This window comes from Myotis lucifugus, unplaced genomic scaffold (assembly GCF_000147115.1).
Source record: "Myotis lucifugus unplaced genomic scaffold, Myoluc2.0 scaffold_1100, whole genome shotgun sequence".
NCBI lineage: Eukaryota > Metazoa > Chordata > Mammalia > Chiroptera > Vespertilionidae > Myotis > Myotis lucifugus.
Window position 1 is genome coordinate 17900 of NW_005872148.1, and position 66076 is coordinate 83975.

The 66076-nt window shown below is 41.4% G+C and overlaps 1 protein-coding gene and 1 pseudogene across 1 annotated transcript; one reads left to right on the forward strand and one right to left on the reverse strand.

Annotated features, from left to right (window-relative positions):
* Positions 1 to 7204: 7204 nt before the first annotated feature.
* On the reverse strand, positions 7205 to 54812 carry LOC106695327 (putative ankyrin repeat domain-containing protein 30B-like). The gene is made up of 10 exons (XM_023748054.1): positions 54601 to 54812; positions 33189 to 33219; positions 22014 to 22128; positions 21679 to 21852; positions 20090 to 20187; positions 17772 to 17839; positions 15865 to 15921; positions 11564 to 11620; positions 9464 to 9598; positions 7205 to 7230 (listed from the first exon to the last, which is right to left on the reverse strand). The coding sequence occupies exons 4-10, from the start codon at positions 21784 to 21786 to the stop codon at positions 7205 to 7207; spliced, it is 549 nt and encodes a 182-aa protein (XP_023603822.1). The 5' UTR covers positions 21787 to 21852; positions 22014 to 22128; positions 33189 to 33219; positions 54601 to 54812.
* A 2533-nt stretch (positions 54813 to 57345) lies between these two features.
* Positions 57346 to 59201, forward strand: LOC102434596 (annotated as a pseudogene).
* Positions 59202 to 66076: the final 6875 nt, after the last annotated feature.

Genomic DNA, 66076 nt, shown 5'->3' on the forward strand with positions numbered 1-66076 from the left:
CTGCCTGATTGTCGTTAACCACTTGGCTGCCTGTCTCATTACCCCTAACCACTCTATCTTCCTGCCTGTTCAGCCCTAATCGCTAGCCTGTCTGCCTCATCACCCCTAACCACTCTGCATGCCTGCCTTATCGCCCCTAACTGCTCACCTGCCTGCATCATCACCCCTAACCACCTCTTCCTTGGCCCCCGCTGCTGCAGCTGCATCTGGAAGGACGTCCAGAATGACATTCAGAAGGTTGTTCGGCTGTCCAGTGTAATTAGCATATCACGCTTTTATTATTATAGGTACTCCAGGTGTTCTGTCATTGTGCAGTGCAGAGGAACTTCATCTTTTAATTTAGAGTCCATGCTTTTACAATAATTAGCACTGCAATTATCTGCACATAATGGCTTGTGAAACAAGTCTTGATTTGGCTTTGTTTCCTTATAAGTATTTGTAACAGCAGACATATCATGGCTTTTTAATTGAATCATTGCCACAGACAAGCCATAAACGAAGATTGCTTTTCAGATCATTAGACTGAGGTGTAGGTACAATGCCCAATTTCCATGAACAGGCCAACAGCAATGAAAACTCTACCAAGGCAGGCTCACCTAACACAATAACACACACAAGTGACATTCCGGGAGCACCTAGCTCAGGTGACAGAAAGAACATGCCAATGAGCCTCACAAGACACCTAATACATAAGGCCATTATACCAAGAATGCAAGGCAAAGCAGATCTACCCAATACACAGAAACAAGTACAGTGAGGCAGCTAAAATGGGGATAAAAAGAAATATAACCCAAATCAAAACAAAAAAACAAACAAAAATACAAACAGAGAATTCCTCAGAAAAAAAACACAAAAACTAAATAAAACGGAGGAAAGATGTTACCAGCTACAGAGTTCAAGAACATGGTTACAACGATGATCAAGGAATGTAGTGAGAACTTCAACAAAGAGATAGCAAGTATATAAAAGGACAAAGAAACCATATAAAATAACCACTCATAAAGTATATAATATCTGAAATGAAAAATACACTAGAAGGAATCAGTAGCAGATTAGATGAAGCAGAGAACAGAATCTTTTTTAAAATAAATACATTTGATTGATTTCAGAGAGAAAGGGATAGGAAGAGATAAAAACATCAATGACGAGCCCTAGCCAGTTTGGCTCAGTGGATAGAGCATTGACTGAGGGTCCTGGGTTTGATTCCAGTTTATCCTCAGTAGGGGATGTGCAGGAGGCATCCAACCAATGATTTTCTCTCATCATTGATGTTTCTGTCTCTCACTTCCTCTACCTTCCACTCTAAAATCAATAGAAATACTAAAAAAACAACCATCAATGATGAGAGAGAATCATTGATCATCTGCCTCCTGCACGCCCCACATGCCTAATTTCCAATCCGTGGTATTTGTGGTCATATTTTTTTCATCTGCATAGCAAAGTCTTGGTCTTCTTTCACTTCAGACATAACTACTGGGGTCCTTACTTTTTTATTTTCTGTGTCATTATAAAAACTCTCCTCATTTTGTTTAAAACATGTTCAGAGTCTGCAACCCTGGCATATATCCTGACATGGATCGAACCGTGACCTCCTGGTTCAAAGTTTGACACTCAACCACTGAGCCATGCCAGCTGGGTGAAAATAGAATCTTTGATGTAGAAGACAAGATAGCAGGTAATATCCCATTAGTGCAGGAAACAAATATTTTTAAATGAGGCTAGTTTCAAAGACTTCTCTGACAACACAAAGTATAGCAACATCCAAATTATAGGAGTACCAGAAGGAGGAGATAGGGAGGAGATAGGAGATAGGTTGACCCAGGAAACAAGAGGTCACTGGTTTGATTCCTTTTCAGGGCACATGCCCAGGTTGTGGGCCCAATCCCTGCAGGGAACATAAAGGAGTCAGAGGATTGATGTTTCTCTCTCATCAATGTTTATATCTCTCTGTCCCTCTCCCTTCCTCTCTCTCTAAAATCATTTTCTCCAACCACAATGGTATCAAACTAGAAATCAATTAACGCTGAAAACACACAAACACATGGAGGGTAAATAACCTGTTACTGTTACTAAAAAACAATGAGATCAAGGAGGAAATCAAAAGATACCTAGAGACAAATGAAATGAGAATATGACAACCCAAAATCTATGGGACATATGAAAGCAACCCTATATTCACAACAATATAGGCCTACATCAAGAAACAGGAAAAATCTCAAATTAACAATGTAACCTTTCACCAGGAGACATGTTTTAAATGAGTCTACTGGATTGTTTTAAAAGGGGTAACATTATCTTCATTTGACTGATTGATTGATTATGACAATATTCTTTTTTTAATGATTAAAGTTCACCAAACATAAAGTAAACCAGTAAAAAATTCAGTAGCATTTGCCACATGCACCATGCTATGCAATGATCACCTCTATTTAGTTCCAAAACCTTTCAATCTCTCCAGAAGGAACCTCATTCCCATGAAATAGAGACTCCCCATCCCCCCTACCCAAGTCTCTGACAACCACCTGTTTGATTGATTTGTGTCTCTATGGACCCACCTTTTTGTGGACATTGTATATAAAAAGAACCATGCAATAAAATAAATATATTTTCTGCTCTGGCTGTGGGGCTTGGTGGTTGGAGTGTTGTCCCATGCACGGAAGGGTTACGGGTTCAATTCCCAGTCAAGGCATATACACAGATTGTCAGTTCATTCCCATGATTGGCCATGCAGGAGAAAGCCAATCAACGTTTCTCCTCTCATCAATGTTTCTCTTTCTCTATCTCTCCCAGTCCTTTCCTCTCTCTCTAAAAATCAATTCAAAACATATTTCCTCACTGAAGGATTTAACAATAATGACTAATTTTACATTGCAAACATAAAACAATGATAGGGAAGCCACTAGAAACTTTAAGAGTAAGTGATACACATAATTCAATTCAGAACAGGAAAATTAATTTCACAAGAGATCACTTTACCTTCAAGTCTTCATGGTCTGATGTAGGGCATGAATCAATAATGCGAGATTTGTAGTAAAATATACAACACAAATGAGTGAGTCCATTTCTTTGAAAAAACAACAAAACAATTTAAGTGAAAAATCAGCTATCTATATATCAAATAAAGATTCTTAATATAATTAACACTGGGCCTTAGTTTTTTGTTGTTTTTTTTTTTTTAAACACTTTCCATTATCTATTTCTGCTGCTACCTCTCCCAACCTGTGAGCTATTTAATGAAGACACACTCTGCCTGAGATTAATTTGTTTTCACCAATTAATGGCGGACATAACTTTTATTCCCTAAACTGGAACACATCTGATGACCTAAGTCAAGGTAGGAAGATACACTGTCCCTTCCTCATCATCTTCCTCATCATCTGTCTCCGGTCCAAAGACTAAAGGATGTCAGTCTTGCTCCTTTAGCATGGAAACCAACTATTAAGGAGAACCCATCCCTTCCTTATATCTTAAAACTATACAGGAAGTTCCTGAAATGGTTGAAAGTTATATGTCCAAATGTCAAAAAACAAATGCTTGTGTTGCTAGCCTTCCCACTCCCAGATCACCCTTCTGCAGGCTCCAGAACATTGACATCTTCAGCTTATGAGGGCACAGACTCCTGAAACAAGGGTGGGAGCCCAGCGTGTGGCTGAGACCACATGCTCCTCAGGGGGACCATTGCCCTGAGACATGCCTCTGCATTCTCAGCCACCACAAGTGGATGTGGGGCCAGCCCTTTTGGAAACTCTGTCCTTCCTGCCAGTGTAGCTGAGGCGTCTTCTTAGATCTTGGGTATAAGACTAATGTTCAGCTAGTCTTCAGGTTGGTAGTTATATAATTTAGTTGTCGTTCCAATTTGGCCCAGGGAGGAGGTGAGTGTGACTTTCACCTCTTTTGCCTCCATCTTGGAGCACCCCTAACAAATTCTGCACTTTAGGGGCTCACCGTTAGGATATGGTGAGGTGAAATATTTTAAGTGAGGAAGGAAGCATCTGTAATGTTAAAATTCAGCTAGTAATTTAATTTTGATAGATTTAGCATCTAATAAATTGTATAATTCCAATAGTGGCAAAATTAGGTGTGAGGGTTCATATTTTTATTTTTATTTAGACCAACGCAAGTTATTATTATTCCTTACTTCTCAGTTTCAATCCTGTGATTGGAAGTAACTAATCATAAATTAAGAATCCTAACAGTTAAATTTTAATTATATTCTAACTTATCTTTGTCCATACTTGATTACTCAAGGATAAATTATTTCAAAAACATATACCCCAACAGCAAAGACATCTGAAAATCAAAGCAAGCATATTCATCTTCCACCTTTGCATCTAGAAAAAATGTCTCAAGAGTCACAAATAAATAGGGCATGTGACAAAGAGGACACATCTGCATATTCAGGACACCGTTCTGTGCAAAAGGATGAGGAAATGTGCGTCAAACAAGGCACATTAGAGCAGAGGAAGAACTTACTACTTTCGGAAGATGAGTCAAAGCAGAGGTCACATGAATTTTCTGTAAAATTCAAAATGACTGAGTGCCCTGAGGAAGAGCCACTACGTGATAACTCTAAAGAAGGAGCAAGCTTAAGACAAATGCCTTCTAATTTGACAGGTAAAATGCTTGATTGTGAAGGAACCCAGGTTCGATTCCGGTCAAGGGCATGTACCTTGGTTGTGGGCACATCCCTACTGGGGGGCGTGCAGGAGGCCGCTGATCGATCTCTCTCATCAATGTTTCTAACTCTCTATCCCTCTCCCTTCTTCTCTGTAAAAAATCAATAAAATGATAACTCTAAAGAAGGAGCAAGCTTAAGACAAATGCCTTCTAATTTGACAGGCAAAATGCTTGATTGTGAAGGAAAGATGCATTTGGAATGTCTGTCTCTGCAGCATTACAAACATTTCCTGAAGGAGAAGAAACCTCTCTCAAAATTGTTCCTCCATCTCAAGCAGACCCTCGGTCCCTAGTAGACTCTCCCTGGTCATCTTCTGAAAATGATCACAATGCCCTGAGAACCAGAGCCTGGAAGAGGAGCTCACAGGACATCTGGCTGTGAAAATCAGCAGGGCTTCTACCCTCCCGGAAGAGGTGGGAGTCTGCTAGGAACCCAGGAGCCCTCTTAAAGGTCCGGAACACAAGGTCCCACCACTCACCCTGGGGCCTATGAAGAAAGGGTGGCTCAGAGTGCACTGGGAGTCATGTGAAGAGAGACTGCTTTGTGTGGCTCTGGGAGAGAGCTGAGGGGATGGCCTCTGGGTGCCCTCCCTGTGCTGAGTCCCTCTCCCAGATGCCGTCACCCCTGGGTCAAGCCCTCCCTACCTTATGGCCTCAGCCTGGGGAACATACATCCTGAATCCTTGTCCCCGACCCTGTAAAGCTATACAGTACAAAGGAGCCAGCTGCCTGGGCCCATGGTGTAGACTTTCATGGAGGTCTCTTAAGGAGGTCGGGATGGACTCGGGGTGTCAGAGATTGAGTCATGTGACTTTGGGTTGGGGCTTTTATTCCCTTGCTGGTCTAACTGAGGCCACCATTCCAGTGCTGAGCCCTCTCTTCACACAGCCAAATCTTGATACCTGGGGGCCTGATGAATTCTGCTGGCCTTACCCTAATGACTCCCTGAGGCCCATTAAACACAAAGGTCCACAGGTACCCGGTGGGTGATAACTGGCATTTGTGTACCCTGGGACTTTTGCTGACTGGGCTTAATACCGAAAAATGAAGCCAAGTTTGAATCGGCAACAACATGGTGAACACCACTGGCACCTACCTGATGACTCACTTACCTCATGCAACTCACATACCAACAGGAGCTCTTTCAGTGACTGGCCCCAACAGAAAGCTGGTAGGTGGAGGTGGATCTCGGAGTGACTTGGGCTTTTTGCTTAGCTGCCCCATGGGCTTGGTGCTGGTAGAAGGAGGCATTGCTCTGCAGCTTGGCCCCTTCCAGGTGCACCCAGGCCCAGCAGAGGCAGTCACAAGCTGGATCGCTTTGTAGATCCACACAGGTAGCCCAGGGGAAATCACAGGCAGAGGCTGACATTGACTTGCAAGAGAGTCCCTCCCAAGAGGCCCCAGAACCAACACACTCAGTGGGGGGCTTCAGAGCATGACCCAATTAGCTCCACAAGCAGAAACCCAAACAGAAATCTGGGCAGGCACCACACCGAGCTGGCATGAATTACTTCACATGGGGTCAGTCTTTGAACAGCAGCTTGTATACTGTGTGTAGCCCCATGAGGATCAACCCCAATTAGCTGATGTGCTTCCCATGTACACAGAGAGTTGGGCAGGGGAAGGACTAGATGTCACATCAGTAATGGAGTTGGGTAACACGCCTATGTAATGAGTGGATCACTCCGACTCCATTTAGTTTGTTTGCCAGGGAAACAGAGAGCTCCTATTTTTTTTCCATTTGAGCCCACCCTAGGACTCAAGGGTACCTAAGTCCCACTCTGTGAGTCAGAGTTCAGGTTGATGAGACCACAGTCCTATTTGTGATTAAAAGAATCTTTCCAGTGGCTCCAATGTTTTAAATATCTTTGTAAAGAAAACTTGAATGGTTCTATTTCCTTCTATTAAACAAATAGAAGAGTAGCAATCTTCAGGACTTCCTTGAGCCTCATGTTTTAATCTGCCTTTCTAGAGAACTCCCAACATCCTATGGCCTTCCTTATTAAAACTTACCTTTAATTTGTCACAAACCCCAATATTCTCATCTTCAATTCCAACCTAGTGTTGTTCCTCTTGAAACTTGGGATTCTCCTGCTAATTCCATTTTTACCCCCTGTGTTCACTACCACTCCCCATATTTCTATTATGAAACTTTCCTACAGATTTGATAAAGAAGGTAGTGTATTACACTTAGCAACCTGAATTTATGTCACCACCTTATATATCCCAATGAGTCACTTTAATCTCTTTTCATTTCCAGTATTCTATGCCAACAATTAGTTAGCCATGATATTAAACACAGGTTGAATAGCTAGAGGCAGTTTTGTTTAATTAATTACTAGGCTTCCTTAAACTACTGAAATTCTATGTGCCTTTGATTCTGTCTATAGAAACATGGAGAACACCATAGCTGGCAGCATTGGGGGAAAAAACACAATGAAGAAACACTAAAAAAGCAGAGAATAAAATAAAATAAATCAAAAATTCATGGAAGAGGAAAAAATACCATAGGATCAAGGAAAATACCTCATACAACTAGGCAAAGGTCGTAGCCTAAAGAGAAAACCAGGCTGGGAAGTCAGTAAATAGAGGAATTAATTAGAAATATCCTCTAAATACACGCTGAATTTAATTAATATAACATGAACTATACATAGATATTCTTTACTTACAGGTAAGTACAGTGGGGCCTTGACTTACGGGTGTCCCAACTAACGAGTTTTTTGAGATATGAGCCGTCTCTCAGTCCATTTTTTGCTTTGAGTTGCGAGCTAAAATTCGGGTTACGAGCCAGCTTCAGATACCCCACCACTAGTTGGTGCAGCAAATGTCACAGTGAACGCCACAACATCAGCCCAGCATCACATGTCTCACTCGTTCACAATTGATTTGACATACTAGTAATTTGAGTTACGAGCTCCGTCACGGAACGAATTAAACTCGTAAGTCAAGGCCCCACTGTAATTCATTCCAAGAAAAATAGATATAATTTTACCTAACAACGCTTGACTGATGAGGCCTTGCTTAGGTACAACCTTTGGTTCTGTGGCCATAGCTAACTGAGAAGGGTCCTAAAAGCTTTGGTAGGAAGAGCAAGGTCCTATTTACCACTACAATTGTCAAGGAGAGTAAGATAAATGCTTAGATTAATTAAGCCTCTTAGGAAATCTCTAAATCAGAGTTAACACACAATCAGACTTCACTTTCTGAGTTGGTCTGATTCACATTTATATCTCAATGCCAGCGCTACATACGAACTTATCAGTGTATGCTGAGGGACAACAGAATAGACTGGGAAGTCAAACAGGTTGACAGTCAAATCATGGGTTGGCCACTTGCTAACTATAGAATCATGGGTCAATTCATCCACCTCCCTGAATTATAGTTGCCTCATTAATAAAAAGTAGGCTACAATACACAGCTACATTGACAGCTATTGTGATGATTATATAACACAGGTTATATATAATATAGGGTCTAGCACATAGTAGAACACTCTAGAACTTTTAGTTTCTTTTCTCTGCTTTCCCTTAGGTAACTTATAGTTTTTAAAAACCCATAAAATCCTACCTGCATAAAGGGTCTTCTTCAGAGAGCTCATGCACTATTAAGGAAAAAAGTAAAATACATTTTAAAACAACAATAGAAAAATGCAAGACACTAAAAGTATCAGAGTAATGCTTTGTTATAAAGTATTCCTTTAGGACCACACACAAAGACTATACCAGAGGGACTATTAATTATATTATTAGTAGGCCATTAACAACACTTACTTTCTCCTTTTAAATATATCAAATCCAAGAATAAAAGAGAATGGGCTCTTTTAAAATTTGATACCTACCTATCAACTGCTATCTACAATGAACATAATCCCAACCAAATCCCATAAGGCTGACAGAAAATGGCAACATTAGTAGAAGCAGAATCCTATATAATAAAAACCTAATATGTTAAGTGTCTGGTAGTCCGGTCAACTGTTCAACCAATCAAAGCATAATATGCTAATGATATGCTAATGCAGCTCAACTGCTCGCTATGACCTGCACTGACCACCAGGGGGCAGACACTCTAACCAATAGGTAGCCTGCTGCAGGTGTCTGGCCTATTAGGAATGAGTGAGATGGGCCGGACACACCCTGGAGCCCTCCCGAGGTCCCTCCCAGCCCTGATTATGTACTGGTGGGGTCTCTTGGCCTGGCCTCACCCTCTCATAATCTGGGACCCCTTGGGGGATGTTGGAGAGGCAGTTTCGACCCAATCCTGCAGGCCACTGCACTCAGGAAGGCACCAGATGCAGGGCTCAGGGGTGGCAAGCACTGCTGCTGGCGTACGAGCCTCTCTGGATAGGGACTAACTGGGTGCCAGCCCACGGCCGGCACAGTGGGGCAGTATGAGCGGGGGTGGCAGGTAAGAGCTACAGGCAGAGTTGGACTGTGGGTTTCAGCCCGATCCCCACAGGCCACCCAAAGGGACTCCTCCTGTGCATGAATATGTGCACGGGGCCTCTAGTCATAGAATAACAATGTCAAACTTAAATAGCATTAGTTTTCTGGACTCCTTCCCTTAGGAGCAGTTACATTACTTTGCGTAGCACAGTATGACTTCTCCAGCTCTTCAGTGAATACAGCCAGTTTAGGATGGAACACTCCATCAAAAGGAAGCTTGGTCACTAGACACTACACTTTCGAGCACAGCAAAACATAGGAAGCAGACTCTTTCTGGCCCCATTTCCAATCTATAATAATAAAAGTGTATTATGCTAATTAGACTGGACATCCAGACGTACTTCCAGATGACCTTCCGGATGAAGCCGTGGCGGCAGTGGCCGAGGCAGAGGCTGCTGTTGTGGCGAGCGGGGGCCGAGGCAGCCTCCAAAACCGCGTGCGTCGGATCCATTGCACCAATTTCATGCATCGAGACTCTAGTTGCAAGATAAGTAGGAGAGACTTTGTGAGTTCAATTTGATAAAGTAGAACCCATGAGAATATTTCCTTCCATTGCTACAGTGTATCTGTCCCAGCTCATAGAGCAGGGTGGTCCAGACAGTCAGTGCTCTGCAGTAGAGCGTGAGGTCATTTTTCTCAACCCTCAACATTAGGTGGCAAATGCCTACAGAAATCATTCTCTTTCAGCTTGTACCGCATATGTCATCATAGTCTATGCTGATGAACAACAACAACAAACCACAAAGTTCAAAGAACATCTTGGATAACTACATCCAATTACCTTAGCATTTTAATTTTTTAAACACTCAAAAAGATACCCACTGCATAATTCCTGCTATACAACACTCAGGAAAATACAAAACTATGGAGACAGTAAAAAAAAAAAAGTTCAGTGGTTTCCAAGGGTTAGGGAGAAGGTAGGAATGAATAAGCAGAGCAGGGAGAATTTTTAGGATAATGAAACAATTCTATACGATACTCTTGATGGTGGATATGTGTCATCATACATTTGTCAAAACCCATAGAATGTACAACACCAAGAGTGAATCTTCAGGTAAACTGTGGGCTTTCGTTGATAATGATGTGTCAATGCGCGTCCATCTGTTGTAATAAATGTACCTCTCTGGTGCAGGAAGTCAAAAATGAGCAAGGCTGTGTGTGTAGGGGCTGTGGGGTTGATGGGAACTCTACATTCAGCTCAATGTTGCTGTGCATCTAAAACAGCTCAAAAAATAAGGCTTATTAATTTTTCTTTAAAAAATGTATCCGCTGAATCTGCTATTAATATATATCAACATATTAATGCTATTTTCAAGACACAGTCACCATAGAAATTAACATAAAGATCAGAATATGGGTATTATCCCAAATTGAGTGAAGCATATGGAAAGACATAAATAAAGCCAATAATCTTAATTGTAAACTACGACAAGAAAATAATTGGTAAGTATACCAATCTTACTTGATAATTATAAATGGGGATTTAGTGCAACACAAATAAAAAGTGATTTTTTATTTGTAATTAAAAGACACTTTTTATTCTAATTTTAAATCAGAAATTATTATGCTGATTTTATCTAAAAATTATCTTGAAACGGTAATTGGATAAAAAGAAACGTTTATCATTCCCTAATATTGCACTAGTAACTTATGTACAAATACCTGTTAAATACTCACCGAGAGTCACAAATGTAATCAGCATTGCAGGCAATTATGGATGATGTGACTGAAACTAGTACCATGTTATATTACTTGTTTTTAAAATAAAATTGTAGATGAGCGCCAAAGATTCGTCAGTGCTATGCCTGCTGTGCAGAAACATTTCCTGCAGCAGGCTCAAGTCTGCTCTCCTTAGAAAGTCCTGCTTAAACGCATAGCCTTCAGTTGGTGTCTGAAAATCTGAATCCGAGCAGGGTTTTCACATTTTCCAAACTGATAATAGAGGCTCCCTGTGCCTAAACATTTTGTACAACCAATGGTGTTCATGTTGAACACTGGCTTTCCTTTTGGAAATCTGGAATTTTGGTACATGCTATGGGGAAGATGCCTATGTGGTTAGCATGACATAAAAACCTTGGCACTGAGTCTAACCGGACTGGCAGATGACATAGTTCACATGTGTTGTCAGAATTTGACCCTGGAGTAATGAAGACCTCCTGGTAACTCCGCAGGGAGAGGACTCTTGGAAGCTTGTGCCTGGTTTCCTCCACCCTTTGTCACAGGCAAACCTTTTCTCTTTGCTGGTTTTACTTTGGTCTTTCACTGTAATAAATCTCAGGTATGAGTACAACTATATGCTGAGTCCTATAAATCTCTCTAGTGAATAAGCAAACTTAGGTGTGGGTTTAGGATCTTTAACAAAATTGCATTATGTGAAGTTGTTATTATTTGATTTGAGGTGTTATATATAATTACAGTCAGAAGCTGATTGCACAGAATACCTGTCTTTGATTTTGTTTTGCTCAGTGCTTGTTTTGGAGATTCCTGTAGATCTGCAGCTATTGGAAGAAAGGCATAGAAAGGGATAAATAAAACAATGATGTCAGAAAACAATGTGAAACAAGCAACAACCCTATTTCCTCAGAATAGAAAATACAGAGCCCTAATGATTGGCAACATGTTCTATAACATGGAAGTTCCGCTCAAGAAAAGGAAAACATCACACTGACAATTTTCTTCAACTAAGCAGGGCTTAACTCCTTTTTAGAATAGTTATGAATCAATCAAGTAACTGTGATAACTACAGAAAAACAATAATTATCATATTAGTATAATAGTATCCTTGTGCTTACAGAATTCTTCCCTAACTTGTTCCTAATTTATTATAAAACTAAAATCATGGTTCATCTGTTTAAGGCAGTTATTGGCAGGCCAAGTCAAAGTCAAAGAAATTGTATCTAAAATGTAGGGATATCCATGGATATTCCATCAAACTCAACATGTATGGAAACTTACTGCTCTTTCCAGTTGAACTGTTGCCCTTTCTTGCTCATATGAAAAAGTCCTAGTCTTCATGTCCGACCTAAATGCCAGTGCACTACCTGGAAACCTATCGGTCACCTTAGATTTCTTTCTCCTCGCCACTTTTGCATGCAATCACCAGGAAATCATATGAACTTAGCCTCCTACTATCTCCACTTATTTTGCTACTGTCAACTGCCCTAGTCAAACATGGGCTCTTAAGAAATGGCTTTCATAGGGAGGGAAATACCACCAACTATTATTGTTCCATCTTAAATTAATAAAATTTTTTAAGCAGAAAAAGTGAGAAAGACATAGACCTAGAAAAAAAGCAACATTTAAAATGGAGTAAATATAGCTTCCTGACTCATTTCTGTATGGATGGGTGAAAACTTCATAATGGACTGATGCTAGTCCAAGGAGGCAAAAGCACATTTCTTTATGTACCCACTACATGAGGGGTCAGTCAGCAAAGGAGGGCCCACAGGCCAAATACGAGCTGCCATCTGGTTTTACAAATAAAGTCTCACTGGAACACAGCCATGCCTGTTCACTTACAGATTCTCTAGGACTGCCCTCACACCACAATAGCAGACTTGAGTAGATATGGCAGACCACATGGCCTAAAATCAGGCCCTTTACAGAAAAAGCCTGCTGATCCCTCTGTCCTATCACAACCAGAGGGCCATAATCAAATCTCATCTTGTTCCTCTTCCGCTCAAAACTCCCATGAATCTCTGCAGTAAACACTGCTGGCTCCCTACATCAGTCTTCATTCTTGCTGGACAACCACAACTGTATTTGGACATTTACTGCCCTGATACACAAAGAAGGTGGTGTCTCCCCAACTCCAAAAAGGGAAATGATTATACTAAGCTCATCACATTACCTAGTTTATCAATAACTGGTTTAGGAATAAGCATGTGATGTAACTCAGGCCTATAAAACTTTACTCTAAAGTGGTTCTCAACCTTCGGGTCGAGACCCCTTTGGGGTCGAACAACCCTTTCACAAGGGTTGCCTTAGACCATCGGAAAACACACATATAATTATATATTGTTTTTGTGATTAATCACTATGGTTTAATTATTTTCAATTTGTAACAATGAAAATACATCCTGCATATCAGATATTTACATTATGATTCATAACAGTAGTGAAATTACAGTTATGAAGTAGCAACAAAAATAATTTTATGGTTGGGGGTCACCACAACATGAGGAACTGTATTAAAGGGTCGCCGCATTAGGAAGGTTGAGAACCACTGCTAGAGGAAGTCAACTGAAAGTCTGTCCATTTTCTCCCTATTTACAGGAAACACATAGGCCAGGCCAGTGTGGTTCAGAGGCTTGAGCATTATCCCATGCACCAAGAGGTCCCTGGTTCTATTCCCACTCAGGCCACATGGGTTGCAGGCTTGATACTCAGAACGGGTGGGCAGTAGGCATCAGATCAATGTGATAGTTCTCATTGCTATTTCCATCTCTCTCTCCCTTTCCTATCCTCTCTCACTAAATATCAATAAAACCATATTTTTTTTGATGTGTAAACTAATTTCTCAAAACATTTTTAATCACATAAAGAGTTCAATTACATTTCAATCTTGGTTATTATTCTTTTTTTAAAATTTGTTTAATTGCTTAAAGTATTACAAAGAGTATTACACATGTCTCCTTTTTCCCCCCTTGACTTTCCCCCAGCCTCCCCTACCCCCCCGTGTCTTGTGTCCATTGGTTATGCTTATATGTATGCATACAAGTCCTTCAGTTGATCTCTTACCCCCTCCCCCTCCAACCCTCCCCAGTCTTCCTGCTGTAGTTTGACAGTCTGTTCGTTTTGTTTTTTTAAGTTAAAGAAAGCACATATCTCAACATCACTAACCAGGGATATGCAGATGAAAGCCTTAATGAAGTACCAGCTCACTCCTCTCAAAATGGCTGTCATCAAAATATAAATAACTAATAAGTTTTGGTGAGAATATGGAGAAAAGAGAAAGCCTCGTGCACTGTTCAAGTGATTGTAAATTGGTACAGTCACTGTGGACAGCAGCATGGACACTCCTCAAAAAATTGAAAATAGAACTGCCATTCCACTTCGGGATATGTATCCAACAGAAACATGAACACGAATTTGAAAAGATATTCACACCTATATTCACTGCAGCAAGATTTACAATAGCCAGGATATGGAAGCAGCATAGATGTTCTTCCATAGATAAATGAATAAAGAAGGTGCAGTATACACCTTGGTTCAAAGGTGTATGTATATAAAATTGGTTATGCTTATATATATAAATATATAAGCATATATATATATATATATGCTTATATATATAAAATTATATATATAAGATTATATATGTGTGTATATACATGTATACTCAGACATAAAAAAGAATGAAATCTTGCCATTTAGGACCACATGCATGGACCAAAAGGGTGTTATGCTAAGTGAAATAAGATAAAGAAAGACAAATACTGTTTGATCTCACTTACCTGTGCAATCTAAAACAACAAAACAGAAACACACCCTGTAGCTACAGAGAACAAACTGATGGTTGCCAGAGGATAGTTGAGGAGAGGGATGAAATAAAGAATATGAATAAGAAGTGAAAACTTTCAGTTATAGCCGAAACCGGTTTGGCTCAGTGGATAGAGCGTCGGCCTGCGGACTCAAGGGTCCCAGGTTCGATTCCGGTCAAGGGCATGTACCTGGGTTGAGGGCACATCCCCAGTGTGAGATGTGCAGGAGGCAGCTGGTCGAGGTTTCTCTCTCATCGATGTTTCTAACTCTCTATCTCTCTCCCTTCCTCTCTGTAAAAAATCAATAAAATATATTTAAAAAAAACAAAAAAAAAACTTCCAGTTATAAAATATGTAAGCCACTGGGATCTAGTGCACAGCACAGAGAATGTGTTAATTATTGTAATAACTTTGCTCGGTGACAGATGGTTACTATACTTTTCACTGTGAACCCATCATAAGATATGTGAACGTCAAACCACTATGTCATACACCTGAAAGTAATATATTGTGTGCCAAGTAGACTTTTAAAAAAATTAAAAATGAACAAAGCAGTGCTTTGGCCTTCACATATTGCCATATGAGAAAAGGTTGCTTTGGAGCCATAGCCAATTACTGACCAGGAAAGCAGACATAAACACTGACAACCTCACAGCTGAATAAGGGACAACACCTGGGATCCTTATGTCATCACTGAGCCACCAAAACAATCCTGGTTCCTATTGTTTCGGCCTCTTAATTAGGCCACCTATTATCTGAAGCTAACAGCATTCTGATAAGTCCCCAAGATCTACAAGATAAGATCTAGTCCTTTCTGTAGTACTAACAGCTTTCATAAGCCTGCCTTAGCTAAGCACTCACCCCATTCCCAACCGTTCCCGTAGCGCACATTTTCACATTGAAATGGTACTGCTCGTGAATCCCATAAACTTCAGGTGTACATCTTAGCTCTTGCCCTGCTGTTCCTGCTGCCTAACGTGTAATCGCAATACCTGTTCCCCCTGCCAAACATAACCCTTCTGGCCCTTTACCTGGCAAACTTCTCCTCCATCTGCATGCTCACTTTAAATCCCACCCACATTTTAATTTTTTTAATTTTTATAGTGTGTGTGTGTGAATTTTAGAGGACATTTATTAAAGTTGGGGATCGTGAAACAAGAAAGGGATGGGGAAGTGAGCCTAGGCTCACTAAGTAGTCAGACAAAAGAGGGTCTTGGGGACAGGTTTAGAGGGTTTGCCCGGGATAAATTGCCACTGACCACTGTTGCTCTGGTTGTAAGCCTCCTGGGGTCCCTCAGAGTTTGGGAGATGCATCCCTGTGGGAAAAGAAAGGGAGGAAGGCCTGGGGTGCAAGCACACCTTTATTTTTATTTGATTTTTAACTACTTAAAAACATTGATTAGAGAGAGAAAAGGAGAGAACTTTGACTTACTGTTCCACTTTTTTATGCATTCATTGGTTGGTTCTGGTATGTACCATGACCAGGGATGAAACCCACAACTTTGGCATATTGGTAACAATGCTTTAAGGACTGACCTACAGGGCCAAGGCCTCACCCACATTTTTAAAACTCTAATTCTCATCATGGACTTAAAGTGACTGGCACATACTACACATCAATAAAAAAAAAGATAATTATAAAGTCCTAGTGCATTCTACCACCTGGTAAGCACTGAATAAAGTATAGTAAGTAATAGGAATGACAATGACATTAACAAATTCTTAGAGGGCAGGGACTGTGTTTTTAAAATATTTCAATTCTGCAACATAAGAATGTCATTCAGTACCTAAAAGGCACCTAAGAGTTAAATAGTAGACCAGTAAGTAAATTAATAATTAAATTTTGAAAAAAAATGGAAAATCCTGCTGAAAAAAAACACACAAAAAAAACAGAAATAAACCAGGGACGGCGCTCTCATATTATGAGAAACTTCAGGGTCAAAACACCATTTCATCCTTGTATTTCCTAAAAGTTGCAAAACCGGCCTACACAAGTCCTCTGATGAAGGTCTACCAAGTCCAAGGTGTCCTCATACATTTCCGATTGCACAATGAACTAGGAGCCACATCTGGGTAGCAATATGGGATTTTTGTCATTGTGAAACACTTTTGTACTTTTATTGTAATTTGTAGAGTCCTGAATTGGGTTATTTGAATACTTATTATGATTACTTTCTGATCAATGGTAACAGAGCATCTTGTTCTAAGAAATGACAATGTCCTGACAATTATCCAACAAACAGAAGGAAACATCTTGTTCTACTGAATCATCATATCTCATTCTGTTTTGACCTCTGAGGAATAAAGGTGATAACAGTGAGATCGTGTTGGCATTATATATGAAATACTCCATGATTCTCCACAGGTTTGGCCTTTCTGACTTCTGTGCTGTTGGTAGGTATCTTTGAAAAATAACCTCCTTGGGCCCTGCCAGCACAGCTCAGTGGTTGATCATTGACCTATGAAACTGGAGATCAAAGTTCGATTCACGGTCAGGGCACAGGCCCCCTTTGCAGGCTCGATCCCCAGTGTGGGGTGTGCAGGAGGCAGGTGATCAATGATTCTCTCTCATCATTGATGTTCCTATGCCTCTTCCTTGTCCTTCCTCTCTGAAATCAAGAAAAACAATCTCATTGAGATTGTCACACACTAAGTGCTGTAGTTCCTATTGTTTGCCATTTGTTTGTGGTACCAGGAAAGTATTGTTGAGTTCCCAGTTTTGGTGACTTTTTTAGTGAGACAAATCACTATGAAAAAACAGGTTTTCATTTACTAAATGTAATCTACTGGCTGTAAAAACTAAACAAAAGATTCATTTTTAAAACAAGTCCAATTAGTTACAAAGTGAATATAGAGGAAACATACAACAATGTAACTTAAAGTCATTTTTCTTTTTTACATAAAGATATCATATAGGATTTTAGGGTTAAGGACTAAATAAATGAACCTCTTTTCAAACACTGTTGCCCCAGGTTTTAAAATTACCTATATTAACTGTTTTAATAATACTGAATACTATTCTATTAAGGAAGAGATTAAGAAAAACTATACATGCAACTTACACATTATTTGTGGGGTTTCTTTTATTGCTCTTTCATTAGGAAAACTTACTCTTAATTCACCCATGGTAGGACCACCAAGAGTAATTCACTATCAGAAGTCTTACCAAGATTGCTACCGTCAGAAGATCTTATAGGTCTTTCTTCTTTATATTTCGAAGGTAGTTGTTGTTCGCTATCAATAAAAAAGGTTATAAATAATATTACTCTGTCAATACAAACATAAAAATATTTCCCTAATATTGTAAATTCTTAGAATATTTCAGATAACATCAGAGTCAATATTAAAACTTTAATTCTACTATACACTTCAAACTTGTAAGTTCTACAAACTTCTTATGAAGCATGTAATTTTTTTTTTTAAAGCACGAAACATGATTTGAGGGTAATAGAGTTTGATGAAATAACTAGAGTTAACTTGACATAATGGCAAGTCTCTTGAACTCAGACATCCCTGTTCTATAACCAACAGCTACTTTTTGTCAAGCAAGTCACTTTTCTATGGCTCAAGGTCCTCCTCTACAAAATAAGAGTTTTACTACCTTACTTTTGAAGGTTGTTTGAATAATTAAACGAAATAAGACAGCAAAAAGAGATGCTTGGAGAAACAGCAAGGCAAAGGAAAACTCTCATCATGAGCTTTATTTTTTGAAACTAATTTAGAATCCCAATGGAATCCCAATGTGGGTTTTTCATAGTTTCTAACATTCAAATGTTGCAGTTCTCAGAAAATATTAACTAGAGACCCGGTGTACGAAATTCGTGCACTCGGGGCAGCGGGGTCCCTCAGCCTGGCCTGTGCCCTCTCGCAGTCCAGGAGCCCCGGGGGATGTCCAACTGCTGGCTTAGGCTTGCCCTCAAGCCAGCAGTCGGACATCGTTAGTGCTGCAGTGGAGGTGGTAGAGCAGTGGTTCCCAAACTTATTTGGTCTACCGCCCCCTTTCCAGAAAAAATATTACTCAGCCCCTGGAAATTAATTTTTTTAAAATTTTAATAGCAGTTACTCATTGCCCCCAAATGCACCTGTGGCCATCACCGCCCCCCTGGATTGCTGCAGCGCCCACCGGGGGGCAGTAGTGCCCACTTTGGGAATCACTGTGGTAGAGGCTCCCACCACTGCCACTGTGCTTGCTACTCATGAGGCCATCTCAGGGCTTCTGGCTGAGTGACACTGCCCTGTGGGAGTGCAATGACTACCAGGGGGAAGCTCCTGTGTTAAGTTTCTGCCCACTGGTGGTCAGTGTGTGTCATAGCAATTGGTCATTCTGCCATTTGGTTGACTTGCCTATTAGCATTTTATTACATAGGATGGAACTACTTGACAGTCAATGCGCCCCACTGAGGAGTCCTGGATTGAGGGAGGGCGCAGGCCAGGCAGAGGGACCCCACTGGTGCACAATTGGAGCCGGGGAGGGAAGCAGGAGTTTGGCCAGCCGGGGAGGGACCACAGGAGAGCTCCAGGGCATGTCTGGCCCGTCTCGCTCAGTCCCAATTGGCTGGACCCCAGCAGCAAGCTAACCTACCAGTTGGAGCATCTGCCCTCTGGTGGTCAGTGCACATCATAGCGAACAGTTGAGCAGCCTTAGCATATCATTAACACATTATGCTTTTATTGGTTGAACGGATGACAGACAACCAGACACTTAGCATATTAGGCTTTTATTATATAGGATTTTGGTTATTACCTATTCTTTCTTTGTGGTTTGTAATTCAGGGTTTTTTAGCTACTATATAACTTGCAACTAAATGTATGTATAAATACATTACCTCATGAAGTCAGATAACACAATGTTCCCTTATTTTTGTTGTGAATCATGCCGACTGCAGAAAGCTAATAGAAGTCAGGACGTGGCCTGGACCACTACTATCCCTTCCCTATCTACTCGCACTGTGAACCAGCAGATCTTTATGAGAATGATGCTTAATATCTCTGTCCACACCCAATTGGCTTGGATGACAGAATCCTACCTGTCACTAATGGATACTGATGAGTCATGATGAGGCCTTAGCAATTGTAAGGACCAATAACCTACTCTTGAATCAGAGAGTTCTAACTGGCTTCCATGTGAGGCATAATTTAAAATATTTTGAAACCTGAGGTAAATTAAACTCACTTGGGAATGTTTCATTCTTATGGCAAAGAGATACTTTGAGGGGCCAACCTCAATTATGGAGTCTCAGGCAGGCTGCTGCCTACTTCTCTGGGAAAGGCAACATGGGACCTTCTATTACCTAAACAAAGATGTTCTAGTGTCCTTGGGGGGCAGATCTGGTAACAAAGGAGAAAGTCTGGTCTTTTCCTGCAGCTTTATTTCAGTCTCTCTGACAGCTTAGAATAGTTCCAACTAAGCCCTTCATTGTTTCACTGGCCCCAGCTTTAATAAATGTACCCTCCAAATATAAAACAAGGAATGAACAATTGTACCTTTCCATGTGATTGATTTTTGAAGCTCTAGTTACTAAAAATTCCACCATTTTCTCTCTGTTTTCATATTTAGCAAGTGAAAGTGGTGTGAAGTCATCCTGTATAAACAGAAAAACAGTTTATAATTTATTAAATTATATATATATATGTATGTGTATATATATACAAACTGCACATTAAAACTTACAAAAGATCCATTGAACTTACACATATAATATAGAATGTAAATAAAAAGTAGCCCCTTTTGCCCTGGCTAGTGTTCTCACTGGTTAGAGCATTGGCCTGCTCATGGAAGGGTCGAGGTTTGATTCCCATTCAAGAGATTGTACCTGGGTTGCAGATTTGGTCCCTTGCCCTGGTCTGGGTCTATGCAGGAGGCACCCACACATTAATGTTTCTCTCTCTCACCCCGCAATCCTTCGCTCCCTTCCACTTTCTCTAAAATCAATGGAGGAGGGGAAACACTCTGGTGAGGAGGAAAAAATAAATAAAAGGAGCCCCTATCTTCTCATCCCTGTGCAGTCAATGGCTGTTCTTCCCTTTAAAATGCCCCCTCACTGCCTCTTCAACAGATTAACTGCAGCATCCTTCTCCAAATCTCACTTCCAACATTTACAGTACGGGTTCCCAGAATCTGTGTTCCTATCGTGGTGTCCTGTTGTTATTTTGTTGCCTGTGGACTGGGGCTTCCTCTTCCCTCTTGCACTCACCCAGCTCCCCTTGCTGGGACTAGGCCTCCTCCTCCCACCCATCCCCAGCAGCACCATTTCCTAAGCCCCTGCCAGCACAGCAGCCAGGCCCCAGCATCACTTCACTCCCCCAGGCCTTCAGCCTTAGTGGGCTCTGAGCCCATCTCCCACTCCCAGGCACTAACAGGAAGTTCTTCCTTCTGGGGTGGAAGGGTTTCTGGGAGGCAGAGCTTTGCCCCTTCCATGGACACTACATTTCTCCAGCCCTCCCTGCGTGGGCTTTGGAGTGTTTCCATGGTGATAGGGCCTGATCTATTGTATTCAGTGTATGTATGTGAGAAAGAAAATCTTTGTGTGGAAGGAAGGAAGGAAGGAAGGAAGGAAGGAAGGAAGGAAGGAAGGAAGGAAGAAAGGAAGGAAGGAAGGAGAAGAAGGAAGGAAGGAAGGAAGGAAGGAAGGAAGGAAGGAGAAAGAAAGAAAGAAAGAAAGAAAGAAAGAAAGAAAGAAAGAAAGAAAGAAAGGAAGGAAGGAAGGAAGGAAGGAAGGAAGGAAGGAAGGAAGGAAAGAAAGAAGAAAGAAAGAAAGAAAGAAAGAAAGAAAGAAAGAAAGGAAGAAAGAAAGAAAGAAAGAAAGTCCTTGTTGCAGGCTAGTGGGGCTCAGTGGTTGACTTCTGACCCTTGAACCAGGAGGTCAGGGCACATGTCCAGTTTGTGGGCAGAATCCCCAGACGAGATGGGCAGGAGGCTGACAATGGATAATTCTCTCTCTATATATATCTCTCTCTCCCTCTCCTTTCCTTTCTCTTTAAAATTAGTAGAACATATCATTTTTAAAAGGCTTGAAACTAAAGTAAAAACATGTATTTCAAATATTTTGTAAATAAAGTTACTTGATCTATACCTTATTTCTTGCTTCCATATTTGCCATACAGGAAAGTAGCTTTTCCACTATCGCTGTATTGTGGCCAAGGACAGCATAGTGAAGAGGAGTGTTGCCATGGATGTCCATTACATTTGGATTGGCACCATGGTCTAGAAGAATGGTTGCACATTCCTCTTGGTCATATTGTATAGCCTGTCAGTATTATGCCAAGAAGTAGATTATAAGTTCTAGGAATTCAAAGTAAACATTCCACAAGTTTCAATAATGTCTTCTAGTTAAATGAGACAAACTCATTTTTATTCTAAGTAATTAAATTAAACCCCCCTCGTGTTGACATAGTTGCTAATACATACGTGAATGAGAGCTGTTTTGTTGTCAATGTCACAGAGGTTCAATAGGCAATGTCTGCGTGTTAGCAGTCTCACCACTCTCGGATGGCCCTTGCAACAGGCCACATGCAAAGCAGTCCTATGAAAGTGAGAGGACTGCTTAGAGAATTAGAGGGCACCAGATGAAAGCATATAATATCCACATAATTGTAAACATTTCTCTCTATGCCTTCAAAGCAAATATTTAATTTTCTTCTGGAGACAGTACAATATTTATTAGTTTTTGTTACCACATTAGTGAAGGAAAAGCCTATTTGAATACGGAGAGATGACCTGGGAATTCAGCTCAACTTGGTTCTGATCCTGTTTTAATTGTCACTTATTAGCTGTCACTTGGCCTTTCTGGGCCTCAATTTCCTCATCAACAAAATGGGGATAAAAATAATAGGAATCTCACAGGACACCACTGTTTGTTTTAATGAGAATCTATGCAAAGTGTTTACTACAGTAACTTGCACATAAGAAACAGCTTAATAATTGTGGTATTAGTATCATTATTACTATTACCGCCACTTTACAAAGACAACATGTCAGTTAGCAAACTGATATCATTATACCTACTTTGCATATGTGTTTTAAGGATTAGAAAGAACACAGAATTTCAATTATTCTAAAATGCTTATATTCTCTCACTTTAACATCTCTGACATTGGAATCCAATTTTTAATTCAGAATGTCTTACAGAAGGCCAAGAGACATATGTAAAGATGCTCTAAGTCACTAATCACCCAAGAGATGCAAATTAAAATGACAACCAGGTACCATCTCACACCTGTTAGAATGGCTATCATCAACAAATCAATAAACAACAAGTGCTGGTGAGGATGTGGAGAAAAAGGAATCCTTGTACACTGCTGTGGTGGGAGTGCAGACTGGTGCAGCCACTGTGGAAAACAGTATGGAGTTTCCTCAAAAAATTAAAAATGGAACTTCCATTTGACCCAGCAATCCCACTTCTAGGAAAATATCACCAGAAAAAAGAAACACCAATCAGAAAGAATATACGCACCCCTATGTTCATAGCAGCACAATTTATAATAGCTAAAATTTGGAAACAGCCTAAGTGCCCAGCAGCAGATGAGTGGATTAAAAACCAGTGGTATACCTACACAATGGAATATTATCTATCTATACTAATAAAAGGGTAATATGTTAACTAGACCAGATAGACCAGACATCTTTTGATGTCCTTCCGGATGTCTTCCAGACAAAGCCATGGTGGCGGGGGCCGAGGCAGAGGTGGTTAGGGGTGATCAGGCCAGCAGGGGAGAGTAGTTAGGGATGATCAGGCTGTCAGAGGAGAGAAGTAAGGGGTGATCAGGCCTGCAGGGGAGAGCAGTGAAGGGCCATCAGACAGGCAGGCAGAGGTGGTTAGGGGCAATCAGGCAGGCAGGCAGGTGAGCGGCTAGCTGCCAGGGGTCCCGGATTGTGAGAAGGATGTCCGACTGATGGTTTAGGCTTGATCCGTGCCAGTTTAGGCCCGATCCCACAAGCCTAAACCGGCAGTGGGACATCCCCTGAGGGGTCTCAGATTGGAGAGGGTGCAGGCGGGGCTGAGGGAACCCCCCATGCATGAATTTCATGCCTCTAGTCCTATATATAATAAAGAGATAATACGCAAATTGACCCTCACTCCATCAGGCCATCACAAGATGGCTATGCCCACAGCAAAGGCAGGGTTCCTGTAACAAGCCATAATGAGCAATCAGCAGGGACCTGCGGCTGTATGGTGCTGAGTCGGGGTGGGGACCTGAGGCTGCGCCACCCGTCTGGCAGGGGTAGATGGGTAATCTCAGGGCATGCCCCTTGCCCTGGTGCCAGGCCGGGGTACCTGAGGCTTTACCCCCCCCACCCGGCGAGGATTGATGGTGGTGGGGCTGGCTGGGGCTGGATCTTGCACAATGGGGCTGGGTTCTGCCAGGTCTGGGCCTCATGCGATTTCAAGGTGCAGCGGGTGGCTGGTCTGGGTCTCGTGCGATTTCGAGGTGCAGCGGGTGGCTGGGAACTTGACTCTGTACATTTTACTAATTTTCTTTCAGCTCTGATACTTCTTTTATAGAGAAAGGGCAAATAGCAATATTAAAATATTTCCTCTAATTAATTCCCTTTTAATGTGCACGAATTTCATGCCCTGGGCCACTATTCTATATTATAAAAAGGCCAGTGGACATAATGCCTTCATGCCGTAATGACCAAATGACCAGTCACCAGGAGGTGCATGGAGCACCTCTCAGTCCCTCCCCCACAGCCCACAAGCTCCGATCACAGCAAGGCTGGCGGCCAGCCGGTGGCTGGGAGATGGGCGGGTGGTTGTGGAAAGTGGGTGCAGTGAGGCGGGCACAGTGAGGCTCACGCGTGTGGGGGGGGGTGTGCCGATTAGCGGAGCGCATGTGAGTGGGCAGGGACACTCAATTTTGTGCGCTGGCCTCTAGTATAAACATAAAAGCCTAAGGGACTGCTCGATCAGTAAATATGATGTGAACTGACCACCAGGGGGCAGAGACTGAACACAGGAGCTGCCCCTGGTTGTCAGTGTGCTCCCACAGCAGGAGTGTGGCTCAGCTGATGGACAGGCGCCAGCTACAGGGCTTAAGGCTGGCCGCCACAGCCCGGAGACTGCAGCAGAGCAGCAGGAGCAGCGGTGGGGGCAAGTGCAGTGGGCTGGGCTGAGCCAAAGTGGCAGGCAGGAGCGGCAGGTGGTGTTGGACTGCCTGTTTCGGCCGATCCCCACAGGCCATGGTTCTCCTATATTTTCTATTTTATTACTTTTTTAAAGAAAAAGACCCAGTTAGAGAAAGAAAAACATCACATGATCTCACTTATATGTGTAATCTAATGAAGAAAACATACTGATGAACAAAATATGTCCAGAGCTTTGGATGCATGGAATAGATCAACAGATATCAGGGTGGTAGTGGGAGGACAGGAAAAGATCAAGCAAAGAACGTATATGCATAACCCATGGACACAGACAATAATATGGGAAAGTTGCCTGGTGGGGTGGGGTTTGGGTGGAGGGAGGACAAAAAAGGAAAAAATGGGAGAAGTCTGTAATACTGTCAACAATAAAACAAAAAGAACATTTTTAAATGTTTTTTAAAAATTAGTTTTAATTGATTTGAGAGAGAGAGGGAAGGAGAGGGAGAGAGTGAGAGAAACACCGAGGTGAAGGAGAAGCATTAATTGGTTGCCTCCCATAGGCACCCCACCCAAGCAGTGATCAAACCAGAAACCTGGATAGGAGTCTTGACTTGAAAAGAACCTGAGACCGTTCAGTGTACAGGAGGGGTACCAGCCGATGCTCCCACCAACTGAGCCATACTAGTCAGGGCACTATTTTGAATGTTTCATTTTTATAACCACACAACTAAAAAGATTAATCTATAATCATTTACATATTATATGTAATAAAGCTATATGAAGTAAAACACATATGATGTGCTTACAGGCATAGGTGAAAAACAACTCAAGTGCCCATCAGTAGATAAGTAGATGAAAAAGATGTAGTACATTTACACCATGGAATACTACGCTGCTGTAAAAAAGAAGGAGCTCTTATACCCACAGCATGGATGGATCTGGAGGTTATTATGGTAAATGAAATAAGCCACTCAGAGAAAGACAAATACCATATGATCTCACTTACATGTGGAATCTAACAAACAAAATAAACTGACAAACAAAATAGGAGAAGAGGCATGGATACATGGGCCAGACTGACAGATCTCAGAGGGAAGGGGTGGGGGAACTGGAAGAGATTAGCCGCAGAACATATGTGCATATGTGCACAGCCCATGGACACAGACAACAGTGTGTGAAGGCTGAAGGGGGCTGGGTGGAAGGGCACTAAGGTGGTGAAATGGGGGACATCTGTAACAGTGTCAACAGTAAACACCAACTAAACATAAAAATATTCTCTTTACTTCTGAAGAGGCCAATAGATGTCAGAAGATACCAAATCTCAAAAAATTTTCCAAAAAACAGAAAGTGAGAAATCAATTCATAATATTTACTAGAATGTCTGTATATGTTCATTAAAGGAAATGTTCATCCTATATAATAAAGGGTAATATGCAAATTAACTCTAAAAGCAGAACTGGGAATGACTGTTCACTATGACACACACTGACCACCAGGGGGCAGATGCTCAATGCAGGAGCTGCCCCCTGGTGGTCAGTGCGCTCCCACAGGGGTGAGCTCTGCTCAGCCACAAGCCAGGTTGCCAGCTGCCAGTACAGTGGTGGTGGTGGGAGCCTCTCCTCCCTCCTCAGAAGCACTAAGGATGTCTGACCTCAGCTTAGGCTTGCTCTCCACTGGCAAATGGACATCCCCTAAGGGCTCCTGGGCTGCCAGAGGGATGTCTGACTGCCAGCTTAGGCCTAATCTCCCCGGGAGCGGGCCTAAGCCAGCAGGTGGTCATCCCCCGAGGTGTCCCAGACTGCAAGAGGGCACAGGCCAGGCTGAGGGACCCCCCCCCCGAGTGCACAAATTTTTGTGCATCGGGCCTCTAGTTTATAATACAAATGCTCAGAAATAAATTTTATCACATTTTGCACATATTTTTCCATAACAGAAGATCATAGTCTGTTTGTATGTATAACCAAGCTGAGTCTTTCTTATTAATACACTGCTATTTTAAGAAGTGCTGAGTAAAACAAATTCTGTAATTTAATTATTTCATAATGATATTTTAGTATAAAGAGAATTGATGTTTATAGAGAATACATATGTTAAGTGTGGTACTCAGCATCAAATTTCCTATTTCAAAATCAAAAGCAACTTAAATTGGAAGTAGCAATATAAAGACAATTGCTGGTCAACTTCACAAATTTTGTGGATGGAAAATATTATTTAACTCCTCTTTTAACTTATTCCTTTTCTTACCAGGAACACTAAATATTTTTTCCTTGTCTGCTGGTAACTTATACTTATGCAAAAAGCACTTTGTCCACTTTCAAACTCGAGTTTTTTCTTGTTGATTTTAAAGGCTTCCCTGTAAAAGGAAGACATACTTTTTCCTCTGATACACATACATTGCAAATATTTTGCAAGCACATTTTCTTTGATTTTGATATTATTATTTTCAGATACACAGAGGGTTTGAATTTTTTATATTGCTCAATCAACCTCCTGAAATCTTGCTCTTGAAGTCTTGGTTAACATTTTTTTAAAAATGCATAAATAAACCTTTGTGCTTTCTTCTGGTACTTTTCTCATTTTCTATATTTAAAATTTTTAATTGGAAATTTATTTTAATCTAGTTATTTTCCCCCAATACTTTACAGAAAATGTCCACCATTTTTAATTGACCTTTTTCTACAAACATGAAATATCACCAGTATCAATTTCTAAAGTCTTACATATATTTGGGGTGTTTGGGCATTTCCCATTCTGTTCCAACTATTTATCTGTAAATAAATACTTTCTGAAAGTTTATAGCACCTGATGATAGCTAGAAGGCTAAACCTGTGTCTACTATACAAAATTTTCTTAATTTCACCAGATCAATGAAAGATAGCATGTAACTGAAACAATTTTAAAACATATTTACTTGGTTGTAAATTGATAAACATAGGAAGAGCACACATTTTGAGAAAGTGAGTCTTCTTAATCAGGACCACAGCCATCTTCCCACCTCAAAGTTCCTTCTGAGGTCCCTCCATAAAGAACACAGGTGCACACTGATATAAAGCGGGTATTGGATTTTATCCAAAGAACTTTTAGCTCAGAAGGTGATTGATTATGGGAATTATTTCTCTCATTATGCATTTTTCTATAGCATGTAACATTATAGTGTAAAAATGTGTACATCCTATATAATAGAAGCCTTATATGCAAATCGACCGAACAGCAGAATACCAGTCGCTATGATATCACTGACCACCAGGGGGAAGATGCTCAACGCAGGAGCTACCCCCTGGTGGTGAGTGTGCCCCCACAGGGGGAGCTCAGCTCAGCCAGAAGCTGGGTTCAGGGCTGGTGAGGGCAGCGGCGGTGGCAGCAGCCTCTCCTGCCTCTGCGGCAGCACTAAGGAGCAGTGAGCAGGCTGGCGGTAAGGAGTGAGGGGTCCTGGACTGTGAGAGGGTGCAGGCCTGGCTGAGGGACTCCCCCCTTCCCTCAGTGATCAAATTCTGTGCACCAGGCCTCTGTCTAATACAAAATACTGTATATACTTAATTGTGTTTCCATTATTGATATGCAGTTACATCACTTAAAGGTTGTCAGTGAAGTGTTCTGTAAGAGGCATTGTGAGAGGGTCCTTATGTTGTTGTCTTTGCTCATGAAGTTGGTCTGAGGGCTAGACCCCAGGTCAGGTGTCCACCAGGGAGGAGCTACAGAGCCCTGGCTGACAGGAGGCTGCTCCCACCTGCTCAGACCTGCAAGGGGTGTCTCTCCCAAGTCCACCCACTTCCTCCCAGTGGACCTCAGGACCCCAGCCTCCCAGTCCCCATTACCTGCTCATCCTGTCCCTATCGTTCAGGCCACTTTTCCTGAACAATAGGATTTTCTTCACTTTCCGCACGTTGCCCACGCTGGCAGCTTTGTGGATCGCTCCCATATCTGTGTCTCGAAAGAGAGGCCTTGGGGTTCCCATGCCACTCCTCCCAGGATTGGTGGGGGAGTCCATGGCCGCCACCCTGGGACTTTTCAGAAAAGAAAACACCTTCTTCATGATGGAGAGTCAAGGCTTCAGAGAAGCCTCACCTTCCCTCCACTTTTCCCGCCTCCTGAGCTCAATACTAGCTCTCTAGCCAACCACCTCACGCCACAGCATTCAAGCAGGGCAGTTTGGCAGTTTAGCATCTCTCCCCTCGGAATCGCAGTAACCAAGCAACGGCCTCTGACATCACTAGGCATGTGCATAGGGCCTTGTGGTCAAGGGCAGCCAGAGCCCATGTGCAAAGCCCAAGTAACTCAAATCACAGAGACTGCCTGGTGGATGTGTCTCCCTGGTTAGAGCTTCTGCCTGAGCATCAGAGGGTGGCGGGTTCCATAACTGGTCAAGGGCATGAACCTAGGTTGCAGATTAGATCCCTGGTCCCATCAGGTGCATTCGGGAGGAAGTCAACCAAAGTCTCCCTCACATTGGTGTTTCTCTCTCTGCCACCCCCACTCCTCCTCCTTCCCTTCCTTCCACAAAGAAACAATCAATGGAAATAATATACTCCGTGAGGATTAACTAAAATTAAAAAAATCTCAGTGATTGTCTGTGGGCAGGTCTGGGTTCTTTTCAAACATCCCTGGGAGTTGGCCAGGTGTTTCCAGAGGCTTGCAATAGTTACCCCGGTGAAAAAGCAGTCTGCTTATGACCAGGGCTAGGGTGGTGTAGAACTTCAGGATGCTCAAGGTCTGGTCCCTGAGAAAACTCCCATTAAAAACACCTCTAAATCTCCCAGTGCCCCAGTTTATATCTGTTCCACATCCCTCTGGCCCCAGACAACCTCCAGGGAATTTATCAGATGCAACAACAGATGGATGTTTTCATGGTTTCAGAGATTGTGGCAATATGTGTCTGCAGGTGCAAATTTATGAGAAACCAGTGCCCGTTCTCTGGATGAAAGCACCTTTCCGCAGGCCTCTTAATCCTCCCCCTTTGGCCCACCTCTTACATTTTAATTTGTGTAAGAGGTGGGCCAAATAAATCTTTAATCAATCCCAGATTTATTTTGGAGCATGGTGTTCACATTTAAGAACTTCCTTAAAAAATGGCTATTCACCTGTCCCAAACCTTTTCTCACCTAGTTTAAAATGTCACTTTACCGTGCATTAAACTCTCAGGTTATGTTTTTTGTTTTTGGGTGGTCTGTTTTATCCATTGAACTGTCTGATTCTTTTTGCATCAGCACTGCACTATTTTAACTTCTTTATAAAACGTATTGTAGTGTTTTACAGTTACAATGTTCCCCCTCTTTAATATGCTTTTTTGTCTCCTCCTGGCCATGTTTACCTTGAAATTATTTGAAATGAAGTTCTAATCAGTATTCCAAGTTTTAAAAGAAATCTTAGTGAAATTTTAATTAGCTTGAGAATTAATTTTAACTGATAATCTCTTGAATCAGTATATGCAGATACATATGATGTCTCTCAATTTATTTAAGTCCTATTATATGTTCCTCTTATCTTTTGGTAGTTATTTTTTAAATAAAGCTTTTTAAAATATTCTTATTTATTTAGACAGAAAGAAACATCTGTTGTCCCACTTATTTATTCTTTCATGGTTGCTTCTTCTATGTGCCTGAACTGGGATTCAAACCCACAACCTTGGCATACCTGGACGATGCTCTAACCAACTGAGCTCCGAGGCAGGGCGATACTTTCATGTTTGGATTTTTGGTTTGTTTTTGTTGTTGACACTATTGGCGATGTGGTAGTATTTTTCCTTATGTAAATCCTGCCCACTTTAGACATATCAGGATTTTTCATTTTTTATTGTGATGGAATACTTTTCCATTATCATTATAAATTATTATTATATTAATATCTTTACAGTTGACAATCAGACTGAAGAAGTTTTCAAGCTGTACTTTTGTAACTGGTGAAGGAGTTGACAGTTTATGGAAGGTTTGCAGGGAAGGCAAACTGGATGGTAAAGATTTCACCAGGAAAATGTCTTATTGAGGAATTTTATGATGCAGATAAAAAAACAAGAAAAGTAAAATGCAAGCAAGAGAGGCTGTTTTTATTGAAGGGTAAGATAATTTTTTTAATGACATAAAATATCTATTTTTTCCTCAAATCCCTTTAGCCAAATTTTTCAGTAATTCGCTTACTGAGCTGATCATCTTCACCATTATGAAGCCTCTTGTGCTCCATACATGTTCTATATTCTTTAAGATTTACAAACTTAAAATCTAAATACTCATTTCCCCTTGCTTACTTCTTTCTCTATCAGCAACTCCTGTCTTTTCATCTTTAGTCCATTTCTTAGGAAGGTAAAATAGGTTGACTCCATAGTCCACAGTAACTGGTATAAACATGTGAGCACCAACAGAGACTCCTTTTAGTGTAGTTCTTGATCCAGCAATTCCAATAGGACCACACCTGCTATGGTGGGTGAAACGCACAGGAGCAGGAGCAGGCCCAAGGCAACAGCTAATGCAAAACCAGCTAACTCAGAGCTCACCACATTCCTACTACATTTGCTAATGATTTCAGGAGCTAGCCAAAATGAAGAGTAACAGAAACCAACATTGCATAAAACGCACCAGGAAAATGTGAAAGTTTGGTAAACACATCTTACAGCAAGACAAACACATAGATTTTAATTTAGGGAGTTATTCTTCTGTGGCCATTTATTGCCATTTTGTTCTTTGGTTCAATAGTTCGCAAAATTGCTTGGAAATGGAAACTCAGAAGCTGAGTGCCTGGACCTTCCGCAAAAATTGCTGTTGGTGAAGGGGTCCCTGCTGAGGGATGAGTGCCTTCATTGGTAAAAGAACAATTAACCAAATCAACAACAAAAAATTCTCAAGACAACTCAGCTAAGCTAGACCAACTGGTTTTTGGGTGTGGGAGTGGTTTAAACTATGATGACTAAGCATTTGCCTCCTTCAGCAGCCCAATTAGAAAATGACCTATTGTACCTTATTTGCTCCTCAGATTTACAGGAGAGGCTCTCTGTAGTGACAGGTGACCAGAAGGCTCTGGCATTCCTGATTCAGCCTGCACTGAGGATCAAAGACATGACCCGGCTGCAGAGAGGTAGGAACCAGTCACCAGGACTCCAGGTCAGTGGACCCTGGAGTTTCTCTATGGACCAGAGATAGAGTAAACGTTAGGCCAACTCTGAGTTTCTGCGTTTCCTTGGACAAACGAGCAATTGGAATTTAAAATTTCCCATTCCTAGATTTTTGTGGAACCAATTTTGGACCCAGAGCAGATGCCCTGTAGAAAGGTATTGCTTGGAATCCTCATGCCTATCTAAGACTCAAATAATGCCCTGGTTCTGCTTTCCTGCACACTCATTTAAGTTATGCTAATGGAATTCATAATGTGTAGACTAGTATTTGTTTTGTAATGAAAAATGACTGAGAGATGGATGCCTTACCAAATCCCTTAGCAAATATTTTCCAATTCCAGTTCAAAGGCTGTCATTAATGTGTTTTCCCTGTAAGAGTAACCAAGAAACATGTGGAACACTCTTCCACAACTGATTCATTCATTCTCTGGGATGTGCAAAACCGGGGCAGACTTGAAAATGACCTAATCATTGAATGTCCTTGTGAGCCAAAACACAGATCCATCAGCAAGTGGAAGTCCTAACTGATGAGGTGTAAAGAGAACTTTGATCCAATCTTTGGCTAAATGCTAAGCAATGCAGACCCAGCAGCAAATCTTAGGAAGCAAGATTTAAACATTTTATAAATGGACATACATGAATGTATGCACACTCAAGAAGGGACAAACTTCACAAATTTGCTGGCGGAAACTTATTAGACAAAACAAGGACAACCCTTTAAATAGAAAATCAACTCCCAGGGATTAAAAATGGTGGCAGAGTAAGAGGATGGTGCATGGACATGCTCCCAGGAACAAACTGGAATTGCAACTAAAATACAAAAAAACTTCCTGAATAATCAACAGAAGACTTGCAGGAGAGAACCCTGATACCCAAGTACCAAAAGTGGAGACAGCATAAAGACTGGTAGGAGGGGCAGAGGTGGGGAAGGGCTGGTTGGATGCCTACAGACAGCAACTGAAGTTGCAGAGAGATATCTCAGCTGTGGCAGGGGTGGGGCGGGGGGAGCAAGGGGGTGCCACTAAGAACTCTGGAATCTAATCCCCAAGCTGGGCCCCTCAGCAGAGAGCAACACAACTGAGGAGGGTACCCACATACCATCTGGCAGTGAAAAGCAGCAAGGTTGCTATCTGCCAGGGAGTGACAGCTGAAAATTCAGGCACCTTCTTAAAGGGCCAATGCAAAACATTCCCTGTGGAGTCTCCCACCTTGTGCTCTGGCAGAGGGAGGGTGGAGTGGACTGGAGCTGTGTGAGCAGAAGCCAGGATTGTAGACTCATGGATTAGAGCTCAAAAGACAAACACCCCCAGTTTCCTGGGCTGAGTCATTCTCTCATGCAGCAAAGGACATCTTTCCCACATAGACACCTGCCTTGCCTCGGGGGAAGACAGTTGACTCACCCTTTTGGAAAACACCATGCCCGGAGGCCACCTAAGAGACAAAAAAATAACAATTAGCTTCCAGGCAGAAGCAACTGCCCCACCCTGTTGAAAAATCTCTCACCACACCTGAGGATGATTGCCTGGAGGCAATTCAAGTCTATCAGTCTCTAGACCAGTGGTTCTCAACCTTCCTAATGCTGCGACCCTTTAATACAGTTCCTCATGTTGTGGTGACCCCCAGCCATAAAATTATTTTTGTTGCTACTTCATAACTGTTATTTTGCTACTGTAAACAATCTGTAATTATATATGTGTTTTCTGATGGTCTTAGGCGACCCCTGTGAAAGCATCATTTGACCCCCAAAGGGGTCGCGACCCACAGGTTGAGAACCGCGATTCTAGGCAGAGGCAGTCTCTGGAGGCTTTGAGTCTTTACCTGGTCTACTTAATCAGAAACAGCCTTTAACAGTGTTCTGCACCAGAGACTGAGAGCTATAGTCACAAACTCAAACAGACAGCCAAAATGAGGAAACAAAGAAACAACCCCCACATGAAAGAACTAGAGAATTATCTAGGAGAAGAGATAAATAAAGCAGAGATAAGAAATTTATCTGAAACAGAGTTCAGAGTGATGATGGTAAAGATGCTCAACAGCATGAAAAAAGATATAGTAACTGAAAAAAGAACAGTCGGGAATAAAGAATGATATAACACAAATAAAGAACACATTGGAAGAAATACAAAGCAGATTAGGGGAAAGTGAAGATCAAATCAGTGAATTAGAATACAGGGTTGAAAAAATTCACTCAATCAGAGAACAACAACAAAAAAAATTAAAAAACAGGAGGACAGTTTAGGGGAGTTGTGGGACAACATGGAATGTAACAATTTTAGAAGAGCAGGTGTACCAGAAGAGGCAGAAAGGGAGAAAAGAATAGAGAACATGTTTGAAGAAATAATGGCAGAAAACTACACTAACCTGGTAAAGGAAAAAGGCACATAAGTTCACGAGGTATAGAGAACCCCAAGTAAGAAGAAACAAAACAGGCCCATCCCTAGACACATCATAATTAAAATGCCAAAATTTAGAGACAAAGAGAGAATCCTAAGGGCAGCAAGAGAAAAGCAAACTGTTCCTACAAAAGAGATCCCATAATGCTGACACCTGATTTCTCATCAGAAACCCTTTAAGCCAGATGGAAATGGCATGAAGTACTCAAGGTAATCAAAAACAAGGATCTGAAACAAGATTACTATATCCAACAAGGCTATCATTCAATATAGATGGTCAAAGAAAAAACTTCCTAGACCAAAAAAAAAAAGGCTAACCAAGTACATCACCACCAAGCTAGCATTAAAATAAATGCTAAAGGAACTGCTGGCTGTAATGAGAAGGAGAAACACAGAGAGAAACCTAGACATACAGAATTAAAATGGCAATAAATAAGTACCTATCTGCCGGCCAAGATGGTGGCAGGCAGCCAGGCAGCTTGAAGCGAACAGGGAGGCTTGCTTGCTCCAGTGACAGCAGACTCCAACGTTCCCCGCCTGACTTGCCGGCCTCTCAGCTGCAACTCTAAGCAACTATGTTGCAAATATAGAAGCTAAACAAAACCCCAGAAACCTGCTTTAGTCAGCCGGGATTCAGCCAGCTGGACTGCAACATTGTATCAAATACAGAAGGTAAACAAAGGCCAGAAACCTGCTTTCAGCAGCCGAGGCCTCAGAGGTAAAACTGGCCCAGAATTAAAAAAAAAAAAGAAAAAAAGAAGAGGTTGGGAGCTTCAGTCACCCGCCAGCCTGAAAATGGCCCTCAGGCCCTCAGCCAGACTGGCCAGGCACCCCAGTGGGGACCCCCACCCTGATCCAGGACACCCTTCAGGGCAAACCAGCCAGCCCCCACCCGTGCACCAGGCCTCTATTCTATATAGTAAAAGGGTAATATGCCTCCCAGCACCGGGATCAGCGTGACAGGGGGCAGTGCACAAACCCCCTGATCACCCTGCAGCTCTGTGTGAAACAGGGGGCGGGGCAACAACCTCCCTATCCGCCCTGCTCTGTTCATGACAGGGAAGGTGCCCCAACCACCTGATCAGCCCTGCTCTGTGCCTGATGGGGAGTAGCTCCCCAACCCCGATCGCCCTGCGGCTCTGTGTGTGACAGGGTGTGGCGCCGCAATCCCCTAATCGGCCCTGCTCTGTGGGTGATAGAAGGTGGCGCCCAAACCCCCCGCCACAGGCCCTGCTCTGTGTGTGATGGGGTAGAGCCATAACCTCCCCATCGGCCCTGCCCTGAGTGTGACAGTGGCTGTGCCCCAAACCCCTGATCCGCCCTGCTCTGTGTGTGACACGGGCCGGTGCCCCAACTCCCCTATCGGCCCTACTCTGTGAGTGACAGGGGGGAGCTCCCCAACCCCCTGATGGGCCCTGCTCTGTGTGTGACAGGGGGGGAGCTCCTCAACCCCTGATCGGCCCTGCTCTGTGTGTGACAGGGTACGAAGCCCCAACCCCCCTGATGGGCCCTGCTCTGTGCATGACAGGGGGCAGCACCCCAACACCCTGTGTGTGACAGGGGGCAGTGCCCAAACTCTCCTATCAGCCCTACTCTGTGAGTGACAGGGGGGAGCACCTCAACCCCCTGATCGGCTCTGCTCTCTTCGTGACAGGGCCGAGCTCCCCAACCCCCTGATGGGCCCTGCTCTGTGTGTGACAGGGCTCTGTGTGTGACAGGGTACGAAGCCCCAACCCCCCTGATGGGCCCTGCTCTGTGCATGACAGGGGGCAGCACCCCAACACCCTGTGTGTGACAGGGGGCAGTGCCAAAACTCTCCTATCAGCCCTACTCTGTGAGTGACAGGGGGGAGCACCTCAACCCCCTGATCGTCTCTGCTCTCTTCGTGACAGGGCCGAGCTCCCCAACCCCCTGATGGGCCTTGCTCTGTGTGTGACAGGGGGGAGCTCCCAAACCCCCTGATGGACCCTGCTATGTGAGTGACAGGGGGCAGTGCCCCAACCCCCTGATCAGCCCTGCTCTGTGTGTGACAGGGGGTGGCCCCGCAACCTCCCCATCGACCCTGCCTTGAGTGTGACAGGGGGCGGTGCCCCAACCCCCCAATTGGCTCTACCCTGAGAGTGACTAGTGGTGGCATCACAACCTCCCGATCCACCCTGCTCTGTGCATGATAGGGGGCGGCACCCCAACCCCCAATAGGCCCTGCTCTGAGCCCTATCAGGGGCTGCACCTAGGAATTGGGCCTGCCCTCTGCCACCCGGGAGCAGGCCTAAGCCAGCAGGTCGTTATCTTCCGAGGGGTCCCAGACTGCAAGAGGGCACAGGCCAGGCTGAGGGACACCCCCTCCCCCCTGAGTGCACAAATTTCATGCACCGGGCCTCTAGTAAGACAATAAAAGACAGAACTTGGCTGGATATCCTGGCTAGAGATCCTGGCTAGGCTGCTGATCAACTGAATGCTGTCTCCATGTCATTCCTTTTTGGCTGACTCTGTCCACACCTTTGGGGACTCCTCGTCCTCCTGGGATTGGACCCCAACATCTATCAATAATAACCCTAAATGTAAGTGGGTTAAATGCTCCAGTGAAAAAGCATTGGGTAGCTGAATGGATACAAAAAAACAAAGGATTAAAAAAACAACAACAACCTAAATAGCTTATGAGAGTACAAAGGGACAGGCCTAAAGAGAGACTCTCAGTCCCAGCAATTGGAACCTGAGAAACACAATAGTACAGAAGACTGGGATCTTAAGCCAGCCAAAGGAACACTTCACTTTTTCATTTTTATTTTTTTAGTTTTTATTATTTTGTTATCTCTTTTTTTCTTTTTTTCTTTGTTTTCCTGTTTTTGTTTGTTGATTTATTTTCTATTTCTTTTTTAAACTACAATAAAAACAATCCAAAACACTCAAATACTCTGAAGCTGAATAGCATGTTATTAAATATTGATTGGGTTACCAATGAGATCAAAGAAGAAATTAAAAACATCCTTGAAACAAATGACAGTGAAAACACAACAATCCAAAAACTATGGGACACAATGAAAGCAGTTCTGAGAGGGAAGTTTATAGCTCTACCTGCCTAACTCAAAAAACAAGAAAAAGTGGTAGTAAATCATCTAACCCTACAATTCAAAGAATTAGAAAGAGAGCAACAAGAAAATCCCAGAGTGAAAAGAAGAAAGGAAATAATAAAGATTAGAGCAGAAATAAATGATATAGAGACCAATGTAGAGGGCCGCCTGGGAGGCACCTAGGCATTTTCTTATAATTATTCTCAGCTGAACTCAGAGCATAGGCAGCTACTCCCTAGGAACATGCTTCCCCAATAAGGCTGACATGTTAATCAGGCAGGGGCGGAACTAGATATGTAAATCTAGGCCTTTAAAATACACCTGCTGTGTGGCTCAGGCCGCTTTGTGCCGCCTCTCCATCAGAGAGGATGGCGCCCACCTGGCCCCAGCTTAAAATCTATTTCTGCGTCTTGGTCTTTCTTTAATTTCTTAATCCCCAGCTCCTCCACTCAGCAAATGGACTGTTTCCTTTTCCATACGGGACATGGAAAAGAGAGAAACAGCCCCCCCACAGACCAAAAACACAATACAACAGATCAATGAAACCAAGAGCTAGTTCTTTGAAAGCATAAACAAGATTGATGAACCTCTAGCCATGCTCACCAAGAAACAAAAAGAGAGGACCCAAATAAACAAAATCAGAAATGATAGAGGCGAAATAACAACAGACCCCACAGAAATACAAATGATTGTTAAAAAATACTATGGACAACTCTACTCCAACAAACTAGACAACCTGGAGGAAATGGACATATTCCTAGAAAAATACAACATTCCAAAACTCAATCAGGAAGAAGCTAAGAATCTCAATAGGCCAATAACTATGGAAGAAATTGAAGCAGTCATCAAAAAGCTTTCAGCAAACAAAAGCCTGGGGCCAGACAGCTTCATAGGGGAGTTTTACCAAACATTCAAGGAAGAACTAAATCCTATCCTCCTCAGACTATTCAAAAAAATTCAAGAGAAAGGAACACTTCCAAACTCATTCTATGAAGCCAGCATCACCCTAATACCAAAACCAGGTGAAGACAACACAATGAAAAAGAATTACAGGCCAATATCCCTCATGAACATAGATGCCAAAATCCTCAACAAAATCTGAGCAAATCGGATCCAGCAATACATCAGAGAGATCATACACCATGACCAAGTAGGATTTATCCCAGGGATGCAAGGATGATACAATATCTGCAAATCAATAAACGTGATACATCACATAAACAAATTGAGAGATAAAAACCACATAGTCATATCAATTGATGCAGAAAAAAGCATTTGACAAAATCGAACACCCATTTTTGATAAAAACTCTCAGCAAGGTGGGAATAGAAGGATCATACCCCAACATAATAAAAGCCATATATGACAAACCCACAGCCAACATCATACTCAATGGGCAAAAATTAAAACGATTTCTCTTAAGAACAGGAATAAGACAGGAATGCCCACTCTCACCACTCCTGATCGACATAGTACTGGAAGTATTAGCCATTGTGATTAGACAAGAAGAAGAAATAAAAGGCATCCAAATTTGAAAAGAAGAAATAAAACTGTCCTTCTTCGCAGATAACATTATATTGTACATAAAAAACACTAAAGACTCCATAAAAAAACTATTAGACTTAATAAATGAATTCAGCAATGTAGCAGGATATAAAATTAATGCCAAGAAATCACTGGCATTTCTATACACCAATAGTGAACTTACAGAAAGAGAGACTAAAAAAGCAATCCCATATACCATCACACCAAAAAAATTAAGCTACCTAGGAATAAACTTAACTAAAGAGGTAAAAGACTTCTACTCAGAAAACTACAGGACATTGAAAAAAGAGATATAGGAAGACATAAACAAATGGAAGAACATACCATGTTCATGGATTGGTAAAATCAACATTATTACAACGTCCATACTACCCAAAGCAATCTATAAATTCAATGCACTCCCCATTAAAATACCAACAGCATATTTCAAATACCTAGAACAAACTTTCCAAAAATTCCTCTGGAATAAAAAAAGACCCCAAATAGCCACAGAGATCCTGAGAAAGAAGAACAAAGTAGGTGGGATCTCAATACTAGATATCAAGCTGTATTACAAAGCCACTGTTCTCAAAACTGCCTGGTATTGGCACAAGAACAGACATATAGATCAATGGAATAGAATAGAGAACCCAGAAATTGTCAAGACAGTCTCTTCAATAAATGGTGTTGGGAAAATTGGACAGATACATGCAAAAAATGAAACTAGTCCACCAACTTACACCATACACAAAAATTAACTCAAAATGGATAAAGGACTTAAATGTAAGATGGGAAATCATAAAAATACTAGAGGAATCCAAAGGCAAAAATAATCTCAGACATATGCCGAAGCAATTTCTTCACTGATACAGCTCCTAAGGCATTGGAAACTAAAGAGAAAATAAACCAATGGGACTACATCAAAATAAAAAGCTTCTGCACAGAAATAGAAACCATCAACAAGACAACAAGAAATCCCACTGCATGGGAGAACATATTTGCTAATGTTATCACATTTATAGGGAACTCATACAACTTAAAAGGAAGATAAATGATCCAATCAAAAAATGGGCAAAGGACATAAATAGACACTTTTCAAAAGAGAACATTCAGAAAGCCAAGAGACATATGAAAACATGCTGAAAGTCACTAATCATCTGAGAGATGCAAATCGAAATAACAATGAGGTGCCATCTCACACCTGTCAGAATGGCTATCATCACCAAAGACAAGTGCTGGAGAGGACTTGGAGAAAAAGTAACCCTCCATTACCACTGGTGGGAATGCAGACTGGTGCAGCCACTGTGGAGGACAGTATGGAGTTTCCTCAAAAATTTAAAAATGGAACTCCCATTTGACCCTGTGTTCCCACTTCTAGGAATATATTCCAAGAAACCAGAAACACCAACCAGAAAGGATATATGCATCCCAATGTTCATAGCAGCACAATCCACCTTAGCTAAGATTTGGAAACAGCTTAAGTGCCCATCAGTAGATGAATGGATTAGAAGACTGTGGTACATCTACATAATGGAATACTATTCTGCTGTAAAAAAAGAAGGAATTCTTACCATTTGCAACGGCATGGATGGAACTGGAGAGCATTATGCTAAGTGAAATAAGCCAGTCAATGAAGGAAAAATACCACATGATCTCACTCATTTATGGATAATAAAGAGCATTATAAACTGATGAACAAAAATAGATACAGAGGCAGAGCAGCAATGAACAGATTATCAAACTACAGTGGGATGGCCAGGGAGGGTTGTATGCATGCATATAGGCACAACCAATGGACACAAGACACTGGAGGGTAGGGAAGGCCAGGGGAAGTTCAAGGGGAAAAAAAGGAGACATATGTAATACTCTTTGTGATACTTTAACCAATAAAACAAAATTAAAAACAAACAAACAAAGAAATAATACAAGATCCCATATACCTGAAAATTGTATTATGATATCACAACCAGGAGTTGATTTTGATAATTCATGGATTTAATTCAGGTTTCCCCAGTTTCGCTTGTACTTATTTGTGTGGTGTGCGTGTGGTATGAAATTTTTTCTGTGTGTATCCATCACCACAATAGTCAACATGCAAAAGGCTTTCATCACCACAAGGATGCCTCTCTGTGTTGCCCTTTTATAACCACACCCTCTTCCCTCTTGTTCCTAACCTGGGCAACCACTAATCTGTTTTCTATTTTAAGAATTTTATTTCAAAATTAATAATGTTTTGTTCTGCAGTTATTTCATGTGCATTAATTTACTTTCTTCTGCAGGTGTGTGTGTGTGTGTGTGTGTGTGTGTGTGCTGTAATGCATGCATATGTACTCAGAACTCATATATACTGGTTAAAGTTTATTAGAGCATACAACATTTTTAAATGCACTTATTTTTTAGTTATTTTTTAGTTGTTTTATCCCCTCTTAGTCCTACACACTGGCCTTTGTAAATAGACACTTGGTAATTTTTGGACAATATAGAGCTAAACTAAATCATTTTTATAAGGGGGATATGATTGACATATTAAAATTTTGATACTGAAATACGGAAGTATAGAAAACACAGAATACAGAATATTCTGTAAAACACAGAATATACACACTTAAACTACAGAATATAGAGTTTTAGTATAATAGTGGCAGGTTTTCTCTTCTCATAAGAGTACAATGTAGAATATATTATGAAATATAATCAACCCAAAATGTTAGGCTAAGTGATCACCGAAGTATACCAGGTAAGTGACTTAGATATGGCATTGAATTTATTAAATTTAGAAAGAGAGGAAGGGGGGGGCGTTTGGTTGGTTTTTATACTTACTTATGCATTCATAGGTTGATTCTTGTTTGTGCCCTGACCAGAGATGGAACCTACAACCTTGCCTATGGGGACAATGCTCTAACTACCTGAGCTATCCAGCCAGGGCTAATATGACATTTTAAACAGACACCAATTTCCACTTAAGAAAGAATATAATACAAAAGGAATATACCAATGCCTTAGTTATCTGCACTTTAATAATAACTTGATGAAACAGTAAGATTTTTATTTTCCTTAGAAATTTATTTTAATATATTTCATGTTTTCTAGATTAAATTTAAGCACTTCTTTAATTATTTTTAAATTGAGACAGATAATAAATATTCCAATTGAAGCATTCCATCTGATAGCTATTTAAAAATGAAATGTGATACTATTCCTTTTTGAATAATGACTGTAATAGTAGAGATAATACATTGCTCCTTTTACCAATTGTAGAATTTGAGAAAATTAAGGTGTTTGCTTAGTGATAAAATATAAGAATCATGTTTTATGGCTTATTGGAATGCCAGACCACGCTTAGGTTGTTTTGAAATCTTTTGAAATAAGCTAATACAAGTTCCAAGAAAATTATTTTAAACTGCCCAGCTAAATCAAATAAACTTCTCTGAAGCAGATATTTTTATGAGGGGGAGTAAAGTTTAAAATACTTTGTAATAGATTACATATAACCTACAGGAAAAAGCATACATGGCTGTTGCATAACACATTATACATTCATCTGTATGAAGCTAATTTGCAAGTCAAGTCAATTTAATGGATTCAGAATTCAAGAAAATAAGTAATATGTGTTGACATAAAATTATTTTAAATTACATGTGTCGGGGGCAAGGTTAAAATCTTAAGATTAATGAACAAGCACCTTCATTTGATATGAGAAGAAAAATCCTGTGTTAAGCATTTATAATGTACTTAAAACATATCCTAATAGATAAATGTGCCTTCCAGGTACATGTTTCTCTTACACAAACTGCTATTCCATAAGATAAAAATAACTAGTGGAGCAACTTCAAAAAACTTAACATACTATGCTATTTTACTTTGATGCATTTTGTCAATATAAAATGAGTCTCATATTGTAAATGTATGATAACAAAGCCCTGTCTTTTTAAAAAATAGGGATAGAGGGGTTTTTTACAAATGTTTAAGTGGAAAACATTCTATTTCTTGTCTGATCACTGTGGCTAGGAATTGCATTACTATGCATGAAAGCAATATCCATGTCTTGTTCTTGATCTTAAGGGAAATCCTTTTAGTTTTTGCCTGCTGAGTCTGATGTTGGCTGTAGGTTTTTTATATATGGTCTTTACAATGTTGAAAGATGATGTCTCTATTCCCACTTTGCTGAGAATTTTTATCATAAATGGATGCTGGATTTTATCTAATGCTTTTTCAGGATCTATTGACACCACGATCATGTGATTTTTATCTTTCATTTTGTTTATGTGATGTTTCACATTTATTGCCTTGCAAATATTGTACCAGCTGTGCATCCCCACAATAACTCCCACTTGATCATGGTGTATGGTCTTTCTAGTGTATTGCTGGGTCTGACTTGATCATATTTTGTTGAGGATTTCAGTATCTACTAGAGGCCCTATGCACAAAAATTTGTGCACTTGGTGGGGGGGTCTCTCAGCTGGGCCTGTGCCCTCTCGCAGTCTGGGACTCCTCGGGGGATGACCACCTGCTGGCTTAGGCCCGCTCCCTGGGGGATTGGGCCTAAGCTGGCAATCAGACATCCCTCTGGCAGCCTGACAGCCCTTGGGGGATGTCCATCTGCCAGCAGGGAGCAGACCTAAGCAGCAGTCAGACATCCTTAGTGCTGCTGAGGAAGCAGGAGAGGCTCCCACCACCACCACTGTACTGGCAGTCATCACCCTGGCTTGCGGCTAAGCAGAGCTCCCCCATGTGGAAGCTCCTGAATTGAGCATCTTCCCCCTGGTGGTCAGTGTGTGTCATAATGACCAGTCATTCCCAGCCTTTCTGATGTTAGGGTCAATTTGCATATTACCCTTTTTCTATATAGGATAGAGGCCTGGTGCATGGATGGGGGCCGGCTGGTTTGCCCTGAAGGGTGTCCCGTATCAGGGTGGGAATCCCATTTGGGTGCCTGCCAAGCCTGGGTAAGGGGCTAATGGCTGTATGCAGCTGGCCACACCCCCTTCAGAGTGGGGTTCCCCACTGGGGTGCCTGGCCAGTCTGGGTGAGAGGCTAAGGGCTGTGTTCAGGCTGGCCTGCGACTGAAGCTCCCAGCCTCTCCTTTTTTTCTTTTTTTTAAATTCTGGGACTTATTTACCTTCTATAATTGAAACTCTGTTGCCTTCACTGGCGCTTCCAGCTCTGAGGCTGCAGCTGGCTGAAAGAAGGTATCTGGGGTTTGTTTAGCTTCTATAATTGGAACATTGTTGCTTCTGAAGCTCAGAGCCGGGCCGTGGCAGGCGGGGAACCTTGGCTTCCTCCATCACTGGAGCAAGCAAATCTCCTGCTCGCTTCAGCTGTGTGGCTGCTGGCCGCCATCTTTGTTGGCAGTTAATTTGCATATCTCATAGATTAGCTAATGTGAAGCATAACGGAGGTATGGTTAATTACCCTTTTGTCTTTTATTAGATAGGATGCTCATCAGAGATACTGGCATATAATTTTCTTCCTTTGTAGTCTTTATCTGGTTTTGGAATTGGAATAATGCTGGCCTCACAGAAAGAGCTTGGAAGTCTTTACTCTTCTTGAATTTTTTGGGATAGTTGAGAAGGACAGGTGTTCATCCTTTTTTAAATGGTCAGCAAAATTCGCCTGTGAAGCCCTCCAATCTTTCATTTGCTGAAAGATTTTTGATTACTGAACCAGAAAATCTGAATAGTCTTATTACAATGAAGGAATAAGTCTTCCCTGTTCAGTTTTGGAAGTTTGTATATTTTTAGAATTTGCCCATTTTGCCCAGGTTGTCCAATTTGTTGGCATAGTTTTTCATAGGGTCTGCTTATAATCCATTGTATTTCTGTAATGTCAGTTGTTCTTTCTCTTTCATTTCTGATTTTTTATTTCAGACCTCTCTCATTGTTTTTTTATGTGTCAGGCTAACGGTGCATTAATTTTGTTTTACCTTTTCAAAGAACCAGCTCTTGGTCTCATTGATCCTCTGTATTTTTTTTTTCAGTCTCTGTCATTTATTCCCAATCTGATCTATATTATTTTTTTCCTTCTACTTACTCTGTGCTTTGTTTGTTGCTGCTTTTTTTTCTAGTTCTTTTAAGTGTTGGGTTAGACCAGGGGTGGGCAAACTTTTTGACTCGAGGGCCACAATGGGTTCTTAAAATGGACCAGAGGGCCGGAACAAAAGCATGGATGGAGTGTTTGTGTGAACTAATATAAATTCAAAGTAAACATCATTACATAAAAGGGTACGGTCTTTTTTTTTTTTTTTTTTAATTTCAAACGGGTAGGATCCAGCCCGCAGGCCGTAGTTTGCCCACGGCTGGGTTAGACTGTGTGTCCCATCAATTTGGGGTTGTTGTGTGTTCATTTTCATTTGTTTCCAGGTAATTTTTGCCTCTCCATTGATTTCATTGTTAACTCATTCATTGTTTAATGACATGCTACTTAGCCTCCATGTGTTTGAACATTTTAGAATGTACAATGGGATAAAGACAATCTCTTAGTAAATGGTGCTGGGAACATTGGAGAGTTACATGTAAAAAAAAAAAAGAAAGAAAGAAACTAGACCACTAAAGAATAAACTCAAAATTAATAAAAGACTTAAATTAATGTCACAAACCATAAGAAGCCTAGGAGAAAACATAGGCAGTAAAATTTCAGACATCTCTCATAGCAATATTTTTGCCTATATGTGTCCTAGGGCAAGGGAAATGAAGAAAAATAAACATGGGACTACATCAAATTAAATAGCTTCTACATAGCAAAAGAAACCATAAAAAAATGAAAAGGAAACTCACAGTATGGGAGGAAATATTGTGCAAAAATACATCTGATAATTTCCCAAATATATAAATAAAGTATACAATTCAACATCAGGAATAAAAACAATCCAAGTATAAATAGGAAAAGGGCCCTGGCCAGTGTGGCTCAGTAGGTTGAGCATTGTCCCATGGACCAAAAGGTTTCCTGTTTGATGCTCAGTCAGGCACATACTCAGGTTGCAGGATCCCCAGTTGGAGTGTGTGCAGGAGATAACCTATTGATGTTTCTCTCTCAACATTGATGTTGCTCTCTACCGATGTTTCTCTTTTCCTCTCCCATTCTCTCTCTCTAAATCAATAAAAACATATTTTTTAAAAATAGGCAGAGGACCTGAATAGACACTTCTCTGAAAAGGACATACAGATGGCCAATAGACATGTGAAAAAATGCTCAATGTCACTAATCATTAGAGAGATTCAATTTAAATAATGAGATAACACCTCATACCTGTCAGAATGGCTACTGTCAACAAATCAACAAACAAGTCCTGGTGAGGATGTGGAGAAAATGAAACCTTTACACAGTGTTGATGGGAATGCAGACTGGTGCAGGCACTATGGAAAATCAGTATGGAGTTCCCTCAAAAAAATAAAAATGGAACTGCCTTTTGAGTCAGCGACTCCACTTCTGGGAGTATATCCAAAGAAACTGAAATACCAATTCAAAAGTATATATGCACCTCTATGTTCGTAGCAGCATTATTTACAATAGCCAAGATCTGGAAATAGCCTATCCGTAGATGAGTGGATATAAAAGCTGTGGTACCTTTGCATAATTGAACACTATGTGGCTGTAAAAAAGAAGGAATTCATACCTTTTGAGACAGCATGGATGGACCTAGAAATTATTATGCTAAGTGAAATAAGCCCGTCAGAGAAAGACAAATACCATATGATCTCACTTATATGTGGAGTCTAATGCACAGAATAAACTGACCAGCAAAATAGAAACAGAGGCATGGATACATGAAACAGTCTGACAGCTGTCAGAGGGGCAGTGGGAGGGGTGGACTAGATGAACGAAGGTGAAGGGAATATCAAAGAATGTACATGCATAACCCAAGGACACAGACAGCAGTATGATGATGGCCAGAGGGAAGGGGGGGTGATTGGTGAAGGTGGGCATAGGGGGAAGAATAGGATTATCTGTAATAGTGTCAACAATAAAAAAATGAAGCTCAATTAAAAAATAAAAACAACTTAGTATGAAAGTCTCTGTCATCAAGGAGTAGATAATCTAAATGGCAGGCCAGAAAGTCCAACTCCAAAGTTCTAAAATGGACTATTCATGTTTCCTCTTCTAATGGATTAAATATATATTATTAGATTTCACATCCTCATTACTGCCAAGGTGATAATGTGTGACTCATTTCTCAATTCCATATTCAATTAGTTGCCAAATAAATACTGTTCTTTACTTGCAATATTCTATTTGCATTACCTGAGCCAAGTTCAGGCCATTAAATATTTTCCCCAAACAGTGGCCACCATCTTCTTTATTTTATTTTTTAAACATTTTCATTGACTTTTAGAGAGGGAGAGAGAAACATTGATGGGAGAACACATTGAAAGGCTGCCCCTTGCATGCCCCTACCTGGGATTAAGCCTGCAACCGAGGCATGTGCCCTGACCTGGAATCAAACTGGAAACCCCTCAGTGCACTGGACAATGCCAACCAACTGAGCCACATCAGCTTAGTATGTTTAAGGGAAAGGATACAATGTACCCAATAACCTATATTAATATTTTCTTAAAATTATACTCTGAGAGAAAGGCTAGACACATGTAAATGGGCCCCCATATTTTTACAGAAATTTCAGCATACCTATAGTATATCAAAAGGGAAAATACTGCACTGAAAATATAATTCAGGTCCCTGGATTCATTTTGCATTCATACCACCTCCTCCTGCAGCACTGGCTTCTTCCAGATATATGGCCAAAGTTTGAATCAGACATTGCTTTCAAAGTAAGTTCCATGGACACCATTTCTAGATTTAGATACTTCCTTAAAGATTCTGAGCTGCTGGGAACTAATGCTGGATATGCTGAAACCGTAGAGCAGATGAAAGGACCACACTCATTTCAGCTTTAAATAACTTGCATAGAGGGAGAACCAAGATGGCGGCATACGTAAACACCTGAAATTGCTGTCTCTCACAACAACTTCAAAAATACAACTAAAAGACAAAAGAGACATCATCCAGAACTGGCTGAGTGGAAATTCTACAACTATAAGGAAAGAGAAAAGTACACTGAGACTCAGAGGACGCAGCAAGGGCTGGCAACTGAGGACGCAGCTGTCTTTTTGAATCAGGAGGGAGTCACAAGCTCCTGACTGCTCTGAACTAAAGTTCCGGGAAAGTCTCTGGGGACCCAGACTCATACAAAGTTCCGGGAAAGTCTCTGGGGACCCAGACTCATACGGGGATTGGCTAGACCAGCCTTGTGCAAACTACGGCCCGCGGGCTGGATCTGGCCCGTTTGAAATGAATAAAACTAAAAAAAAAAAAGACTGTACCCTTTTATGTAATGATGTTTACTTTGAATTTATATTAGTTCACACAAACACTCCATCCATGCTTTTGTTCCGGCCCTCCGGTCCAGTTTAAGAACCCATTGTGGCCCTTGAGTCAAAAAGTTTGCCTACCCCTGGGCTAGACTGTCTGGCAGTGGGCCGAACTTGGAACCCGAGGGCTGCTTTCTCTCAGCAGTGCTTGCAGTGATTACTGGATGCTGAGACGCCTGGCCTCTTAAGGCAGGGCTGAGGATCACCCATAGCTGCTTGATCTGCCCTGTTGATTTCCTGAGACCCTGCCCCACCCAAGCTGCAGAGGCTTTTGCATATGAATGCTATGGCCCTTTACAATCTGAAAATTACCTAACAAACTGCAGCTGGGCCAGACAGACCCAGAACTTCCAAGAGAAAGCCCAAGGCCCCAGAGCAGCTTGCATTGCTTCACAGCTATGCCTCATCTGGGCACTTCAAAACCCCAAACAATGAAGGGGAATCTGAAGATCTCTTCGTAGCTCCTGCTGGGTAGCCTCAGGAAGAGGCTAAATTAGCACCTCCTTAGAGATCCAAGAGCCAGTGTACCCAGTGGTCAAAGTAGGACCATCCATATTACAACTCCTCAGATCCATAAGGGACACACTCAGGGGGCAAACTCAGTGAGCACCAAAGCCTCACTGAAGCAAGTCTTGCCACAGAAGGGTGTCTTTAGCACAGAAGTTCTCCCACCGTAGACATAGCTGATTCTCACAGCCAATTGGCCTGGAGGTCAATTCCTCCCAGTGATACCTACAACAATCAAGGCTTAACTACAACAAGACTGTGCACAAAGCCCACAAAAGGGTGCACCAAGAGTGTCCACCTAAGGTAATTGGAAAGGCTGAGCCACTGGGCCCTATAGGATACCTAGCACACAAAGCCACTCTACCAACACAGGGAAGCATAAAAAAGGTGAAGACAAAGAAACAGGTCACAAATGACAGAAATGGAGGAAAGAAAACTACTGGATATAGAGTTCAAAACCATACTTATAAGGTTTTTCAAGAATTTTCTAGAAACCGCCGATAAATTTAGTGAGACCATGGAGGATATGAAAAAAGACCAACTAGAAATTAAGCATACACTGACTGAAATAAAGAATAATATACAGAGATCCAACAGCAGACAAGAGGATCACAAGAATCAAGTCAAAGATTTGAAATATGGAGAAGCAAAAAATACCCAACCGGAAAAGCAAAAAGAAAAAAGAATAAAAAAATATGAAGATACTGTAAGGAGCTTCTGGGGCAACTTCAAGCGCACCAACATCCGAATTATAGGGGTGCCAGAAGAAGAGGGAGAGCAAGATATTGAAAACCTATTTGAAGAAATAATGACAGAAAACTTCCCCGACCTGGTGAAAGAAATAGACTTACAAGTCCAGGATGCACAGAGAATCCCAAACAAAAGGAATCCAAAAAGGACCACACCAAGACACATGATAATTACAATGCCAAGGGCGAAAGACAAAGAGAGAATCTTAAAAGCAGCAAGAGAAAAACAGTCAGTTACCTACAAGGGAGTACCCATATGACTGTCAGCTGATTTCTCAACAGAAACTATGCAGGCCAGAAGGGAGTGGCAAGAAATATTCAAAGTGATGAATAGCAAGAACCTACCACCAAGATTACTTTACCCAGCAAAGCTATCATTCAGAATTGAAGGTCAGATAAAGAGCTTCACAGACAAGAAAAAGCTAAAGGAGTTCATCACCACCAAACCAGTATTATATGAAATGCTGAAAGGTATCCTTTAAGAAGAGGAAGAAGAAGAAAAAGGTAAAGATACAAATTATGAACAATGAATACACATCTATCAACAAGTGAATCTAAAAATCAAGTGAATAAATAATCTGATGAACAGAATAAACTGGTGAATATAAGAGAATCAGGGGAATAGAAAAGGAGTGGACTGACTATTCTCGGGGAGAAAGGGGTGTGGGGGTGCGGGAAGAGACTGGACAATAATCATACACCTATGGATGTGGACAGTGGGGGGGGAAGGGCAGAGGGTGGGGTGGGAACCAGGTGGAAGGGAGCTATGGGGGGAAAAAGAGGAACAAATGTAATAATCTGAACAATAAAGATTTAATTAAAAATAAATAAATAAATAAGCATAGAATGGGTGGGAAAGTCCCATTTGACAGATGCCAATGGAATGGAGTACATTTATTTATTTATTTATTTATGTAATTACTTATTGTTGAAAGTATTACTTATGTCCCCCTTTCTTCCCCTTTGACACCTCCAGCCCCCTCTCGTCCCTCCCCTTCCTGCCCCAGGCCTTTAGCACCCTTTTGTCTGTGTCCATGGACTATCCATTCAAGGTCTTTGGTTGATTACCTCCCTCCCGACTCACCCTCTCCCACCTTCCCTTTGAGATTCTTTACTCTGTTCCATGCTTCCATGTCTCTGGTTCCATTCTGTTAATCAGCTTATTTTGTTACTTAGATTCAATATATGAGTGTGATCATGTGATATATTTTTTCTCTGACTGACTTATTTCACATAGCATACTTTCCAGGCCCCTACATGCTGTCAGAAAGGGTAAGATATTCTTCCTTTAAACTGCTGCATAGTATTCCATGGTGTAAATGTACCACAGCTTTTTTATCCACTCATGAACTGATGGGCACTTGGGCTGTTTCCAGATCTTAGCTGTTGTAAATTGTGCTGCTATGAACATAGGGGTGCATACATTCTTTCTGATTGGTGGTTCGCATTTCTTAGGATACATTCCTAGAAGTGGGATCATTGGGTCAAATGGCAAATCCATGTTTAATTTTTTGAGGAAACTCCACACTGTTTTCTGTAATGGTTGCACCAGCCTGCATTCCCACCAGCAGTGTGCTAGGGTTCCTTTTTCTCCACAATTTCACTAACACTTGTCATTTGTTGACTTGTTGATGGTAGCCATCCTGACATGTGTGAGATGGTACCTCATTGTCCTTTTGATTTGCATCTCTCAGATAATTCATGACTTTGAGCATTTTTTCATGTCTCTTGGTCAACTGTATATCCTCTTTCGATAAGTGTCTATTTAGGTCCTTTGGCCATTTTTTAATTGGATTTTTTTTCTTCCCTTTAAGTTGTATGAGTTCCTTATATATTTTGGATATTAACCCCATGTCAGATGTATGATTGCCGAATATGTTCTCCTATACAGTGGGCTCTCTTTTTGTTTTATTGATGGTTTCTTTTGCTGTGCAGAAGCTTTTTATTTTGATGTATCCCATTTGTTTGTTTTCTCCTTAGTTCCCCTTTTCATAGGAGATGTATCAGTAAACGTATTGCTATGTGAAATGTCTGAGATTTTGCTGCCTATGGTTTCTTCTAGGGTTTTTATGGTTTCACTACTTATATTTAAGTCTTTTTATCCATATTGAGTTTATTTTTGTGTATGGTGTAAGTTGGTGGTGTAGTTTCATTTTGGGGGGCATGTATCTGTCTAATTTTCCCAACACCGCCAATGGAGTATGTTAGAAAAAGAGGAAATTGTGATAACCAATAAACACAGACATGGGGGGGGAGCAGAGAGGGGAAAAGGAGACATATTTACTACTTTGTAATACTTTAAAGAATAAAAATATTAAAATAAAAAATAAAAAAGCCAAAAAAAAGACAGGCATGAAAACAAACTGGGGAACATGTAGAAAGAAGTATGGTATTCCAGGAGAATCGAAGATGGCGGCATAGGTAAACACCGGAGACTGCTGCCGCAAACAACCACTTCAAAAATACAACTAAAAGACGGAATGGACATCACCAGAACCACAGGAAGGCTGGCTGAGGAGAGACTCTTCAACTAGAAGGAAAAACAACAGCATTACGAGGCTCAGAAGAGGCGCAGTGTGGAAAATACAAAGGTGCGGAGGTGCGTGCGCAAAGCGGGCTGGTGGCTGAGGGCGCGGTTGTCGTTTTCAATCAGGAGGGAGTCTCAGACTCTGGGCTACAGATCCGGGCGAGTCTCTAGGGACCCAGACTCAAATGGGAGAAGCGGGACTGTCTGGCTATGGTCCCTGCGAGGTTTGCAGCGGCTGCCGGGGTTCTGAGAAGCAGAGCCTCTGGGAACGGGACTGAGAGCAGCCATAACTGCTCCCTCTGCCCGCCCTGTTGATCCCGCCCCGCCCAAGCCCTGCGCAGAGCCATTTGCCGGATCGCCTCAGGCAAAGGCTAGATTAGCACCTCCCCAGAGGACTGAAGTTTTCCCACAGCTGATTCTCACAGCCAGTCGGCCTGGTGGTCAAATACCTCTAGTATTAACTACAACAATTAAGGGTTAACTAGAACAAGACTGTGCACAAAGACCACAAGGGGGTGCACCAAGAAAGCATAAAAGATGCGGAGACAATAAAACATGACAGAAATGGAGGATATGGAGCTAAAAATCGCAATTTTGAGGGCTTGCAATAAACTTGAGCAGAGCCTCACGAAAACTAATGAGACCCTCGATGCTACGATAAAGAAATTAGAAAGTAAGCATACACGGACTGAAATAAAGAATATTATACCCAATAGCAGACCAGAGGAGCACAAGAATCAAACCAAAGATTTGAAAGCAAAAAACGCCCAACTGGAAAAGCAAAATGAAAAAAGAATCCGAAAGTGTGAAGATAGTGTAAGGAGCCTCTGGGACAGCTTCAAGCGGACTAATATCAGAATAATAGGAGTGCCAGAAGATGAGAGACAGCAAGATATTGAAAACCTATTTGAAGAAATAATGACAGAAAACTTCCCCCACCTGGTGAAAGAAATGGACTTACAGGTCCAAGAAGCGCAGAGAACCCCAAACAAAAGGAATCCAAAGAGGACCACACCAAGACACATCATCATTAAAATGCCAAGAGCAAAAGACAAAGAGAGAATCTTAAAAGCAGCAAGAGAAAGAGACTCAATTACCTACAAGGGAATACCCATACGACTGTCAGCTGATTTCTCAACAGAAACTTCGCAGGCCAGAAGGGAATGGCAAGAAATATTCAAAGTGCTGAATAGCAAGAACCTACAACCAAGATTACTTTATCCAGCAAAGCTATCATTCAGAATTGAAGGTCAGATAAAGAGCTTCACAGATAAGGAAAAGCTAAAGGAGTTCATCACCACTAAACCAGTATTATACGAAATGCTGAAAGGTATCCTTTAAGAAGAGGAAGAAGAAAAAGGTAAAGATACAAATTGTGAACAACAAACATGCATCTATCAACAAGTGAATCTAAGAATCAAGTGAATAAATAATCTGATGTACAGAATGAACTGGTGATTATAATGAATCAGGGATATAGAAAGGGAATGGACTGACTACTCTTGGGGGGGAAAGGGGAATGGGAGATGCGGGAAGAGACTGGACAGAAATCGTGCACCTATGGATGAGGACAGTGGGTGAGGAGTGAGGGCGGAGGGTGGGGCGGGAACTGGAAGGAGGGGAGTTATGGGGAGGGGGAAGAGGAACAAATGTAATCTGAACAATAAAGATTTAATTTAAAAAATAAAAATAAAAATAAAAATTCAAAAAAAAAAGAAGTATGGTATTCCACATTGCTACTATTTAAAAAACAAAACAAAAAAAGCTTCCAGCTTTTAATTACATTACAGAATTCATCACATATTTTATAATTACTGAACAGTTAAACAACAAATTAGGAAAAGTGTTTAGGATAAATTATATGTAGTTTTACCAAACATAGTTGCATTTACATATTTCATTAAAACCAGTCTCTTGAGATTAACTGTAAATACAACGGAACTAAAATCAGATCATAGATTTAGCAGGAGAAGCTGGGAATGAATAATGTGAGTTCGGTATCCTGCTACAGGGTGCAGCCTCCTGCTACAGTGGACAGGGAAGAAACCCATAAGTGCGCTGAGCCCAGGGCTGTTGGCACAGAGCAGAGACCCAGCACCAAGTGGCAGCTAGCGGCTCTGTCCCTCCTCCCTCGCCTTCCTGGGCCTCTGACAAGCCATCCTTCAACCTGGGAGGCCGCCTGCTCTCCCCCAGAGACAATAATTTCCTGCAGGGGGTGGAGCCGCCTGCAGACTGGCTCCCACCTCCCGCCGGAAGGAGCGGCCCCCCAGGGAAAGGCGTTGCCAGGCAGTCAGGCGGAGGGGTCTTGCTCCCGGTCCCACCCGCGCTCACAGCCCCGCAGACGCGGGGAAAGGCGGTGGGCGGAGGGGAGCACGGCGGGGAGCAGAGGCCAGAGCCCCGGGGGCCGGAGTCCTGGGCCGGTTTCAGTGGGGCCCGCGCCGGCCGGGCAGGAGGAAGGGGATGGGGGCGAGGCGAGGGGGGGCCCGAGGTGGGAGCACCCGCCCTCGCGGCCCCGCCTGTGCTCCGCGTGCGCCTGCTGCCCCCTGAGGAAGAGCCGCGTCTCCCACCGGAGATGGGAGAAACCCGGCAACTTGGGGAGAAGAGCCTTCCCCCCACTCCCGCAACCGCCCCGGGAAAGAGAAAAGTGGAAGCTGCGGGAGGAAGGCGGGCACTCACGTTCCTCCTGAGGGTGCGGAGCCCAGTGGCGGCGGCGGGCGCTGTGCCCTCCATCCTCCCTCCGCCTGGGTCTCCGCGCAGCTGGAGGACCCTTGGGCGACGCTGGGGAGGAGCAGGGGCAGCGAAGGCAGGCTGCGGGGTGAGCCCAGCTGCAGGGAGTGAGGCTCCAAACCGAGGGCGGGTGACCAGGCACAGAGGTGACCTGAGCAGCGCCTGCCCTGACCCGACCTGAGGCTGGGAGGGACTTGATGGTGACCACCCGCTTAGAGGGAGGAAAGACACCAGAAACCTCAACCTCAGTAACCATGTGGTCACAGATGCTACATAGCAGTGACCACTAATAGGCAAGGGCTCTCATTGCGGTGAATTAACACCCACATACATTCTGAAATGGCAATGGCCTGTACATTCTTTAAATACTGTAAAATTTTCTCCATTTAGGTCATTCTGTATATGTAAGATACCAGGAATATTCCAGATTCTCATACATCTTTTTCAGCATTCTTATATCTTATTTAGCTAGTTCAGGAAACTAGTCAGGGTTAATCAAAAACAAAACAAACAATACACACACACTAATGTTCCACACAAAAAAAAAACTCTACAGCTTTGCAAATATTGTTTTATTTTACACTTCCTCCGTTGTATTTTAAAGACATAACATAAAAATGAAGTTTTAGAAATGTTTCAAAATAAGATGACTTAAAATAATACAAAGTCTGATAACCACATAACCTACTTTAACACTACCATTTGAAAAACACTTCAAATCAAAATGCCATTCTAAGCCAAAACTTGTACAGTTTGGATTATAAAACTATGCTCACTTCCTAAATTATATTTGGATCCCTTAGTCTAGAGACCATCACTATCACAATCTCTTTACTCTTTTAAGAATTATTCAGAATCTCTAATAGGCATTTTTTACATCAATCATTTCTACTGACATTAGCATACTAAAAGCTAAAATGAAAACGTTTTAATTATTTTAGTAATTCATTTAAATCTATTATAAAACTATTATGTTAACATGATAAAGATTTTAATGAAAAAATAATTATATTTGAAAAAGAAAAACATTGAAAAAGATGGTACTTAAAGATTTTCATTACATTTATTGCATTGACATTGGTTAATAAATGTATGTTTCAAGTGTACAATTCTATGATAGGTCATCTTTATTCTGCATTGTGTTAACCACCCAAGTTATCTCCTTCTGTCACCACACATTTGACCCCCTCTACCTGTTTCTACTTCCCCAACTCCCCTTTCCCTCTGGTAACCACCATACTGTTGTCTGTGTCTATGAGTTTTTGTTTGTCTTCTTTGTTTATTGTTTTCAGTTTATATCCAACATGTAAGTGAAATCACATGGTTATTGACGTTTCCCATCTGACTTATTTCACTTAGCATGATGTTGTCAAGATCCATCCATGTTGTTGAAAATGGCAGTATTTCATCTTTTCTTATGACTGAGTAATATTCAGCTATAATATTGTATATGTACTGTAAGAACAGGAAATAATATTGAATAGGTACTTTAAGGACAGGAAAAAAGGCCTTTCTTTTATTTTGCTGTAACCTCCCACAATTTATGAGAAGCACCTTGTCATGAATACCCAAGATTGTAGCTCTTCTGATTCAAACAACAAGACAAGTTACTCTCAAGGCTACATTCTTGCATACACCTCCTCCCTGCTGGTTTACAACTCAGGGATAATTACTAAAAACTTCCCTTTCCCCTCCCCTTCAAACAAGCCTCTTTTGAATGCTTTATAACTTTTACTCTAAGCATGTTTTACAGGCTTGGGGAAAATACCGATAAGACACTTCCCTAAGACATCTGCGTGGGCTGTCTCCTGAAGGACTAATGGACAATGCCCCTAATGAATGCTCAGTTTCAGCCCCCCAAAACCCCTCCCTTCCTTGACACCTAGCAACAGCAGCCAAGGCTTTAAAAGTGGGTGGAGGGAGGGAGGGAAGTTTTTGTTCTTTGCTTATGTATTGATTAGCAATACAAGGGCCCTTTCCCTTTGGGGAAAGTAAAAACTACCTCTTCTTTTAGTTGTGAATTCCTTCATAGCCTGCTTCACCTGCCAAAAACCCTAACACGTACCACATTGAAAAAGGTGAAAGTTTTCCTACAAATCTCTGTCATGTCTGCCTTAATAGAAGATAGTGGATTCTCACATTTGCTTCTGTACTCAATCTTTTGTCATTTGCTGTTGTGGGTGAGTAGATAAAGAAAATTTGGCCACATCCCACATATGCATAGTTGAAAAAGAGGAGTATTTTAATAGCCTTTTCAGATAATTGTGGATATTGTTCGATACCACACCAAAACATAACAAGTAGTTTTTTAAAGGTTAGTGGCCATGTGAAACCTGAAACAATGTTATGAATGTCTCCAACTCTTACATCAAAATCTACTGGTCTCTTTCATGTTGAATGTTTTAGTCATGCAAAATGTTTATCATCAATGCATTTGGTCACTAAAAAATTAGGTCATGGAGCCCAGGTGAGGCCATCCTACTCCCAGGTGCACATGCCCTAGCCCCTGCCACCCCTGCCACTTCAAGCTACTGGCCCGCCCTCCTCAGGCCTTGCCTCTACACTCTGTTTCCCTCTCACCTCCCCCTCTGACCAGCGGTGACTTAAGGGACAGAGCAAGCTGAAGCCTATTTTTTCTCCCTTCTCGCAGTAGTGCCAGGCAGTCCCCCTTATGTGTTCCCACTCTGGCCCGAGATGAATGCTGAGGCAGAAGCTGAGTTCAACATGTCCTGGACACCAACTCCCACAAGGTTACTCACTATAAACAATACCCACCTAACACAAGCAAAGTTTATTCCTACTTTGAATGCCATGGAAAGAAGACAGAAAACTCCAAAATAAGGTAGATGAGCTATGAGGAAACAGTATTTTATGGGTTGCAGTACATTCTTAATAAGTACTTAAAAGGTACAGTAGTGACCAAGGAGAAGATCCAGGAAGCCAAAGAGGCATACATAGAGCATTTCCAAGATGATGTATTTAACGAAAAGGGGTGGAACTACATTCTGGAGAAATACCCTGGGCATCTTCCAGTAGAAGTAAAAGCTGTTCCTCAGGGCTCTGTCATTCACAGAGGAAATATGCTCTTCACAGTGGAAAAAACACAGATCAAGAGTGTAAATGGCTTATACAGTGGGTTGAGACGATTCCTGTTCACTCCTGGTATCCAATCACTGTGGCCACAAATTCTAGAGAGCTGAAGAAAATATTGGCCAAGTATTTGTTAGAAACATCTGGTAACTTAGTTGGTCTGGAATACAAGTTGCATGTATTTTGGCTATAGAGGAGTCTCTTCCCAAGAGACTGCTGGCATGGGAGCGTCTGCTTATTTGGTTAAGTTCAGAAGAATGGATACGGTAGCAGGAATTGCTTTAAAAAATGCTGTGAATGAAAGATCAAGTTCCAGGCTGTTCTCTTCCAGCAGGAGAACACAGTAGCATAACAGCCTGGGGGAAAGACCATGAAAAAGATGCTTTTGAACATATAGTAACACACTTTTCTTCAGTGCCTGCATCTGTGGTCAGCAATAATTATGACATTTATAATGCTTGTGAGAAAATATGGGGTGAAGATCAACACATTTAATAGTATCAAGAAGTTCAGAGGCACCACTAATAATCAGACCTGATTCTGGAAATCCTCTGGACACTGTATTAAAGGTTTTGGATACTTTAGGCAAGAAATCCCCTATTACTAAGAACTCAAAGGGCTACAAGTTGCTGCCACCGTAACTTCAAGTTATTCAAGGGGATGGAGTAGATATTAGTACCTTACAAGAGATTGTAGAAGGCATGAAGCAAAACAAATGGAGTATTGAAAATATTGCCTTTGGTTCTGGGGAGCTTTGCTACAAAAATTAACAAGAGATCTCTTGAATCGTTCCTTTAAGCGTAGTTATGTTGTAACCAATGGCCTTGGGGTTAATGTCTTCAAGGACCCAGTTGCTGATCCCAACAAAAGGTCCAAAAAAGGTTGATTATCCTTATAGCAAAAGGCTAATATGCACACTGTCTCCTCAACCCAGAGTTCAACCAGGGGGTAGCTGGCCGGCCAACCACCTGTGGCCCCTCCCCCTGGCCAACCCCGCTGATCAGGGCAGGCCTGCCAGACCCCACTCATGCACAAATTTGTGCACCAGGCTTCTAGTCTTTATAATAATAAAAGTGTAACATGAAAATTGACCAAACGGCCGAACAGCAGAAGATCTGTCCAGACAACTTTCCAGATAACCTGCCAGATGAAGCCAGGGCTGTGAGGGCTGAGGCAGCCGCTGTGGCAGCCAGGGCTGCAAAGATCTACCCTTGCATGGATTTCGTGCATCGGGCCTCTAGTCTTTACATAAAACACCAGAGGGAGATTTTGTTACACTTGAGGAAGGAAAAGGAGACCTTGAGGAATATGGTCATGATCTTCTCCATACTGTCTTCAAGAAGGGAACGTGACAAAAAGATGTTGATTTGATGAAGTAAAAAAAAAATGCAAAGCTGAATAGTGAACTGGAAGAGCACCTCATTAGGCTTATGACTGGGCGTGTGTCCTTGCCTCTACGTGTGCGTGTACATGCACGCTGGTATACACCGGTGTGTGTGTGTGTGTGTGTGTGTGTGTGTGTGTGTGTATGATACATACTGTTCATTGTACAGATGCCAAATTATTTGATGGTTTTTAGACATACTGTCTCCCCGCCCCCAGTGTTTAGGTGATCTCAATTAGGCAATGCACTTGATCACATAAAAGTTTAATGCTAAAATAAGCTTTTTAGGGCCCTTTTCCAATAGACAGTAATTTAATCTGGTACTGATATTTTCTCAACAGAACTGAGAAACTTTTATAAATAACTAAAGATCAAATAAAGAAGATTTGCATAAAATTGTCATGATGGCTTTATGTTTAATTTGTATTTTTGTACAAACAAGATTGTGTATGATATGTTTAAAGTTTCAGTGATTTAACAGTCTTTCCAACTTTTCAGGATTTCTATGAGCACAGACTTTCAAGAAAATACGTGAAGATAAATTACATTGCCTTTTGTCCATTAATCAGCAAATAAAACATGGCCTTAACAAAGTTGTTTGTGTTATTATACAATTTTAAAATTATGTCGGGACACACCCTATAGAATTACTCACCTCACTGCCCCTTGTAGAATATATATTAATCATTCTACATTCAAAAAAATAATGGCTCTTACTGGAATGTCTAGGCACTCTACAGTGATTATACCTGTTGGTCATTGTATTGTACCAATGAAATGCCAAATTTGAAAGGCCTGTACAACAGTTTTATATGTCAAATATTGCCTGTGGCTATAATCAAGATTTTAAGGAGATAATGTTTTTAGAAAGAATTTCTGTGTCCCCTATAGAATATATACATAAATGTAAAATATTGACAAAAATGGAGGTAGTGTATTTTAAAGTAATTACACTTCTGAATTTATTTTTCCTATTCTATAGTTGATATGACTTACTGGAATGGGTAGTGAGTATACTTTAAATTTTTTGATTGTTATATTTTTATTACGTTTTTTAAAAATTAAATTGAATATTAAAAAAAATAAGTCAGACCTGGCTTAGATAATCCCTCCAGAAGAGATCATTCCAGCAGACCAACATCCATAACAAAAACAATAGCTCAATGAATAGGATAGTCTTTCCTTTTCCCTTCCTTCCATATTGCTCATCTTTTCTGTGCCTTCCCTCCAATCTTCACCATAATTTCTTGAGCATTTTCCCCAGGTTACAGCATATAGTGAGTGGTGTCCTTAAAAGTCACTCACTTTTGAGTGTTTACACGGATCTATCCTGATTTCCCCTCTCAAACCTGGCCTGATATTCTGTAGCCAATTCGTATCTTTGTCCCACCGAGTGACTGGAGGCCCTCCTTGTTTTCACTAGGGGGTCTTTCTGCAGCTTTCAGACACACCCTGTAGGGATCAGTCCAGGCAGCTGGGATCCTGCCTCTCTTCCTGACTCAATTTGATGGGGCCCAGGCACTCTTTCTGATCTAGTAACAATGAAAACACAACCCATTTCCTGAAACCCTGTTTAGGAGCAGGCGCATCATCCACATGTGTCTATCCTGACCTCACAGAGATCAATGCCCCTTCACTTTGTGGAGTCTGACCTTCAAACTCTTTGCCTTTCTCATGAGGGAATCTGTTCTTCCTCCAGCTAAATCAACCTTATTGTTTTTATGGCATTCTTGGTATTATTCTATCGCATTTCTTTTTATAGCAAGGCAAACAACATAATATCATTTGGCAAACAACATAATTATTATTGATTCATGTAAGGATCTTCACTGGATGCTAAAAATAGTAGGTGAAATTTTGAGGCGTAACAAACTATTTATAGACAGAGTACCTCCACACAAGATGTTTGTGACATACAAAAGGTAAATAGTACCTTTACTCTGGACAAACATAGCAGACACTTGTTAACCACATGATCATAGTCAATACTGGCAGTAATGGAGCTGAGCACATGCCTGCAGATTTGCTGCATGGGAAGAAGTCAGCATCTGTTGTGAGATTCCTGCCCACATGGCATAACGTGAAGCTACATGAGGAAACTTCAAACAAACCTAAGCAGAAAGTCTGCAAATAACTGGCCTATACTCTTCAAACTATAAATGTCATGAAAAGCAAAGGAAGCCTACAGAACTGTCCCAAATTAAAAGAGACTAAAGAAACACGACATTGGACATAACGCATCATCTTGGATTTACCTGGAATATAAAGGATATTATTGAGACAATAGCAAATATCTGAGTAAGATCCAAGATTAAATATTAATACTGACCCAATTTTAATTCCCTGACTTTGATAATTATACTACAATTATGTAAGATAATTCCCTTTTCTTAGGAAATGCACACTAAAGGATTTAGGAGTAAAGAGGCATCATGTCTGTAACTTACAAATGGTTCATATATTATATCTAACCAACCTACATTTACATTTATTTAGGTAATAGACAAGAAGTGAGAAAGGATAAAGTAATTGTAGTAAAATGTTAACCTTTGGGGAATGATTTCCAGAAATTCTTTGTACTATTCTTGTAACTCTTCTATAAGACTGAAACTTCCAATACCGAATATTTCTAAAAGAAAAATTCTAAAAATTATTTTAACAAATTATAACCCATTAAATGAAATAAACATTGAGTTTGTATTGATAAATGAATCAAAAGTTTAATGAAGAAGAGATATTTACACTGGCTCCATAAACCTTCCCTGTAAAGCAATACTTGTGAAGTGAAAAAGGAAATAGTACAGAGAAGCCAAGCAGATACTGCCTTCACTGATCAACATTAACAGCCCCAGGAATGGCAAATCAAAAGTGTAGGTCACATCACAGGATGCAATGAGAAGAGTATGGGACTACCTCTGTGATGCTCTTGCTAAAAATGTCTGATCTAAATATTATCATAAGGAAACATCAGAAAAATCCACATTTAAGTACATTCTACATACTTTAGTGGAACTTCCTCTTCAAAAGATCCAAGGTCATGAAAGTGAAGGAAAGACTAAGGACCTGTTCCAGACTGAAGGAGAATAGACACCAGCCCTCACCGTAACCCATGGATCTGAACAGGGTCTTTATGCTCTAACAGATACTATGGACCAGTGGCAAAAATTGAAAAAGATGCGAGGATGAAATTATGGAATATATTAGGGTGAATTTTCTGTTTGTGAAGGTGGTATGGTAGGCAAATGGAATGTTCTAAAGGAATAAGGCTTGGTGGCACAGTGTCAACAATTTACTTTCAAATAGTTCAGGGAAACAGAGTTCTTTGTACTTGGACCTTTCTGTAATTTTAAGACTCTTTCTAAAAAAAAATCAATCAGTAAGTGGAAAGGTAGAAAAGCCTTGGGCAAACTTTATTTCCTCCATGAGGAAAGATTTTGGAATCAGCATTTAAAATTACTTAAGTCTAGCCCTGGCTAGTTTGGCTCAATGGATAGAGCATCAGCCTGCAGACTGAAGGGTCCCAGGTTTGATTCTGGCCAAGGGCACATGCCCGGGTTGCAGGCTCAATCCCCAGTAGGGGGTGTGTAGGAGGCAGCTGATCAATGATTCTCTCTCATCATTGATGTTTCTATCTCTCTCTCCCTCTCCCTTCCTCTCTGAAATCAATAAAAAATAAACTTTTAAAAAATTACATAAGTCTAATGGCACTATAATAATTTTAATACATCCATTTAGTGGCCATAGCAGCAGATATCAAAATTATGTTTTGTTATCAAAATCGTTAGGGCCAAATATTGTGATAAAATCGGAATATATAAAAAAAATCTGGGAGAAGCAAGATGGTGGCGATATAGGCAGACATGTCCCAGGTCTTGTCCCGGAGCAAATGTAGTAAGCAGCTGAAACTAATAACACCCACCCTGAATTGGCGAAATTACTCAGCTGGTGAGACGGTTTGCAGCTGGGAAGGGCAGAGCTCCCCTGGAAAGGTAAAAAACCAGGGATCTGGGCAGGAAAGTTTGCCAGACCTCTGAGCCCAGAGGGTTGGAGGAAGACCGAGTGGCAGACAGCCCTGTCTCTTGGGACAGACACAGCCCCTGACTGGGGAAAGGAGTTCCGCGAGATTGCTGGTCCTGGGGGATTTGACATTTGGATTTTGTGATTACAGAGGACTGAGCCTAAAGGGGGCAGCCGGAGGAGCTGACCAGATCATGGAGTGCTGGTAAGAGAGGAGCATTTCCGCGGCAGGCCTGTGTTTGTTTGTTTGTTTACACTGAACCCTGCTCATAGGACAGTTCAGATACAGACACTCACCTGTCCTGAAGAGAGGGAGAAGGTGCGGACGAGTGGAATCTGGGGAGAGGCTGAGGAGAGAGGGGGGACCGGGAGAGGTGGCAGCGAATTGGGTGCTGAGACACCCCTCAGCCCAGGACTGGGGCAGCCATTCTCTCTGGAATGTGGAATTCCTCCCCCCAACCCCCAGGCAAGGAGCACAGCCACACCCAGATTCCACCCTGTACGAGATAAAGGATCAAAATAATCTGATTAGTCCCTGGGAGTTACCAGGGTCTGGCCTATAGAGGGACTTTCAGTCCCACCAACAACACAGAGCAGGGTAACGATTAAAGAACCAGCTCTGGGCAGTTGACCTCCCCAAACCAGTTTTAAGTGCAATAGAGAAAATATACCTTTGCTGCTGGATAGAGAAGCCATACAGCCTCAGAGGCCAACCCCAAAACACTGCCACCCAGAGGCTGAGCCACAAACTGACTCTTAGGTGAACACAAATTAAGGCAGTCTGGATCACAAATACGACCTGCTTTAAAATCAGGACTGTGATTTACAACACGGAGGAACAGTGTATCACAGGGAAATTCAACACTCTCCTGAATACCTGGCAGGACTAAGGCGAGCCAGGCTGAAGAGTAGAAGAACCAAAAGATCTTCACTACTGCAAATTTTTTCTTTTTTTGCCTTTTAACTAAGAAACCAATTTTTGTCTTTTTCTTCTTTTTCCATCACCTGATTTTACCTTTTTAATTACTACATTTTTATTTTTAACCAGTATTATTACTGCTACCATTTTACCATTTTTTAAAGTGCCATTTTATTTTCTCTATTTTATTTTGGGAGTAGTGTTCTCCATTCTATTTTCATCGTTCCTTTAGCATCAATTTTCCCTACCTCAATTTTACCTCTATGCTAAAACCCTCTTCCTCACTTTCCCCTTTTGTTGTCCTGTTTCTCTTACCCTATTCCTGCTTTAGATTTTCCCTATTCCTTCTTTTTACCCCCTGTCAAAATTTCACCCTACTTATATATCCTATTTCCAATCCACTGCTCTAAATCCTTATACACCTCTCCCTTATCTTTCTTCACTATCCAAATTTTTTTCTTCTTTTATCTTTTTATTGTTTTGTTGCTGTTTGCTTGATTGTTGAGTATATTGTTGTTGTTTTTTTGTTTTGTTTTAGGGATTGGTTGTGAGGTTGTTTTTCTTTTTATTTTTTTCTGCTGGTCCTCCTGCCCCCCCTACCCCCCCCCCCCCCGGTTATTGTTGTGCTTCTGTTTTCCCTTGCCTCACTTGATATTATAGGTTGTTTGTAGTTTGCATTCATCTCCAGGGATCTTTTGCTGGAATTTGTGGGGATTAGTGGCGGTTCTATCGGAGTTTTCTCCTCATATAAATAGTCTCTTCCCCTCTTCTACTTCATTCTCTCTTTTCGCTCTTTTTTTCTTTTTACCCCCCTCCTTTTTCCCAATTTCATTTTTGCACTCCTTTTATTTTTTTTCTTTTCTTTTTTCTTTTATCTTTTTCTCTTCTTCCTTCCTTATCCCCTAATTCTCTTAACTCAGGTGGTCACATTTACCTTCTTCCTCACTTTCCCCTTTTGGTGTCCTGTTTCTCTTACCCTATTCCTGCTTTAGATTTGCTTTATTCCATCTTTTTACCTCCTGTCTAATTTCACCCTACTTATATATCCTATTTTCAATCCACTGCTCTAAATCCTTATAAACCTATCCCTTATCTTTCTTCACTATCCAAACATTTTTTCCCTTATATTTCTATTGTTTTCTTGCTGTTTGCTTGATTGTTGAGTATATTATTTGTGTTTTTTTTTTTGCTTGTTTTTTGTTTGTTTTTGTTTTTCATTTTTAGGACTGGTTGTGAGGTTTTTTTGCTTTTTCCTTTTATTTTTTTCTGCTTGTTTTTACCCTCTGTCCCCCCCCCCCCTGGGTATTTTTGTGCTTCTGTTTTTCCTTGCCTCTCTTGATATCATTCATTGTTTGTAGTTTGCATTCATCTCCAGGGATCTGTTGAAGGAATTTGTTGGGATTGGTGGCAGTTCTATTGGAGTTCTCTCCTCATACAAATAGTCTCTTCCCCTCTACTACTTGATTCTCTCTTTTCACTCTTTTTTTTCTTTTTTCCCCCCTCTTTTTTTCCAATTTCATTTTGCACTTCCATTTTGTTTATTTTTCTTATTTTTTTTCTTTTTTCTCTTTTATCTTTTTCTTTTCTTTCTTCCTTATCCCCTAATTCTCTTAATTCGAGTGGTCACCTTTATTTGGGGTTATTAATATCGTGAATATATTTGTGTTCAGTGCCTGGTACATTGTGCCTTGTTGTGTTGTACTTTGTGCCTTTAAATCAACGCAGCATGTCCAAGCAACAGCAGCCTCCTGATCACCACACCCTCTGTCTGAGGAACAGTGGCTGTACATGAAGCCTCCCCCCAGAAGAGCCACCACAGCTGTGAACAGCAACCATCAGAGGAGCTGCTGCCAAATGAGGAGCAGTGGCTACTGCAACCGCTCGAGGAGCAACCACAGCCCAACGAGCCACTGCCACCAAGGGAACAGCCACTGAACGACTCAACATCCTGATATGTCAGTGAGACCAAACATGGGTAGGCAAAGAACCTCCCAAAGGAAAGAAAAGGAGGACTC

Coding starts and splice junctions, on each gene's coding strand:
- LOC106695327 (XM_023748054.1), bottom strand. CDS start 21,786: ATGGACATCCATGGCAACACTCCTCTTCACTATGCTGTCCTTGGCCAC. Junction 17,840..20,089: donor AAAATCAATCACATGGAAAG/GTACAATTGTTC, acceptor TTTTATTGATAG/CGAACAACAACTACCTTCGA. Junction 7,231..9,463: donor ATCCGGAAGGTCATCTGGAA/GTACGTCTGGAT, acceptor TTTTCTCTTTAG/GCTACGACCTTTGCCTAGTT.